A 72,089-nucleotide genomic window follows, 5' to 3' on the forward strand; every position below is an offset into this window, starting at 1 on the left:
AACCCAAGTGCGAAGCAGAGTCACATAGTAAAATGGAGGGACTGAAAATAAAAGTTAGATATGTGATTCTACAAAATGTGAATTGAGGATATCCACCGTGAGGGTCGGAGTTCTTCAGCACAAAAAAGAGAGAGGCTTTTATTACAAGATATGTTAGGATATTTTTTGAACTAACCCACTCAAAGTGTGGATGTTAAAAAGAAAAATGGGGAAAAAATGGATAATCATCGCACAACAACACTTGATAAGGGGAGTTACAAGGTATCCATTGTAAAGAACAAAGTCTTTGATACCCCAGGATTGAATCATAAAGATAACAGATGTAAAGATTCATAAATGTAGACCAAATTTGCAACAAAAATTGGATTGTTACTACGTATGATGACACATCTACTGCAATTTCCACAGACATGATTCATTCCATTGTTATCATAAGTGCTAAAGTTTTTCAAGTTGTCAACTAATGTTATAGCTCTGCCTCATAGACACGCGACCTTAGAAAAATGTAAAAGAAAAGACACTCTAGTGACTATCAATATGTAGACTAAATCATCGCCCGTGTGCCTCGGTAAAACATTCATTAATTTTGAGAAGATGACCGATTCATTGACCTTGTCAAATTAGTGTCCTTTTCGAAATAAAAGAAGAAACTAATTTAAGTTTAATTTTTAAATAGACCATAGCTTATATTAGCATTAAAAAACTTAAAATCTCCATGATTTGTCTAATGATGTTTGAGCAAATGACAAATTTATTTCTTTCAATTAGTGCACCCCACGGAAACTGTATTGATGCTACAGTGTCCATTTACAATTAGTGAAAATTCTAAAATATTTTTTCTGGAAAATCCATATAATGCAGTGGAAAATAATATGACACAACACAATGCAGGGACAGAAATTAAAGAACATAATGAGCATGTGAAATGTTTTAGTAGTTCCCACCAATATTGTAATCTTACTTGGCGAATAAAACTTGTATCGTGTCGTGACCTATAGTGGCCCAAGTAAAATATTTCAACATATTGGAAAGTTTCAGCTCTTTTAAAACCCCAAGCACTTCCACTGCCCCAAAAAAAAACACAATGCTATTGTTAGCCTGTCTATATCTTCCAATATTATATCAAGATTTCTCTTGCTTCACTTCACTATTCGATCGGCGTCCATTATCTACCACAAAAGACTAGCACCGGATCCATTATTTTGGCTTGCATTTATCGAAGAACCTCATGTCCATTGATGACGAGTTCAATGTCTAAAATTAGGCCATAAGTCTAGATTGATGCCTAATGACCTTTCACTGTGACCAAAAATGGCGGAACACCACCTCTTTGCCATCAATTTTCCTATGGTCAAGGTGCTAGATATATATATACATACACAATAAAAGGAAGAGGAAGAAGGAAGAACAACAACAAGAGGAGATGATCGCATCAATCATGGTGAAGAATAAGCAGTCACTCCTACTTTCCCTTCTCCTTGTGTTGGTTGAGCTGGTGTTGCTACCAGCACCATCATGCCAGGAGATGAACTTCGATTTCTGGGTGAGAAAGCAGACATCAAATGCCAGCAAAGATGCGGGGTGCGCAAAGAAGGACGTTGCACTATCCTCCGCCGATGCTACTATGGTGAGAAATTCTATCGATCCCTCCACCCAATTGAATCCTGAAGATGGCTGTTACAAGACCATTAGCGAATCCATCGCCAACATCCCTGATGGAAGCACCAAAAGGTACATACTTCAGCTGAAGGGTGGTACTGTGTTTCGTGAGAAGGTCTTCCTTCCAAAGAACAAGCCATTCGTCACCTTAATGTCCGACCCCAACAATCCTGCTACCATTGTTTGGAATGACACAGCAACCACACCAGGAAGGGATGGCAAGCTCCTTGGTGTGGATGGCAGTAGCACGGTGAGCATAGAGTCTGACTACTTCATTGCCTATGGCATCATCTTCAAAAATGATGCACCGCTGCCTGAAGAAAGGGGAGAACAAAGGTGAGGCAACAGCGTTGCGGGTGCTCGGAACAAAGATAACACTATACAATTGCACCATCGATGGTGGGCAAGGTGCTCTATATGACCAAAGTGGGCTGCACTACTTCAAGGCTTGCATCATCAGGGGAACCTGTCGACTTAATCTTTGGCTCTGCCAAGTCATTTTATGAGGACAACAACATCATTTCCGTGAACAAGGAAACTTTGCCAATGGCGCCACTGCAGCAACAACAACGCAATAATCCCATCAAGGCCGCCCCCGGAGAGGTCGGATTATCTTTCAAAACCTGCACAATTGAGGGAGAGGGAGAACAAATCTATTTAGGCAGGTTGGGTATGGCTTGTGTCTACTTATACACAAAGATTGACAAGAAACTCGAACCTGTAATATCAGATGGTGGGAATGTCCAGACGGTCAACAGGTATCACATATAGATTGGTTAATTTCTTTTATTTGCACATACCAAAAAATGTTGTTCTTGATATCTGCAATATATAGAATGATAGTTTTGCTGCACTATGATCTTTTTGTAGGACTGGGATGATCTACTATGCAGACTTCAAGAGCTACGGGCCTGGCCTTGATAAAGCGCTACGATCGGAACTTAGTTATGCTGAGGCTAGGCCATATCTCGGGACTTACTACATCTCGGGAGACACATGGATACCATTCCTACCACCAGCTGAAACATGGTTGTAGGGAGCACAAGGATGACTCAAGATCTCTAAGTGACTGGACACACCTTTTACTCTCGAATTCTGGTCCACCAATTTTTGTCTTTTAAATAAACCATGCAGAACCCTATATGCGCATGCATGGAGTTCAAAAGGAATATGTTGAACTTCTACTTCAAACGGGTATTATCTGCAGCCAACTAACTTTTGCAACAAATATGTTATCATGAGAGAGTTTGTGAAGTGATGACAAGAAATGTCATTTGTGTCATTTTTATTTTTCAAGGCTACTTGCTATTGTTCAATATATTTAATATTTAATGGCTTCCTTATACTAGTGAAGGAAATATTCCTAGCGCATCCTCAAACGACACAATCCTCATTCCGCGCAAGCTTCATTAAACTCCAAAGTTTGCCTTGACACAATCATCTGACCACTATAGACCAACCGACCATTGTCCCCTGTAACCTCGGCCTATTTATGCCATCATAGGAGCACTGCTATGTGAGAGCACATGCACTATATTTTGATGTTGAGCAGTCACCCATTGCCACATTGTCCTCCTATGCAGGCACTCATACTTCATGCATTGCTCGATCAATGCAAGCTGTAGTTCGGTCATGCATTTCCTAATGCTCTAACACTACCACACTTCCACATGTGTGTTTGTAGTTCATAGCACAGATGCAGCCATGATGCTGGTGCCTCCACCTCATGCTGTACCACGACTTCTTATTACCTTCCCTTCACCATCTCTCCTCCTTATCTAGACAGACGCCAAAAGCTGTGAACATGAGGCTCGAATGCAATTTTTTAGCTCATAATCTGGATTTGAAGGCTACCCAAATGTCGATTTTTAGAGTTTATTTTGAGATGATATAGCTATTATGAAATAGAGGTGGTAAATCTCTCCAAAAAGAAGAGCATTTTCCACCCATCTGTAGAGTGTTATTCCTAGTTTGAATGAGATGCTGAGATGCGATGTTCCTTGAGGTGTAGTATACGAGGAGTTACTTGACAATGATGCTGAAATGAATTTCAGATTAGCATGAACACAGAAGATAAATCCCACTTCAACCACAGATCAATTGTGGATGATGAGAATGACAGCACATGCATTGATGCACCACATATTGATGCGACAGTCATAAAACATAACCCAAGTGCGAAGCAGAGTCACATAGTAAAATGGAGGTACTGAAAATAAAAGGTAGAACTGTGATCCCACAAAATGTAAATTGAGGACATCCACCGTGAGTGTGAGAGATCTTCAGCCCAAAAAAAAAGAGACTTTTATTACAAGATATGTTAGGTTATTTTTTGAACTAACCCACTCAAAGTGTGGATGTTAGAAAGAAAAATGGGAAAGAAATGGATAATCATCGCACAACAACACTTGATAAGGAGAGTTACAAGGTATCCATTGTAATGAACGAAGTCTTTGATGCCCCAAGATTGAATCATGAAGATAACAGATGTAAAGATTCATAAATTTATACCAAATTTGCAACAAAAATTGGATAGTTACTACATATGATGACACATCTACTGCAATTTCCACTGACTTGATTCATTCCTTTGTTAGCATAAGTGCTAAAGTTTTTCAAGTTGTCAACCAATGTTATAGCTCTGTCTCATAGACACACGACCTTAGAAAAATGTAAAAGAAAACATACACTCTAGTGACTATCAATCTGTAGACTAAATCATCGTCCGTGTGCCCCGGTAAAACATTCATTAATTTTGAAAAGATGACCAATTCATTGACCTTGTCAAATTAGTGTCCTTTTCGAAAGAAAAGAAGAAACTAATTTAATTTTATTTTTTAATAGACCAAAGCTTATATTAGCATTAAAAAACTTAAAATCTCCATGAGTTGTCGAATGATGATTTAGCAAATGACAAATTTATTTCTTTCACTTAGTGCACCCATAGAAACTGTATTGATGCTACGGTGTCCATTTACAATTAGTGAAAATTCTAAAATATTTTTTCTGCAAAATCCATATAATGCAGTGGAAAATAATGTGACATAACACAATGCAGGGACAGAAATTAAAGAACATAATGAGCATGTGAAATGTTTTAGTAGTTCCCACCAATATTGTAATCTTACTTGGTGAATAAAACATGCATCTTGTCGTGACCTATAGTGGCCCAAGTTAAATATTTCAACATATTGGAAAATTCAGCTCTTTTAAAACCCCAACCTCACCCACTGCCCAAAAAAAATACGATGCTATTGTTAGCCTGTCTATATGTGCCAATATTATATCAAGATTTCTCTTGCTTCACTTCACTATTCTACTGGTGTGCATTATCTACCACAAAAGAATAGCACCGGATCCTTTGGCATGCATTTATCGAAGATCCTCATGTCCATTCATGAGGAGTTCAATGGAGCCAATAACATCAAGAGCAATTAGGTTGTTGTCCGCATCAAGGTAATTATGATGCTGCGCATTATGGACCAATTGCTCCCTGGTTTCATCCTTACTTACGCCCTTGGATTATAGTAGGATGCATATGCAATCATATTACATTCAATATCCTCCGATGTATCTAAATCATGCTTCACCACAAAGACCGATTGTTACTAGGGACAATCTGGTCAAAAGAGATCTTAATTGCAGCAAGGAGAGTGAGAAGAACAAGAAGCAAGATTCGAAGTGCTTACAACCGAGGTGGTGTCCCTCAGGCTTATCGCATACTCAAAAGAGAAGATCGCAGCGTTTGCGCAAGCAAGAAATGAAGGAGCAACAAGTTGAGGTCGAGCCAACAAAGTCAGTAGCCATGAAGAAAGTTTGGAGGCCGAAGCAAATTGTTTCATTATCGACTTGAAGTGAAGCATGTCATGGCCGATAATTTTTTTTCGCCCTTAGCACAAAAAATGGCCGATGTATTACTAATCATCGCCCTTAGACAATTTTATTCTGGAGAAGTGTTATTTGGCATGCAAGCTTTGCCAAAGAAAAGGGGGGTATATGTTGACGACCAAAATTGGCAGGGACCAGTCTGACCGGTGTGTTCAGGCGGTCTGACCAGTCTGGGCATTTGTAGCCAATCTGGCATGACCGAGCGGTCTGACCGGTTGGTCTGACCGGTCTGACCGGTCCAAGCAGATTCTAAGTACAACTAGAGATTTTCATAGATTTAGATCTTGTAATAATATTTATTGCATGGCAAGTCCACCCACCCTATAAATATAAAGGGCAACAGCCAATTGAGGCATCCAATCAATCAAAAAATACAACTATACATTACTTTTCTATTTTTTATTGCCTTTGCTTTTATCTCCAAACCCTAGCTCTTCCAACCCCATTATCTGATGTTCTTCCTTCGTCTCCATGACGTTTGAAGACGCCCTAACTGGCCTGCCGAGCCTTTGGCAACCCTACGTGCGCCTACCCTAATGGGGTCCCTCCCGGGCGAGCATTCGTCGGACTTCGCCGTTCTACCCCGGCGACCGGTCTGACCGCCCCACGCAGGATGCACTGCACCGAGATCCTCCTCGCACTGCACGACTATTGGTGCTTATCATGCTTAATAGAATATGGATTCTGCAAGTGCACAGAATTACCGCTATAGCACTTCACCTTGGAGTATTATAGGGTATCATAATTTTCCTCAGGGAAGTACTATGGATAAAGAGTATCGAAGAATCGAATGACAAACTTTACTAGAGATATCAATCGACTAACTTAGTGGGGGTAAGCCTGATAGATAAGGTAAGATAATGGCCAAGCGATGACCATCTGACATAGGAGACTCTAATCCTTAGAGAGGTAAGTAGCCGGGAGGACAACGAGCGAGAAAGACTCCTAAAACACTTCTAAACTATCGAGCTAGCCTCTCTAGACTAACCCTTGCTTCTAACTAGTTATCAGGAACCTAGAGCTTACTTTGGTGGCTGGAAGAGGAAGGACTTCAGAAAGGGATGAGAGGGGAGTCCAACGGCAACCTGCACTACTACTATGAAATCACCCGAACGTGGTGAACTATAAGGGACGGACAGGGCTATCACCACCTGTTGCCTACCACAACAGTACCATGGGGTGTAACACACTTTCTAGCTAACACTAAGCTCAGACACCACGTCCGTACTCGGTGTTAGGATTTCTCTTATCTCGAACAAGATGAAATCCCCCTCAACATAGGGACCTAACTTGAGCTCCCTAGTCCGAGCGAGAAAACCCGCAAGGTAAGATTGCAACAAACAAGAAAAATACAAAGCCTAAGCTAGAGGAATTACTTCCGCACTCAAGCAAGATAATTTGAGAAGATAAATAAATGCGGAAAGTAAAGCTAACTCAAAAATATAAAGAAGATAACTTATATTGATAAATACCAAAGGAAAAAATATAAGAGCTTGTTGTCCCTCACTAACGACCATTTTTGAGTGTCAATATGGCCATAAATAAATGGATAGACTTGCATTTCTTACACTTATGCCACTAATAAATCACCGAATTCCACGTGTCCCTCTAGATTTCTATGAGTGCAGGTTTTAACTGAAAATGGAGGGCAATCATACCCTTTTTGGTCAAGGAGCAAACACCGACCAATCAGACATCACCACATATGGATCAAAAGGCCACCAGAGAAGAAATTCAGCATAACAAGGGCCCAAACCACAACCATTAACAAGTGGACACCAGAAGCAGCCCAACCAAAGATAGAGATGGTCGGTCGGCCCACTGGGAGGCCGACCGACCTACCAGGTCGATCGACTTGCCCATGGGCCCCACTGCCTTAAGTCTTCGACGTGACAGCTGCTCATTGGATGGTGAAGTCAGTTCAAGGTGTCCCGTGCACAAATCACGGGCGTGGAGAGGGTGGCTCCCCTCTATATATATGAGGGGAGGGGCTCCATTTCAAGACATCACCAAGCATCCAAGCAATCAAGTTACTCTCTCAAGATGTAGTTCATCGTCTCTTGTAGAGGTCTTAGGACTAGAGGAGTTTAGGTTCGAGTCATAGTTCGAGGTCTTAGAGTCCTCATGGAGAGTCCGGTATGTCTTTTACCTTCCCTTTATGTAATTCTCTGAGTTTGTACTAGATGCTTATTTATTCTATTCAGTACTTTGGTTCATATGCTCTTGTTGTGTATGTGATCCTTCTTGTGAGTTATGATTGTCTTGAGTGATTCATATGCATAGACTAGTTCATGTATCATGGCTTTGTTTTATCTTCCTTAATTGGGCACTCTAGAGCTAACGTCCTAGATAGACAAGGGTGCCCTTGCGCAAGGCTAGAGTGATGCTCGTTAACGCATGCGTGGTGCCTGGGATGAGGACCATGTTTGAATGCAACTCTATCTCACGGTTTGTAGAGGTAGCCGGTAGGTGGTGACAGCCCTGTTCGAGCCCTAGTAATCCTCCACGTTCGGATAGAGGGGTAGGAGGTACATAAAGCTGTCGGATGTTTAGGCTCCTCCTGTTCCTCTGGATGCAGTCTCCCTAGTCCATTGATCAGGCTTTTCATTTGTGTACGAACGACTCAGTTCAGTTTGCTCATGAGAGTACTGTAGACCATGGCTCTAGTTACCCTTGACCTTGCTCTTTCCTCTCCGATATCCTAGGCATGTTCTCTAGTTGTGCTTGTGTGATCACTACCCCCTTTACCATGAATATTGTGCCCCTGTTCGGATCATTGACATTAATCCATAATGGTTCCTCCTAACTTAATTAAATTCTATACACTGCCGCCTTCCCTACGGAAATATAAATGACACCCCGGGTTACTCTCGGGTAAAATGCTACGGCGGTACTCCGTGCGCTTGCGGATTTCTTCGTGGCCCATGAAATACCTGCCACCCCATTGACGTCTGCGGACACCATCGCTGATTTCTAGTGGTGACATTGGTGATTTCTAACACTTCAAGGGTGTGACACCATAGGTGTCTGCACAATAGAATTGCATCTATTTTATGCATCATGTGCTTAATTTGCTTGAAAAAGGATCTTATTGTAAATATAGAAGGTTATTTGTGTAATTATGATTTTATGCAAGGTCCTTTCTATAGTTTAATTTGAATAGGGTGTATAAATATTGCTTTTGTGGAAGGTTATTTGCAAAATTTAGTGTAATCATTCCATGGCAGAAAATTTTGCTTTTTAGTTTGAAATTAAATTGAATTTGCAATGAAAAAGACAAAAGTCCATTGAATTCAAAATGCCTTCAATGTTTTCAAAATAACTCTTTAACCTTTGGTCAAATTAATTTTTGCACAACACCAAAATTGTAGATCTTGAAAAATTGAACAACTTTCATGTTGGGCACTTTTTCATTTGAGCCCTGGTTTAAAAGTTATTGCTGGTTTATAGTAAGGTCCCTGGAATTTCTGAAATTGCAAACTAGTTCTCTTTCTTCCACCTCCTGCCTGCCTCTCTGTTCCTCTCACCGCCGGCGCTGAACCACGCCGCCCGCCGCCGAAGGAGGGCCCCCGAGCCACCTCCTGCGTGCTTTGGACGCCCACGCGTCGCGCCCAAGCTTCCACCGCCCTCTACCCCTTAGCGCTAGAGCTCTCCTCGCTCCGCCACGCGCCCAGAAGACCACCGCCGGCTGCCACCTTGCCGTCGCCATGGCAAGCCCAAATTAGAGCCCCGGCCCTCGTTCTCGCGTGCGCATGAGCACTACAAGTACCCCAGCAACTTGATCCTCTCGCTCTTTCACTTTTTCCCCACTCCGACGCCTCAGAACGCCACCACCGTCCATCCGCAACTCTGGCGAGCTCGACGCCACCGCGGAACCGCCACTGCAGCCCTCCTCCGTCCACACTGACCCCACCAGCAGCTTCGCCATGTCCTCGCGTAGCTCACCAACCCCTCCTCCTCGCCCAATCCCCACTGGAGCAACCTCGCCGCCGCTCCCCGAGCTCCGCCTGCCGCTGCTCGCCGTCGACGCCCTAGCTCCAACCATCCCCTCGACCTCCCAAGCAACCCAGAGGTGCGCCCTGACCTGGTGAAGCTCCCACACCTCTCCACCCTCGCTGCCGGCGACCAGGATCGCCGGGGTTCGCCGGTCAACCCTCGCCCCCTTCTCTTACCACGGCCAGGGACCCCATTTGAAAAGAAAAGAAAGTTCCAAGGGCATTTGTGCTAGATCTAGGGTCTATTCTGTAAAACTAGTTTTAGTTTTCTTTATTTCTTGCTGTGAACTTTGAAAATGCCTAGAAATTCATAGAAAAATCAGAAAAATGCAAATCCAAATGTTTTGGAATCATTGTTACAAGAAATACAAGTTTTGTTACATCCATATTTTCAGTTCTGGTCTGTATTTTAATCCAAGAAAAAGAATAGCATAAATAGGCTTTATTTGTTCCATGAGTTCTACTCAGTAAATGTATGTGATTTTTGGCAAGCTTATGTCTTGCAGTGTTGTTAGCATCTGGTAAAAATTTGAAACCTTTTTGACATCTTTAGCTAGGTTAAAGTTTCAAGATTCTTGAATATACTAGTGTTGCTAATTTATTTGTACTGGTAGAAATAATCAAGTTCTGTGTGTGAAACTTTTTCCATGATCACATGTTACTAAAACATTGTTGTTTAACTATTTCTTTGATTTAATGCTGTGTCTGAATAAATGAATTGTTCTGAATAAATGGCTGCATGTTTTGGTATGAAATTTGTAGGATAGGTTGCTCTGTTTACCTTCTGTTTTATGTAATTTTTTGCTGAATTTACTACTGAATGTGTGCTGAGTTAGGTATTTATTAGCAAACCATGAATTGCAAGCTATAGGAATCAACTACAACTTGTTTATGAAGTTAGTGAGCTTATTTTGTGCTGTTGATCATGATGCCTTGTGTTGTTAGAAATGTTAGTTATCTACTCCATAAATGACTGCCCATGTGTGTTTTAATTTTGTTTGCTTAGTGTTAGCTGCAGCTTCACCTTATCGTGTGTATGTTCATAATACTGTTCTTGCATCACATATAGATACTACGGTGTTAGCTGACGGGACGTACGAGCTGATCCCAGAGTCTGAAGGAGGTGATCAAGAAGCCTAGGTGAACGCTGCTATACTAACTGAAGCCCCGGACCAAAGTTCGGAAGAGCCCAAGGCTGAAATAGTTAGCGACTACCGCGAAGGCAAGCCCCGGACATAACCCAATATTTCAAATTATTACAATTTACCGTTATTACTTACTCGTGCATTTACAGTTCTTAGGATTTGAATTGAAACCATAGATGCATGATCCTAGGAACCTATGTACTGAACACTAGACTTGAGTCCGCGTATTTGCTATGCTTATAGGACCGGTAAAAGTCGAGTGATTGCCTGTCACTCGCGAGCTCTATAAGAGTTGCTTGTTTATTTTCTGCAATAACTGTAAGGACGACGGACGGGGTCGTGTTCGATATCATGACATTGTGTGAGACCCCGTCTGTGTTAATGAAATCTGCTAAGGCCGCGGTGTGTGGTAGCGGTGGTTAAGTTTTCGAACGTACTAGCCACATGCCATAAATATGGTACGCGGTAAGCCTAGTAGCTGAGTGGACCAGGGAGTGGATATACCTATCACTCTCTCTTTAGAGATAGGTTTTTATATGTTATTGTTGATCAACACCACGGGTGCAGGGAGGAAGAAAGGCAAACGGTTGTTTGGGAACGACCCGATGTTGTTCCGGACGTGTGTGTTAGGTTTACCTTGCAAGGTTGGAAATTCGATTCGAATCATCCGTATCTCGCGGATATTGAGACTGCTTGATCCCTTTGCCACACAGAGTAATAAGAGTAACATTATGAGGATCAATCTTGATGTTTGATTAAAGTTCTATCATGGTTGATTAGAGTTAGTTGCTTACATAGAATGGTTAATCAACTAGAATATTGAAAGCTAAAATGTGAAGTTAAGGACCTACTCTTTATTGATTTTCAGAAAAAGGAAAACCGGAGCCTCACAGAACCCTGCATAGTCTAGTTAGGTGGGCTATGTATACCCGTTGACGGTTAAGTCTTGCTGAGTATTAGTATACTCAGCCTTGCTGTTGAAACCTTTTTCAGGTATGAGTTTTGAGGACCAGATCGCTAGTTTGGCTTGGCCCTGCTCTTTACCTCCTAGCTGGTCCGTAGAGTGGGATCCGTCTTCGACCGGCAATGACTCCGATGAGTGATACCGTGCTTGGGCTAGCTTGGTACCCTTTTACAACGTGTTGTAGCCGTCGTGTTTTCTTTCCGCTGTTTTATCTCTGAAGTTAAAACTTATGGCTTGTATAATGTTTTACTAAGTTTGGACCTGTAATAACCTTTTGAACTTGTTGTAATAACTACTATGCTTGTTTTGTAAAATTTGTGGTTGTAATACCTCTGGACTCGCCTTCATGCGGGGTATGCTTGTTCGATCTGAGAACCGGTGGTTGTATCGGGACGTTACCCGACAGACCAAGAATTGTTTCGTTTGAAGTGCGTTTGAGCCGGTGTTGCCTTATGGTGATGGCCAGCACACTTGAGCCGGGATAATTCAGGTGGTTCTGCCACAAGGGGTAGTATCACGGAATGATATGTATCATGAGAAGTTCAACCCGATCAAATGTGGACCAAATGATAATCCCGAGTACCCCAGACACCACATCAAGGTATGAATTTTTCCAACATTTTTCGCGAAGCGGGGTCACACTTTGGAACTATTTCATCGAGCTAATCAAGTTTGACGGAATGAAATGTCTCGTTCAAAAGACTCTAAATTTTGAGCCCTTGCCGACAGATAAATCGGTAGTTATCCCATATTTGATTTCAACCATTGCATCTTTGAATTTCCCTCATTTCCATTTTATTCTTGCATGAACATTGCATCTTTTGCATGAAAATCCTTGCATATTTTGCTTTCCCATCTTTTTCATCACAAACCCCTATGAACCTTGGATTTAGACAAGTGCCCAAGGGGCAATATTGGAAGAAAATGCAGCCACAAAAACTTGGAGTGTAGTGCATGCATGAACTTGGATGATTTACATGTCCAAGTGCATTTCGGGCCACTCCTAGGCCTGCACCAGCCTATCCCTACACCCATTCACTCATTTTTGGACCATATGGCAGTCATTAAACATCACTAAAAAAGGAGGAAGAAATTGGGGCCAGCCACAGGCCAGCCGACCCCCATGGTCGGCCGACCCTAGGGTGGTGCCCCTCTATTTAAACTAGTGCACAGGGAGCTCATGGAACTCCCCTTGCCCGAGTTCCACCAGTTTCATTTCATGCTCTTTCTTCCTCTGCTCTCTTTGCTCTTGTTTCTCTCCACTTCATAAGAAAAAGAAGAAAAATATTTCCCTCTTTTGCATTCTCACATCTCATTTGCATTTCATGTTTACCTTCTTCTCTTCGCAAGAACGTGTTTGTGGTGGTTCTACTACCCCGCAAGAACGATTTTGTGGTGCGTCATCGCCCACAAGAATGATTTTGTAGAGTGTTATCACCCACAAGAACGATTTTTGTGAGAGGCAACCAGGCCCCACAAGGATTACTAACTCTCGAATAGCTGACTTGATTTTCACTAACTCTCACATAATCCTTCCGAGTGTTTGGTTTGTTTGTTGCAATGTCTTTCAGGAACATCGGAAGGAAGGTGTCGGGAGCACTCAAGAAGGTGACCGAGTCGAGCTCAAGCCGATCAAGCTCGCGTCGCTTGTCCACCCCCACGCCAAGCTGCACTCATCAAGATGAGCAGGCCGAATCCCAAGCGCCAGAAGAGAAGCCAGCACAACAAGAAGAAGAGGAGGCGCTGGATGATTCCCACCTCGACATTCGAGGGGAGCGAGAACTCCAACCGTACAACATCCTGAAGGCTCGGACCTTCGGTCATACATGGGAGTTCGATGAGGACCTATTGGAAAAGGCAGGTATGAATGCTAAATTTGTGAGTGTTTGGAAAGCCGTGGGTTGGTCTTCATTTGCTGAAATTTATGAGTTGGGTTCGAGAGATTTGAATATTCAGTTTCTCTACACTCTTGTGGAAACAAACAACAGGATTTCATTCCGATTCTTCGGGGAGGAATTTTCTTTGTCTTGGAAAGAGTTGAGTACTGTTTTGGGTTTCCACCATAAGTGCAGTCTTGATCTTGAGCAAGCAACTAAGGGCTACCATCGAGAAAGTTTTTGGCACACCATCTCTGGGTTAAACGCGTACACGCACCCCCGTTGCAATGATATTCAGCATCTGACTTTATGTTTGATGCATAAATGGGTTGCTCTCACGTGTTTTCCCAGAGATGATGTCCGGGCCGTTCATATGGATGAACTTCGTATTCTTTATGCCATGGTGAACAAAATAAAAATTGCCCCTGTGCAAGAAATGGTTCGCCAATGGCTTGGGAATTTTTGAATGATCGGACCAGTTGAGTGCACTTCTTTGGTCACTAGAATTACCACAAGTTTGGGTGTGATAAATTGGGCTCGATTTTCTTTTATCACTACACCACGCCCATCGATTGATTTGGCTTATTTGGTTCAAGGACACACTCTGAAAAGTGATCCGGACTGTTCTATCATATTTTTCTTTCCCGGCTATGTAAATGAGATCCCGCTTCCTAACCCGGGACTTCATTTATACAAAAGCCGTGGTTATACTTTTGAGTTGCAGCTCGTCGAAGCACCTCGCAGGAGTAGTGTGTCGGGAAGGATGACCAGAAGCAGGTCCCGGAATGCTGCGATGGATATGCCGCCACCACAACCATAAGCTTTTCATGGTTATGCAGGTTATGCACCCACTGCTGGAGCAGCCGGACTCTCGTCCGGACAGCAATCCAGTTGGGACCGATATATCCCGCACCCCGAAGCTAGAGGTTCATCATGGCAAAGCGCAGGCAGCTCTGAGTGGGATCAAGCCGCATGAAAGAACTAGGCATACGCCAGTGGTTCTAGTTCGAGCGGAGCACCTCCACTCTTTGCTGCCCGACGCTCATTTTCAGCACGAGGTTATCGCGACCTCTCTCAAGGGATAAACGACCTCAACATCCGAGTCGGCGACATCGATGATAGGAAGCAGCAGACCCACAGAGCTCTCACCCAACATATTCAAGACACCGCAAGATATCACGCACAACAACAAACAAATCATGAAGCCACCATGGAACTGCTTCAAAAGCAGTATCAGGACGCTCAAGCATTCTACTGGCACTATGGGTAGTACCCTCCACCTGGTCAGTAAGTCAGCTTGGGGGGAAGGAGTCCTCGAAGGTAACATGTATCTTGCATTTGCATATTTTCCTTTCCATCATCTTGCATTGCATGCTAAAAAAAAGAAGTTGAGTCATTTATCTTTATTTTCCTTTAAGTGTCATTTGTTTGTTTTCTCATGAGCAGTAAGAATGCCTAAGTTCTCCAGTTGAAATGATGAACAGTTGCTCTATTTTTAATTTACTTGTCATGCATAGTTTACAACTCATATTCTCCGAGAACTGAGTTCGTTGGTCTCAAAAAGTTTATCCTGAACCTGAAATTTTGTGGGTTGCGAGTGCATGATCTGAGTCTAAGCTGTTGAGAAATATGATATGATGGATTAGAGTTGCTACAAACCTGTTCTGAGCAAAATTTTACGTCCAGAACTCTTATCTTTGAAAACTACAAAACAAAATGTTCCTCGATGATGAGAAATACCCATCAGAGCCATATGCATGAAGCCTACAAAGAAACAACCCCTTTTACACGCTGCTTGTATCATCTTGAGCTTTGTCAAATTTTGTGACCTTTGTGAGTTTCTTTTCATACTCTCATGATCGAGAATCACGTACACACCACCTCCATATGCTAAAACTTCCACACCAGAAGGATAGCATTTCCATACCATCCACTCATTCATATCCTCTCTCATGTACCATACTCCATAAAGTCTCTCCCAAAATTCTCTCCAATAAGGGCATGAGCTATGTATTGAAAAAAAAGGGGGCACATGAAGGCCCATGAAAAAAAATGGACACATGAAGGTCCATGCAAAAATAAGGTAATTAGTCATGCACAAATTAGAAGGGAGAGACAAAATCAAGGAGCACCTTAGTCTCTGGCTTTCCACTCCATCCACCATATATCCACACACATGCACTTCTCGATCATGATTGTATGACTTGCTTACTCTTTGGGTTCGATCTTTGACTTTGCAAAATATTTGAAACAAGTATGCCTTAGTTTTTCTCCCTACCTTGAGCTCCACAAAAGCCTTTAGAAGTAGGAGAAAGAAGGCACACAAAAAAGCCTTGGTGAGGATACAAACACCTTTGAGTGAATGAGAGTGTCATTCGAGGAACTTGCTTTTATTTTTGAAAACTTTTGAAAACCTCCGGACATAATCTTGAGCAAGGAATGGGTAAGTGGTGCTTTATGAATCGTTCTATCTCTCAACCGCCCAAGACAAGGTGAAGGCCAAAAGCCCCATGGAGATTAAGGTAAAATGGGTGAGCAAATTTTGACCAACTTATTCAGTTCAAGATAGAATGTTTTGTTGTAACTTGTGCACAGTGCCGGCCCTAGGATTTTGGAGGCCCTCTGGCGAACTCGTCGCAACGGCCTTCTAAAGTCTAGACCTTATATAAAATCTTATCCGCGAAGCTGACCGTGAGCGGCGAGCGCTCCGCGAGACCGCGGCGAGCCACTGATGCGATCGCGATGCGGATGCTGACCGCAAACGGCGAGCGCTCTTCGAGACTGCGACAATTTGGCTTCGACAATTCCGCTGCCCTCCGACAATGGTTCGAGGCCTCTTAGTCTTTGGGCTGGGCTATACTTTGTAGCTATGTATACATAATACTCCCTCAGGTTGGTAAAAGAAGTCATTTCGGTCATCGACACGGTCTCCAAAATAACTTTGTCCACTATCTTTTTGCCTTAAAAAATTTATAAATATAGTCAATATATATTTTTATGAAACTGCATTTCAAGATGAATCTACTTATATAACTTTCATATTTTCAAACTCAACCCAAAAGAATTTATTTATAGTCAAAGTTTAAATGCTTAACTTAAAGATAAATTTAAAACGACTTTCTTTACCAATACGGAGGGAGTACATAACATATCTGGACTTGGACCCCCTCCTTTCTTGGGCCCTCGGCCGTCGCACATGCTGCCCTACCCCTAGGGCCGGCACTGCTTGTGCATGATGAAGAAATGAAGTATTTGCAACAACTCTTGATCAACAACCTAAAGTTTAGCTTTGCTCAGGGACGAGCAAAGATCAGCTTGGGGGTCTTGTTGACGCTCACTAACGACCATTTCTGAGCGTCAATATGGCCATATATAAATGGATGGACTTGTATTTATTACACTCATGCCACTAATAAATCACCGAATTCCACATGTCCCTCTAGATTTCTATGAGTGCAGGTTTTAACTGAAAATGGAGGGCAATCATACCCTTTTTGACCAAGGAGCAAACACCGACCAATCAGACATCACCACACATGGATCAAAAGGCCACCAGAGAAGAAATTCAGCATAACAAGGGCCCAAACCAAAACCATTAACAAGTAGACACCAGAAGCAACCAAACCAAAGAAGGAGAAGGTCGGTGGGCCCACTGATAGGCCAGCCGACCTACTAGGTCGGCCGACCTGCCCATGGGCCCCACCGCCTTAAGTCTTCGACATGGAAGCTCCTCGTTGGATGGTGAAGTCGGTTCAAGGTGTCCCGTGCACAATTCCCGGCCGTGGAGAGGGTGGCTCCCCTCTATATATATGAGGGGAGGGGCTCCATTTCAAGACATCACCAAGCATCGAAGCAATCAAGTTACTCTCTCAAGATGTAGTTCATCTTCTCTTGTAGAGGTCTTAGGACTAGAGGAGTTCAGGTTCGAGTCGTAGTTCGAGGTCTTAGAGTCATCATGGAGAGTCCGGTATGTCTTTTACCTTCTCTTTATGTAATTCTCTGAGTTTCTACTAGATGCTTATTTATTCTATTTAGTACTTTGGTTCATATGCTCTTGTTGTGTATGTGATCCTTCTTGTGAGTTATGATTGTCTTGAGTGATTCATATGCATAGACTAGTTCGTGTATCATGACTTTGTTTCATCTTCCTTAATTTGGCGCTCTATAGCTAAGATCCCGGATAGACAAGGGCGTCCTTGCGCAAGGCTAGAGTGGTGCTCGTTAGTGCAGTTGTGGTCCCTGGGTTGATGACCACGTTTGAATGCAACTCTATCCCACAGTTTGTAGATGTAGCCGGCAGGTGGTGACAGCCCTGTTCGAGCCCTAGTAATCCTCCATGTTCGGATAGAGGGGTAGGAGGTCCATAAAGCCGTCGGATGTTCAGGCTCCTCCTGTTCATTTAGATGCGGTCTCCCTAGTCTATTGATCTGGCTTTCCTTTTGTGTATGAACGACTCAGTTCGGTTTGCTCATGAGAGTACAGTAGACCATGGCTCTAGTTACCCTTGACCTTGCTCTTTCCTCTCCAATATCCTAGGCATGTTATCTAGTTGTGCTTGTGTGATCACTACCCCCTTTACCATGAATATTATGCCCCTGTTCGGATCATTGACATTAATCCATAATGGTTCCTCCTAACTTAATTAAATTCTATACACCGCCGCCTTCACTGTGGAAATATAAATGACACCCCGGGTTACTCTCGGATAAAATGCTACGGCGGTACTCTGTGAGCTTGCGGATTTATTCGTGGCCCATGAAATACCTGCCACCCCATTGACGTCTATGGACGCCATCGCTGATTTCCAGTGGTGACATTGGTAGGCTTCAACAGAGATTATACCCGACTTTCGATGACAACTCCAGAATCCCGAGACAAGCTCGACTCGATTCTAACTCCCAGACTACCTAACCTACTCTAGAAACTAAAAGTGAGAGGAGATAACTCCTTGGCGTGTCTCACAAGTGAGGGATGGAGGCCTATTTATAGATGCTAGAGGTCGGTGTTTGGTCGGGGCGTCATTTGTAAGCAAGAGGGTGGGTTCATGTAACTTCCACGAAAAGATGAGCTCGATACGCTACAAAGTGGGGCCGTCCGGTCTCTCCTAGGCTGAACGTCCTAGGATTCTCACCATTTGTCGCTGACCTTCTCGTGGACGCTCCCGATCTTCTCTAGATGGCGGTGGATGGTTGCGTCGGTTTGAAGCTAAAATTTGTAGGCCGACCGACCTGGGTTTGGCATGTCTCAGCCTCCCGTTTCACTGACATCTTGATCAAAGGGTGCATGAAGTCCATAGTGGTGCTTGTTGACGGCTGCTAAGTACCAAATTTAGGCCGTCAACTCCTGCATTAATACACAAAATATAAACACCAACCTAGTGGTAGGGGTCTAATGTTGACCATTTCCACGAGTGTTGGTAAATATTTGTATGCAGGTGAATTAAGGGAGAAAACACACCACAAGAGCAATGAAACACACTCCACAAATCAAGGCAAAAGGTGCAAACCACTCACATAACATGATTTAGGCTCAATTGGATCAAAACAAGCCCAAAGACCAAAGCTATTCAGCTTAGGATAGGCCATGACACATGCATTAGGACAAGGTAGCCCAGGACAGCCCGACAACCGAAGTTGGGGGCAGTTGGCGCCATGGGCCGGCCGGCCGACCACCCTGGTCATCCGACCAGGCCCATGGGCCCCACTGCCTCATCCAGCCATGTGGCAGTGGCTCCCAAAGGCAGTTCCTGGAGGAATAGCTACAGAAGACGTCGCTGCTGGTTGTTGGCGCTCACTAACGACCATTTCTAGTAGTCAACTTGATCAGAAAATCATGAGAGTTTGCATTTCTTACACGCATCTTTATCCAATAAAGTCCCTAAACCACACTTCACCTTCTAGAAACTGCAAGTTGTATTTTTGAGCTAATATGCAGGTTGCAAGCACACTTTGGCCTGACATAAAATCATAGAAAATATCAGAGCGTCGATTCAGGCTCAAATGGACCAAGTGTAGCCCAAGAACCATCTCAAATCCAGTTAAGACAAGGAAAGGCCCAGTGTTCAGACAAGGCCAGGCCCAGACAAGCCCAACCCCGGGCAGTTGGGGGCGGTGGGCGCCACCAGCAGGCCGGCTGACCACCCTGGTCGGCGGACCGGCCCATGGGCCCCACCGCTTAAACCTGCCACATGGCAACATCTCATAGGCTCCCAATGGCGGTTCACCGAGGATGGCTGGCTTCTCACCCATGGCTTGCTGCTATAAATACAAGGGGGGGGTAGAGAATGAGAACCCACACACACACACACACACACACACCCTCCCACACTCACCTCTCTTGCTCATCTTGCATAGTCTTTAGTCTTAGTGGAGTTTAGGAGAAGTCTAGGAGTCATCGAGTCGCCGGAGTTGCTCAAGAGTTCTGGTATGGGTTCTTCTCTAGCTCTCTCTTGTAATATTTGGTTGTTTGTAATAGAATTAGACTATGGTTACCGATATCTGCTTGAAGTATGTTCTGTGTTATCGGATATATGCTTCTTGATCTGGTTGCGTTATTGTTCAATGCTTGCATTGCATGATCGCCCTGTGCTTGCGATGATTAACATATCGGCCTTAGAACTCTATCAACTGCTCTAGTATTCGTATTTTTGCTCTAGTGTGATGTCTGTCCATCCGGAGGGTGGGGGCTCCGCGCGGGACACTAGAGTATCGCTTACTAGTGTAGACATGGTGTCTAGATTAGCTAAGAGTTGCTGGATGTCAACTATACCCACAGTTTGTAGAGGTAGCCGGTAGGTGGGGACAGCCCTGTTCGAGCCCTAGTAATCCTCCACATTCGGTATGGGGGCTAGGAGGTGCATAAAGCCGCCGGGGTGATGGTTACTACGTATGATGACACATCTACTGCAATTTCCACTGACTTGATTCATTCCATTGTTATCATAAGTGCTAAAGTTTTTCAAGTTGTCAACTAATGTTATAGCTCTGTCTCATAGACACACGACCTTAGAAAAAATGTAAAAGAAAAGACACTCTAGTGACTATCAATATGTAGACTAAATCATCGCCCGTGTGCCCCAGTAAAACATTCATTAATTTTGAGAAGATGACCAATTCATTGACCTTGTCAAATTAGTGTCCTTTTCGAAATAAAAGAAGAAACTAATTTAAGTTTAATTTTTGTTATAGACCATAGCCTATATTAGCATTAAAAAACTTAAAATCTCCATGAATTGTCTAATGATGATTGAGCAAATGACAAATTTATTTCTTTCACATAGTGCACCCTATGGAAACTGTATTGATGCTACAGTGTCCATTTACAATTAGTGAAATTCTAAAATATTTTTTAGGAAAATCCATAAAATGCAGTGGAAAATAATGTTGCAGGGACAGAAATTAAATAACATAATGAGCATGTGAAATGTTTTAGTAGTTCCCACCAATATTGTAATTTTACTTGGCCAATAAAACTTGTCTCTTGTCGTGACCTATAGTGGCCCAAATTAAATATTTCATCATATTGGAAAGTTTCAGCTCTTTTAAAACCCCAAGCACCTCTACTGCCCAAAAAAAAAATACAATGCTATTGTTAGCCTGTCTATATCTTCCAATATTATATCAAGATTTCTCTTGCTTCACTTCACTATTCGACCGGCGTCCATTATCTACCACAAAAGACTAGCACCTGGATCCATTATTTTGGCTTGCATTTATCGAAGAACCTCATGTCCATTCATGACGAGTTCAATGTCTAAAATTAGGCCATAAGTCTAGATTGATGCCTAATGACCTTTCACTGTGACCAAAAATGGCGGAACACCACCTCTTTGCCATCAATTTTCCTATGGTCAAGGTGCTAGCTATATATATACATACACAATAAAAGGAAGAGGAAGAAGGAAGAACAACAACAAGAGGAGATGATCGCATCAATCATGGTGAAGAATAAGCAGTCACTCCTACTTTCCCTTCTCCTTGTGTTGGTTGAGCTGGTGTTGCTACCAGCACCATCATGCCAGGAGATGAACTTCGATTTCTGGGTGAGAAAGCAGACATCAAATGCCAGCAAAGATGCGGGGTGCGCAAAGAAGGACGTTGCACTATCCTCCGCCGATGCTACTATGGTGAGAAATTCTATCGATCCCTCCACCCAATTGAATCCTGAAGATGGCTGTTACAAGACCATTAGCGAATCCATCGCCAACATCCCTGATGGAAGCACCAAAAGGTACATACTTCAGCTGAAGGGTGGTACTGTGTTTCGTGAGAAGGTCTTCCTTCCAAAGAACAAGCCATTCGTCACCTTAATGTCCGACCCCAACAATCCTGCTACCATTGTTTGGAATGACACAGCAACCACACCAGGAAGGGATGGCAAGCTCCTTGGTGTGGATGGCAGTAGCACGGTGAGCATAGAGTCTGACTACTTCATTGCCTATGGCATCATCTTCAAAAATGATGCACCGCTGCCGAAGAAAGGGGAGAACAAAGGTGAGGCAACAGCGTTGCGGGTGCTCGGAACAAAGATAACACTATACAATTGCACCATCGATGGTGGGCAAGGTGCTCTATATGACCAAAGTGGGCTGCACTACTTCAAGGCTTGCATCATCAGGGGAACTGTCGACTTAATCTTTGGCTCTGCCAAGTCATTTTATGAGGACAACAACATCATTTCCGTGAACAAGGAAACTTTGCCAATGGCGCCACTGCAGCAACAACAACGCAATAATCCCATCAAGGCCGCCCCCGGAGAGGTCGGATTATCTTTCAAAACCTGCACAATTGAGGGAGAGGGAGAACAAATCTATTTAGGCAGGTTGGGTATGGCTTGTGTCTACTTATACACAAAGATTGACAAGAAACTCGAACCTGTAATCTCAGATGGTGGGAATGTCCAGACGGTCAACAGGTATCACATATAGATTGGTTAATTTCTTTTATTTGCACATACCAAAAAATGTTGTTCTTGATATCTGCAATATATAGAATGATAGTTTTGCTGCACTATGATCTTTTTGTAGGACTGGGATGATCTACTATCAGACTTCAAGAGCTACGGGCCTGGCCTTGATAAAGCGCTACGATCGGAACTTAGTTATGCTGAGGCTAGGCCATATCTCGGGACTTACTACATCTCGGGAGACACATGGATCCCATTCCTACCACCAGCTGAAACATGGTTGTAGGGAGCACAAGGATGACTCAAGATCACTAAGTGACTGGACACACCTTTTACTCTCGAATTCTGGTCCACCAATTTTTGTCTTTTAAATAAACCATGCAGAACCCTATATGCGCATGCATGGAGTTCAAAAGGAATATGTTGAACTTTTACTTCAAACGGGTATTATCTGCAACCAACTAACTTTTGCGACAAATATGTTATCATGAGAGAGTTTGTGAAGTGATGACAAGAAATGTCATTTGTGTCATTTCTATTTTTCAAGGCTACTTGCTATTGTTCAATATATTTAATATTGAATGGCTTCCTTATACTAGTGAAGGAAATATTCCTAGCGCATCCTCAAACGACACAATCCTCATTCCGCGCAAGCTTCAATTAAACTCCAAAGTTTGCCTTGACACAATCATCTGACCGCTATGGACCAACCGACCATTGCCCCCTGTAACCTCGGCCTATTTATGCCATCACAGGAGCACTGCTATGTGATAGCACATGCACTAGCTTATGATGTTGAGCTGTCACCCATTGCCACATTGTCCTCCTATGCAGGCACTCATACTTCATGCATTGCTCGATCAATGCAAGCTGTAGTTCGGTCATGCATTTCCTAATGCTCTAACACTACCACACTTCCACATGTGTGTTTGTAGTTCATAGCACAGATGCAGCCATGATGCTGGTGCCTCCACCTCATGCTGTACCACCACTTCTTATTACCTTCCCTTCACCATGTCACCTCCTTATCTAGACAGACGCCACAAGCTATGAACATGAGGCTCGAGTGCAATTTTTTAGCTCATAATCTGGATTTGAAGGCTACCCAAATGTCGATTATTAGTGTTTATTTTGAGATGATATAGCTATTATGAAATGGAGGTGGTAAATCTCTCCAAAAAGAAGAGCATTTTCCACCCCATCTGCAGAGTGTTATTCCTAGTTTGAATGAGATGTTGAGATGCGATGTTCCTTGAGGTGTAGTATACGAGGAGTTACTTGACAATGATGCTGAAATGAATTTCAGATTGATAGCATGAACATAGAAGATAAATCCCACTTCAACCACTGATCAATTTGTGGATGATGAGAATGACAGCACATGCATTGATGCGCCACATATTGATGCGACAGCCATAAAACATAACCCAAGTGAGAAGCAGAGTCACATAGTAAAATGGAGGGACTGAAAGTAAAAGTTAGATCTGTGATCCCACAAAATGTAAATTGAGGACATCCACCGTGAGGGTGAGAGATCTTCAGCACATAAAAAGAGACTTTTATTACAAGATATGTTAGGTTATTTTTTGAACTAACCCATTCAAAGTATGGATCTTAGAAAGAAAAATGTGAAAGAAATGGATAATCATCGCACAACAACACTTTGATAAGGAGAGTTACAAGGTATCCATTGTAATGAACGAAGTCTTTGATGCCCCAAGATTGAATCATGAAGATAACAGATGTAAAGATTCATAAATTTAGACCAAATTTGCAACAAAAATTGGATAGTTACTACATATGATGACACATCTACTGCAATTTCCACTGACTTGATTCATTCCTTTGTTAGCATAAGTGCTAAAGTTTTTCAAGTTGTAACCAATGTTATAGCTCTGCCTCATAGACACACGACCTTAGAAAAATGTAAAAGAAAACATACACTCTAGTGACTATCAATCTGTAGACTAAATCATCACCCATGTGCCCCGGTAAAACATTCATTAATTTTGAAAAGATGACCAATTCATTGACCTTGTCAAATTAGTGTCCTTTTCGAAAGAAAAGAAGAAACTAATTTAAGTTTAATTTTTTAATAGACCAAAGCTTATATTAGCATTAAAAAACTTAAAATCTCCATGAATTGTCTAATGATGATTGACCAAATGACAAATTTCTTTCTTTCACTTACTGCACACCATAGAAACTGTATTGATACTACGGTGTCCCTTTACAATTAGTGAAAATTCTAAAATATTTTTTTCTGCAAAATCCATATAATGCAGTGGAAAATAATGTGACACAACACAATGCAGGGACAGAAATTAAAGAACATAATGAGCATGTGAAATGTTTTAGTAGTTCGCACCAATATTGTAATCTTACTTGGCGAATAAAACATGCATCTTGTCGTGACCTATAGTGGCCCAAGTTAAATATTTCAACATATTGGAAAATTCAGCTCTTTTAAAACCCCAACCTCACCCACTGCCCAAAAAAATACGATGCTATTGTTAGCCTGTCTATATGTGCCAATATTATATCAAGATTTCTCTTGCTTCACTTCACTATTCTACTGGTGTCCATTATCTACCACAAAAGAATAGCACCGGATCCTTTGGCATGCATTTATCGAAGATCCTCATGTCCATTCATGAGGAATTCAATGGAGCCAATAACATCAAGAGCAATTAGGTTGTTGTCCGCATCAAGGTAATTATGATGCTGCGCATTATGGACCGATTAATCCTTGGTTTCATCCTTACTTTTATATGCCCTTGGATTATAGTAGGATGCATATGCGATCATATTACATTCAATATCCTCCTATGTATCCAAATCATGCTTCACCACAAAGACCGATTGTTACTAGGGACAATCTGGTCAAAAGAGATCTTAATTGCAGCAAGGAGAGTGAGAAGAACAAGAAGCAAGATTCAAAGTACTTACAACTGAGGTGGTGTCCCTCAGGCTTATCGCACACTCAAAAGAGAAGATCGCAGTGTTTGCGCAAGCAAGAAACGAAGGAGCAACAAGTTGAGGTCGAGCCAACAAAGTCAGTAGCCATGAAGAAAGTTTGGAGGCCGAAGCAAATTGTTTCATTATCGACTTGAAGTGAAGCATGTCATGGCCAATAATTTTTTTTGCCCTTAGCACAAAAAATGGCCGATGTATTACTAATCATCGCCCTTAGATAATTTTGGTCCGGAGGAGTGTTATTTGGCATGCAAGCTTTGCCAAAGAAAAGGGGGGCATATGTTGATGACTAAAATTGGCAGGGACCAGTCTGACCAGTGTGTTCAGGCGGTCTGACCGGTCTGGGCATTTGTAGCCAATCTGGCACAACTGACCGGTCTGACCGGTCCAAGTAGAGTCTGAGTACAACTAGAGATTTTCATACATTTAGATCTTGTAATAAGATTTCTTGCAGGACATGTCCACCCACCCTATAAATATAAAGGGCCACAGCCAATTGAGGCATCCAATCGATCAAAAAATACAACAATACATTACTTTTCTACTTTTTATTGCCTTTGCTTTTATCTCCAAACCCTAGCTCTTCTAACCCCATTATCTGATGTTTTCCTTCGTCTCCACAACGTCTGAAGATGCCCTAGCTGGCCTGCCAAGCCTTTGGCAACCCTACGTGTACCTACCCTAATGGGGTCCCTCCCGGGCGAGTGTTCGTCGGACTTCGCCGTTCTACCCCGGCGACCGGTCCCTCTGACCGGTCTGACCGCCCCACGTAGGACACACTGCACCGAGATCCTCCTCGCACTGCACAACTGTTGGTGCTTCTTATGATCAATAGAATATGGATTCCGCAAGTGCACAGAATTACCACTATAGCACTTCACCTTGGAGTATTATAGGGTATCATAATTTTCCTTAGGGAAGTACTATGGATAAAGAGTATCGAAGAATCGAATGACAAACTTTACTAGAGATATCAATCGACTAACTTAGTGGGGGTAAGCCTGACAGATAAGGTAAGATAATGGCTAAGCGATGACCATCTGACATAGGAGACTCTTATCCATAGAGAGGTAAGTAGCCGGGAGGACAACGAGCGAGAAAGACTCCTAAAACACTTCTAAACTATCAAGCTAGCCTCTCTAGACTAAACCTTGCTTCTAACTAGTTATCGGAAACCTAGAGCTTACTTCGGTGGCTGGAAGAGGAAGGACTTCAGAAAGGGATGAGAGGGGAGTCCAACGGCAACCTGCACTACTACTATGAAACCACCCGAACGTGGTGGACTATAAGGGACGAATAGGGCTATCACCAACTGTCGCCTACCACAACGGTACCATGGTGTGTAACACACTTTCTAGCTAACACTAAGCTCAGACACCACGTCCGTACTCGGTGTTAGGATTTCTCTTATCTCGAACAAGAGAAATCCCCCTCAACCTAGGGACCTAACTTGAGCTCCCTAGTCCGAGCGAGAAAACCCACAAGGTAAGATTTCGAGAAACAAGAAAAATACAAAGCCTAAGCTAGAGGAATTACTTCCGCACTCAAGCAAGATAATTTGAGAAGATAAATAAATGCGGAAAGTAAAGATAACTCAAAAATATAATGAAGATAACTTATATTGCTAAATACCAAAGGAAAAGATATAAGAGCTTGTTGACGCTCACTAATGACCATTTCTGAGTGTCAATATGGCCATAAATATATGGATGGACTTGCATTTCTTACACTCATGCCACTAATAAATCCCCAAATTCCACATGTCCCTCTAGATTTCTATGAGTGCAAGTTTTAACTAAAAATGGAGGGCAATCATACCTTTTTGGCCAAGGAGCAAACACCGACCAATCAGACATCACCACACATGGATCAAAAGGCCACCAGAGAAGAAATTCAGCATAACAAGGGCCCAAACCACAACCATTACCAAAGAAGCCGACCTACCCATGGGCCCCACTACCTTAAGTCTTCGACGTGGCAGCTTCTCATTGGATGGTGTAAGTCGGTTCAAGGTGTCCCGTGCACAATTCTTGGCAGTGGAGAGGGTGGCTCCCCTCTATATATATGAGGGGAGGGGCTCCATTTCAAGACATCACCAAGCTTAAGTCTTCGACGTGGCAGCTTCTCATTGGATGGTGTAAGTCGGTTCAAGGTGTCCCGTGCACAATTCTTGGCAGTGGAGAGGGTGGCTCCCCTCTATATATATGAGGGGAGGGGCTCCATTTCAAGACATCACCAAGCAACCAAGCAATCAAGTTACTCTCTCAAGATGTAGTTCATCTTCTCTTGTTGATGTCTTAGGACTAGAGGAGTTCAGGTTTGAGTCGTAGTTCGAGGTCTCTCTCAAGATGTAGTTCATCTCTTGTTGATGTCTTAGGACTAGAGGAGTTCAGGTTTGAGTCGTAGTTCGAGGTCTTAGAGTCATCATGGAGAGTCCGGTATGTCTTTTACCTTATCTTTATGTAATTCTCTGAGTTTGTACTAGATGCTTATTTATTCTATTCAGTACTTTGGTTCTATAACACCCTAAATTAAATTTCAGTATTTAATAATAAATTTAATTGGCTTTATTTAATTTTCTAGGATTTAATTTGCTTAGCCTTGCATTTATAATTTATTCTTGCTTCATAAAGTAATTAAAATTTATTTTAGGGCTAACACGCTGGTGCATGGCTTTACTTGTTTTAGTGTTGTAGGGTTTGAATTCAAATTTGAGTTTGAATTCAAAAAATTGAGTTTGAAAAGGAATAGAAATAGAATAGAAAAGGAGAAATAAAATAGAAAGCCCAAACCCTTTAGCAATCCAACCCAACCCGCTCTCTCTTCAGCCCATCAAACCGAAGTGGCCCAGCCCTTCTCCTCCTTCTCCCTCACCCCGCGGCCCACTCCCCCAACTCGGCCCAGCTTTTCCCCACGCACCGAAGCCCAGCGCGCGCCCCCGCTCTCCCCGCTCAGCCCGCGTCACGCATGCGCGTCGTCCTCGCTGCTCTGGGCCCGCACGTCAGCGCCGCTCCAGCGTTCACGCCTGCGCGCACCGCACGCCTCTCTCGCCCACTGACAGGCCAGTCCCCCCCCCCCCCCCGCGGCCCACCCGTCAGCACCTCACCCAAACCTCGCGCGCGCTCCTCTCTTCCTTCCACTGATCACTCGGTCCACATGTCATCCTCCCCCGCTTAAACGCCACGCACCCACTTGTGGGCGCCTTACCGTCGCTGCGCACTCGACCCCACACTGTCAGGGCTTCCTTCCTCCTTCAGCTCGCCCGCAACGACCACGCCGAGATCACATCCGTGATCTTTGGCGACTCCCTGCCATAAACCCCCTCCGAGATACTCGGCACCTCTCCTTTAAACGCCCCGGCCTTCCTCTTGCGCCGCACACGCCCACCCCTCGCAGCCCCAAACCGAGCCGCAGCCACCCCGCAACCTCGGCGCTCGGAGCAGAGCCCTGCGCAGCCGCGGCGGTGTGGCCGCGGCCACGCCGCCGCGGCCACGCCGCTCCGCCGCACCGGAGCCCCGGCCAAGCCGCGCCGGAGCATCACCGTGGGACAAGCGACTTCCCCGAGCCCGCTTCCCTCCGCTCCGACCTCGGCATCGATCTCGTCACCAAGCTCTGCCGTGCGCCGCCGCGGGATCTCGTCGCCGGCACCGCCACATCACCTCCCCGTCCGATTCCACGCCCGGTGGGCACCGCCCGGACCTCCTACTCCTTTTGCGCTAGATATCTTGGAACTTGGCGCGCTCTAGGTGCTAGGACACCGATCACCGGCAACCCTCGCCACGAGCCCGCCATGGCGGACCGTGCTGCAGCACAGTTTGGCCCACACGAGCCTTGCCTTGGCTTGCACTAGCTCGGCGCACACATGCAGAAGCCACAGCCCCAGTTCTTAGCCCCGAGCAGCACGCCCGGGCGCGCATACCGATGAGTCACGCCGCGCAGACCCACCGCCACCCGTGCAACCACGTCTCAGGGCACCCCCGAGCCCAGATGAGTGCTCAGGTGGATTGCGCATGCCGCTCCGATCACCCCTGACCCAAACCTTGGTCGAAATGACCCTCGGAGCATCAAATATGATGAAGTCTGGCGAGGAATCGATGAGCGCCGCTGCAGAAACCTCAAGTCCGGCGACTCGCGCCGCCGCCCGCACGCCCAAACCCTCTGAACCGCCCGATCCAAACCCAACGCCCCTGATTAGATCGCAGAACCATCAAACCCTGGCCCTCAGATCTCGATCCAACGGATCAGATCTAAACATACCCCTTCGCGCTGCTACTTTTGCTAAAGAGACCCTGCCTTTCATCGAAATCAACCCGCGATCCTTTCTTATTCAAAAGTATATGCAGTTCAGCCCAAAATCTTTCACGGACCCCCCTGACCTTTTTAAAAATAGAACCCGCAGTCCTGGCCAGTCAGTTTTACGTGTTAGACCCTAGATCTAACTTTTAATTATGTTTAGGTCGTCGGTTTTTGTTGAAAACCCCCAGAAACTCTGTTTTTCTTATAGTTAAGCCCTGGACCTTGTTTTTGCTCTAGTTTTCACGTTCTAGCTCCGTTTTAGGTGTTCTTTATGTCCACGCGATCGTTGTAATGCGTAGAATAGTTCTAGCTTAGTTTTTCTTGCTGTTTTTATGTATTGTTGTACTGTTTCTTAGTTTTTGCTCCTGTTTGCATGTATGTGTATTTGTGGACTGATTTTGGCGTTGTGATCGTGAGTAGACGTTGATCCTTCGGAGGAGTACCAGTACCAGGAGCCATCTTCTGAGCAGTTTGAGCAGCAGGAATAGTTTGAGGAAGGCAAGTATAACATGAACAACACCTATCACTTTAAATACATTTTCATACTGTATGCCTATAAGGACTTTCCTAGCCCCTTTATATCCTTTATATATATCCTTGGGTTGCATTTTGGTTTGTTATGCTAGGTTGCTGTGCTCTCACACATAATGGTCCTTTTTAATTAATTTGATTAATGGTATATGCAACTTAATTCTGGGAGTGGCCCGTTTGAGTGGCTCACGTCTTGTTAAAAATTGGTTTTTCTAGAAACTTGGTTTAGGGGGCTCGCACTGTGTTATGTGCTAGCTACTCTCCATAAGGACCGTACATCATTAGAGCGACAACCTGGGACAACTGCGCAACCACAAGACAGGAATGGGACGGTCTTGGCTTACTAATTAGGTCATTTTGGTTCGGGAGTAACTTACCGACGGGGCAGGAGGGGTGGTGAGCTTCAATGGTCCCTGCGCTACGAGGCTTGGTCTGCGTACCCCTCGAGGTGGGCCCCATCGTTGCGGAGCCTGATTCCTTAGCAGGTTACACCTTACCAACGTGTCCTTTGTAACGGCCTCGTAGTGAGTTTGCTAGTTATCTCACCTAAGGAAGTGTGATGAACAACTAGCGTAGCTCACGACTTGTGGGTAAAGATGTGCAACCTCTGCAGAGTGTAAAACTGGTATACTAGCCGTGCTCATGGTCATGAGCAGCCCGGATCCTCCTTTTAATTAGTGGGGTTACCTTGGTGGTTTCGGTTTGGTTCTCAGTAGTTCTTAATTAATTTTGATTAATTTCTATGTAACTGGGTTTATGGTAATTCATCCACTTGTAGTAAATAGCTTTAATAAAATTTTGCCAAGATTAAAAGCTAATGCAGTCGAGTCAGCCAACCTTAGAGCCTCATAGTTTGTGTTATACTTGTTGAGTACAAGTTGTGTACTCACTCTTGCCTACTCTACTCTTTTTCCTCTTGGGATACTCTACTGCTGCTCAGTTCCTGCCGACGCGAGGGAGTTCATCTAGAGCTACCAGGACTACGAGGACTTCTAGGCGTTCGTCTCCCAGTCGACGTCCCTGTGGCGCCCAGCTTCCGAGAAACTTCAGTATATGTATTCTACGCTTCCGCATACTCTGTATCAGACATTTTGTCATTAATGAAATAAATAACATTCGTATTCACTTTATTATATCTTTTTACGTGATATGTGCTGTGATATTTTGTTCATTCTGTTGTATATACGTGTGACTTGATCCTGGCACGTATATGATTGCTCGGTTTATGTCCTTTTATAAACCGGGTGTTACAGGTTCATATGCTCTTGGTGTATGTGATCCTTCTTGTGAGTTATGATTGTCTTGAGTGATTCATTTGCATAGACTAGTTTGTGTATCATGGCTTTGTTTTATCTTCCTTAATTAGGGCACTCTAGAGCTAAGGTCCTAGATAGACAAGGGTGTCCTTGCACAAGGCTAGAGTGGTGCTCGTTAGCGCAGGTGTGGTGCCTGGGATGATGACCACGTTTGAATGCTACTCTATCCCACAGTTTGTAGAGGTAGCCAGCAGGTGGTGACAACCCTGTTCAAGCCCTAGTAATCCTCCATGTTCGGATAGAGGGGTAGGAGGTACATAAAGCCATCAGATGTTCAGGCTCCTCCTGTTCATCTGGATGCGGTCTCTCTAGGCCATTGATCAGGCTTTTCTTTTGTGTATGAACGACTCAGTTTGGTTTGCTCATGAGAGTACAGTAGACCATGGCTCTAGTTACCCTTGACCTTGCTCTTTCCTCTTCGATATCCTAGGCATGTTATCTAGTTGTGCTTGTGATCACTACCCCCCTTTACCATGAATATTATGCCCCTGTTAGGATCATTGACATTAATCCATAATGGTTCCTCCTAACTTAATTAAATTCTATACACCGCCGCCTTCCCTGCGGAAATATAAATGACACCTCGGGTTACTCTCGAGTAAAATTCTACGGCAGTACTCCGTGCACTTGCAGATTTATTCGTGGCCCATGAAATACCTGCCACCCCATTGACGTCTGCGGACGCCATCGCTGATTTCCAGTGGTGACGTTGGTAGGCGTCAACAAGCATTTTTGGCACCGTTGCCGGGAAAGGCATAGGTTAAAGAATTTATTTAAGTAAGGAAAATTTCTATGGTTAGTGGTCAGTGATCTAGCAGGACAACCATGCTGTCTTCTTTTTGTGTGAAGATAGGGGTAGTCTCCGATCAATTTCAATTTGCCAATGATTTTCACGATGAATCTGAGTCGACTTGAAGACAAGTGTGAATTGGCACTCTTGATTTCGAGAAGTCAACACTTCGGCAATTGAGTTGAACATGATTGCATCCAACCTTGGAAAAGGCTCGAATTCTCCGTTTGAAGAGGTTCTCTATTGTCGTTGCCTGATCACCAACAGTAATGAACACTGCATCAACCGAGAAAGCGACCACATCACGATGCAATCCAGGTAAGTAATTTCTAACACTTCAGGGGCAGTATCACTGGATGATATGTATTGTGAGAAGTTCAACCCAATCAAACGTGGACCAAATGATAATCCCGAGTACCCCAGACACCACATCAAGGTACGAATTTTTCCGACATTTTTCGCGAAGCGCTGTCACACTTTGGAATTATTTCGTCGAGCTAATCAAGTTTGACGGAATAAAATGTCTTGTTCAAAAGACTCTAAATTTTGAGCCCTTGCCGACAGATAAATCGGTAGTTATCCCATATTTGATTTCAACCATTGCATGTTTGAATTTCCCTCATTTCCATTTTATTCTTGCATGAACATTGCATCTTTTGCATGAAAACCCTTGCATATTTTGCTTTCCCATATTTTGCATCATAAACCCCTTTGAACCTTGGATTTAGACAAGTGCCCAAGGGGCAATATTGGAAGAAAATGGCAGCCACAAAAACTTGGAGTGTAGTGCATGCATGAACTTGGATGATTTACATGTCCAAGTTCATTTCGGGCCACTCCTAGGCCTGCACCGGCATACCCCTGCACCCATTCACTCATTTTTGGACCATATGGCAGTCATTAAGCATCACTAAAAAAGGAGAAAGAAACTGGGGCCAGCCATAGGCCGGCTGACCCCCTTGGTCGGCCGACCCTAGGGTGGCGCCCCTCTATTTAAACCAGGTGCACAGGGAGCTCAAGGCACTCCCCTTGCCCGAGTTTCCAGCAGTTTCATTTCGTGCTCTTCCTTCCTCTGCTCTCTTTGCTCTTGTTTCTCTCCACGTTCATAAGAAAAAGAAGAAAAAGATTTCCCTCTTTTGCATTCTCACATCTCATTTGCATTTTGTGTTTACCTTCTTCTGTTCACAAGAACGTGTTTGTGGTGGTTCTACTACCCCGCAAGAATGGTTTTGTGGTGCATCATCGCCCACAAGAACGATTTTGTGGAGTGTTATCACCCACAAGAATGATTTTTGTGAGAGGCAACCATGCCCCACAAGGACTACTAACTCTCGGACAGCTGACTTGATTTTCACTAACTCTCACATAATCCTTCCGAGTGTTTGATTTGTTTGTTGCAATGTCTTTCAGGAACCTCGGAAGGAAGGTGTCGGGAGCACTCTAGAAGGTGACCGGGTCAAGCTCAAGCCGATCAAGCTCGCGTCGCTCGTTGATGAGGAGTAGGCCCGATCTTCCGAGAGGTAGAGATAAATTCGATTGGTGGAGTGTGAGACGTTGGCGATCCAGATTCTAATCAGCACAATTCGAAGTCAAGCAACCGTTACACCACTGCTCCGTTGGTTATCAACCAAGCACAACTTGATTGACCTCGCCGAGAAGGCTTTTCCTGCAAGCGAATTGAAGGACACAAGCAAGAAAGAGTTAACACGCAATCTAATATTGCAAATATGGATGAAGCCAATCAAAGAGGGGTTCAAGAACTCGATTCCAAAGGACTAATCGACACAGTGGAGGATATCAATAACGGGGGCCCTGGATCTCTGTAAAAGGACTTGTCGTCACGGTTACAACGAATCAATCTTTGTTTCTCGAAGGAAAACACAAGAACTAAACAAAACCCAATTCTAACAATAGTGGCTACTAAGTTTATGAGCTAGGGGCGACCTAGGATTGGGGGCGACCAGGGGTGGGGCACCCACAACTTGGGCTTAAGGCCCGACACGATACAAAGCCTGAAAAGGCCCAAAACAGGTGTCGCGGCACCTTTCCATGGTGACACACAATGATCCACAAGGTTTATTGAGCTAGGACCAGAACCAAAAGAAGCGCCTCATCATCACGATTCCAACGCATCCAAGATCACCTCATTCGAACTCCGTATGAGGGAGATATCGCCGAAACTGTGCTGGAGTGTTGGCTGAATCCGAGATGAACGTGAAGACCGAGTTGGAGTCGACTTGTAACTTGGAGATGAGGCAGGTTCATGCATGTCCAACATGGCGATGTCCTCATCATCCTCCCCTTCTTGAATTGGAGTCATCCTCGACTCCATCCCAGCATCAAATTCCTGCAAAACGTTAGTGACAACAGGATGCAAGGTACAAGACATAGGATCATGTGTGGAAGATACATATCAACAAAGCATAGTATAGCAAGGTGCATCATGGTTATCACAAAGCTCTGCAGCAGCAGAATTAGTAGCAAGATAAACACCTTCTTTCAATTTAATTCCTTTAGGTTTAGCATCAGAAGACTAATTGCTAGGAGGTGTAATTTTTTCAATTTCAGCAAGCTCATGAAAATGTTTCCTAATATCAGTAGGAGATAAAGGAAGCAAAGTAATCTTCTTGTCCTTATGCATGAAAGTGTATGTATTAGTTCCACCAAGGTGTGTAACATCATTATCAAATTCCCATGGTCGTCCTAACAACAAAGAAGATGATTGCATAGGTACAACATCAAAATCAGCATAGTCATGATAAGAACCAACAGAAAAATGTATGCGTGCTGATTTAGTTACCTTAGTCTTACCACTAGTGTTGAACCATTCAAGATAGTAAGGTTGAGGAATAGAATGAGTGGGCAAACCAAACCACTTGATCAAATCTGAACTCACCAAGTTGCTGCAACTCCCGCTATCAATTATGGTGAGAACACGGCAATCCTTTACTTGGAGAAACATGTGGAACAAATTCTTGCGTTGGATTTTCTCCTCATCCTCATGTTCCACTTTAGAAGTCAGCACACGTTGCACAAGAAGACTAGAAAGGTCCTTTGTCGCAGCAACAGAATCAATTGCCTCACCATCATCATCCTCCGAATCTACAACAAGGTTAGCTGCAAGAACCAATTCATCCTCAACAGCACTAGCACTTACATATCCATTACCATCAGGAGCAGCGATGAAAGCTCGAGTACTTGGACAATCCTTCATGACATGTCCCATTCCCTTGCAGCAATGGCACACGATGTTTGTAGATGATCTACTCGAAGACCCCCTTTCAAGCGTAGCATGCTTCTTGTGTTGTTGGGCCTGCACAGTAGACACATTGCTTACATCAGAAGCTGGCACAGGAGATGGTGGTGTTGCTGGTGGCTTAGCAACAGGCGCCTTGGGCTTCTCAATGTCAAAACGCTGCTGAAACGATCTCCCAATGTTGGACCTGAAAGAATGTTGGACAATGCGGCGTCCCTGTACTTCCCGTTCTGCCTTAAGAGCAAGATGATACAATTGGGAAAAACGAGTCCAGTCTTTGTAATCAAGAATATCTTGTATATCACGATTTAAACCACTAAAGAACCTAGCACTAGTGTCATCATCATCCTCACGAATACCACAACATGCTAGACCAATAAGCAATTCCTGATAATATTCCTCTACTCCTTTATCACCTTGTTTTAAATTTTGCAATTTTAAACGTAAATCATGCTGGTAATAAGGAAGAACAAAACGAGACTTCATGCATTGTTTCAAAACAGGCTAAGTTTGAGGCACAGCAGCAGCATTATCAGCATTGCAAAGATCATTCCACCAAAATAGAGCAAAGCTAGTAAATTCACTAGTAGCAAGTCTAACTCTATGCTCAGCAGGAACCAAATGAGAATTAAACTTTTGTTCAACAGCAAGTTCCCAATCTAAATAAGCCTTAGGATCAGTAGTACCAGCAAAAAGAATCATGATAAATTTAGTTTTAGCAAAAGAATAATTGTTACCACGATTATGATTACCTCCCATACCTTGATGATTGCACTGCAGATGGAACGCATCACAATCCTCATCATCATCAAGGACAACATCCTCATCCTCGTCCTCATAACCATTAGGAGGGTGGCGTCGGTGTCGCTGTCGAGGGGGATGTTGTTCAACATGCTCAAGGCGTGTGACCAGTCCATTGATATTGTGCATCATCTCATTGAACTCCCGTCGATGTAGGTGCACTGGTCATCAACAAGTTTCTTAAGCTAATCCTTGGAGACGCATTCATTGAAGTCTGTAGGGGACTCCCCTCCTTTTCCTGACCCTGTCATGGTTAGAAGATAGCAAAAGACAACACCAAAGTATTATCCCTATCAACTAACAAGTACCGGGTGGTGGTGGAAGTGGAGTGCAAAATCTCAAGTGGCTTACTACCGTCTTGCAAATGTTCTTACCAAGGCCAAACAGGACGGTACAATCTGTTGTTGAGCTGGGTGTAACAGTTGCAAGATGAACCTGTACTGATCGAAGTATGTGTGGAGCTGTGGGACAGGCACAATATGTAGCAAGGAAGTAGCAAATAACAAATGCAAATTAGTAAAGTTCAATAAGTATCCAAAGTACAAGTCACAATTGCTGGCTAAGACGTGTCTAGGCGTAGCACAACAAGTTGGAACAAAGAACGGTGGATCAAGCTCAAAGAACAAGCAAAACAGCACTCTATGCACTTGTTTTTAATCTTTTCCCCAAAAAACCTCCAGGACTAGTAGGAATCAAGATTTCTTATTTTTTCAACTATTTTTTTATATTTTTATCAAACATATGTAACACAAGCTCCAACCACAAAATTTTCACCTTAAACAGAGGTGGGATGGGCCTACAGAAAATCAGGAGCGTTTCCTGAAAACTGGAAAACAAGTTCGGAGCCCCAAAACTGCCACTTTCTGATTTTTTTTTTAATTCTGAGAATGGTCCCAAATGGCGAGGCAATTTTATTGCATGTGCAGAATTTTGTCTTCTTTCTGCTGTAAAAAATTGAGCCAAAACGGAGCACCGAGCGAAGAGTTATGCCTGTTTTATCGAAGGTAACTCAAGTTACGCGTTTCCAATGGCACAACTCGGCAGATTGGCCTGCGGCGGTTAGGGCAAAGCTTCCCTATCCCCGGCACACAAAGCGACTGAGCAAAGCATCTCAACTAGGGAAAAGTATCTCTGGTATATGCAGCAATAGGTATCTTCAGATGAAATCAAGAAGGGCTGCGATGCAAGGCGAAATAACAAGGCGGCTTGCAACCTATCTAGGGCCGGCGCGGCGAGAGTTCACGCAAGGCGGCTAGCGAGGGCAAGTCGAGTAATTGGGTGGATTGACTTGTTGTTTGGGTAAAGGTGGATGGGATAGCGGTGGAAACAAACAAACTGCAACGGGCGATTGAACTACGACTACGAACACACTAAACCAGCAACAAGACTCGACCACGGACACAAACTCAACAAAGCGAATCTGAAACGAAATTGCAAAGGACAAAATAGTTCTAGGATAGTGATATTTTTTTGTAGGGTTTTTGTGGACTCTAAGATAGTGACATGAAACAAATCTAAAGGGAAAACGAAGGGTAATACCTCACGGGAAACCTGAAATCTGATACCACTTGATGAGGAGTAGGCCCGATCTTCCGAGAGGTAGAGATAAATTTGATTTGTGGAGTGTGTGACGTTGGCGATCCAGCTTCTAATCAGCACGATTTGAAGTCAAGCAACTGTTACACCACTGCTCTGTTGGTTATCAACCAAGCACAACTTGATTGACCTCGCCGAGAAGGTTTTTCCTGCAAGCGAATCGAAGGACACAAGCAAGAAAGAGTTAACACGCAATCTGATATTGCAAATATGGATGAAGCGAATCAAAGAAGGGTTCAAGAACTCAATTCCAAAGGACTAATCGACACAGTGGAGGAGATAAAGAACAGGGGCCCTGGATCACTGTAAAAGGACTTGTCGCCACAGTTACAACGAATCAATCTCTGTTTCTCGAAGGAAAACACAAGAACTAAGGAAAACCCAAGTCTACAGTGGCGGCTACTAAGTTTATGAGCTAGGGGCAACCTAGGGTTGGGGGCAACCAGAGGTGGGGCGCCCACAACTTGGGCTTAAGGCCCGACATGATACAAAGCCTGAAAAGGTCCAAAACAGGTGTCGCAGCACCTTTCCGTGGTCACACAGAATGATCCATGAGGTTTATGGAGCTGGGACCAGAACCAAAAGAAGCGTCTCGTCATCATGATTCCAACTCATCCAAGATCGCCTCATTCCGACTCTATATGAGGGAGATATCGCCGAAACCGTGCAGGGGTGTTGGCTGAATCCGAGATGAACATGAAGACCAAGTTGGAGTCGACTTGTAACTTGGAGATGAGGCCGGTTCGTGCATGTCTAGCGTGGCGATGTCCTCATCACTCGTCCACCCCCATGCCAAGCTACACTCATCAAGATGAGCAGGCCGAATCCCAGGCGCCAGAAGAGAAGCCAACACAACAAGAAGAAGAGGAGGCGCCGGACGATTCCCACCTCGACATTCGAGGGGAGCGAGAACTCCAACCGTACAACATCCTGAAGGCTCGGACCGTTCGTATGGACGAACTTCGTATTCTTTATGCCATGGTGAACAAAATAAAAATTGCCCCCATGCAAGAAATGGTTCACCAATGGCTTGGGAATTTTTGAATGACCGGACCTGTTGAGAGCACTTCTTTGGTCACTAGAATTACCACAAGTTTGGGTGTGATAAATTGGGCTCGATTTTCTTTTATCACTACACCACACCCATCGATTGATTTGGCTTATTTGGTTCAAGGACACACTATGAAAAGTGCTCCATATGGTTCTATCATATTTTTCTTTCCCGGCTATGTAAACGAGATCCCGCTTCCTAACCCGGGACTTAGTTTATACAAAAGCCGTGGTTATACTTTTGAGTTGCAGCTCATCGAAGCACCTCGCAGGAGTAGTGTGTCAGGAAGGATGACCAGAAGCAGGTCCCGGAATGCTGCGATGAATATGCCGCCACCACAACCTCAAGCTTTTCATGGTTATACAGGTTATGCACCCACTGCTGGAGCAGCCGGACCCTCGTCCGGATAACAGTCCAGTTGGGATCGATATATCCCACACCCCGAAGCTGGAGGTTCATCATGGCAAAGCGCAGGCAGCTCTGAGTGGGATCAAGCCGCACGAACGAACTTGGTGTACGCCAGTGATTCTAGTTCGAGCGGAGCACCTCCACTCTTTGCTGCCCGACGCTATTTTTCAGCCCGAGGTTATCGCGACCTCTTTCAAGGGATAAACGACCTCAACATCCGAGTTGGCGACATCGATGATAGGACGCAGCAGACCCACGAAGCTCTCACCCAACATATTCAAGACACCGCAAGATATCACACACAACAACAAACAAATCATGAATCCACCATGGAACTGCTTCGAAAGTAGTATCAGGATGCTCAAGCATTGTACCGGCACTATGGGTACTGTTTGGTATTTTAACGATGCGAATTAGATCCACAAGCACACGGATACCGTCGTAGCTTTCACCCGTGAGTATTCAAGGGTATCGTATCCACAGGGAACATGTGTGCACTAACTCCTAACTCAGTCGGTCCAAGGACACACCAAGATTAAGTGGCAAGGTTGGAGAAGATTCCTGCGGTGGCACTAAAGATGAGTTAAAGGTCGATCTCTCGGGTAAGACTCGCTTCGGGCACCGGCTTACCCCTGAAATGCTCAGGAGACTCCGGCCAACGGCTCTACGCTATATCCAAATGTGGAGGGCTACTAAGGACCAACAGGGCTGTCACCACATGCGGCCTACCTCGTAGACCGTAGGATATAAGCCAAACGAAGGTAACCCTTAGCATAGACACCACGCCTACACTACTGATTACTACTGCAGTCCAACTACATCTGATATCCTGTAGAAAACTACAACACTCCGTATAAATACGGAGCGATGAACCCACGAGTAAGAGAACTGATCTCACCCAAACGAAAGTACTATGCAATACAGGAATCATAAATACTAACTTACTCATACAAGAGGAAGCCAGCATCCGTAGAGGTACAAGTTGGAGAAGAGTGCCGACTAGGCCGGCGCCCCTCCGAACTACTCCTCACCCTCCTGCTACTCTAAGCACTAGCCTAGGCAGCGCCTCGCCTTTGCAATGGAGCTCTACATTTCTTCTCTTGTGTGGTGTGTTGAATGGGGTGCTCTTCTCCTCCTTATGTAGCATCTCCAAAGGTGGATCCGCGGTTAGACTCGCGAGGTGGTACTATTCACGTCCGGGATAGATGTAGGGGAGTCGTGGGAGACTACTGGAGAAAGATGGGCCTGATTTGGCCCACTAGGGGGTCGGCCGACTCAGGGGGCCGGCCAAGCCCAAATGGCGCTCCCCTGGGCCTGCCTTCCTCTGGTCAGCTAATAGGTGGGCCCTGGTCTTGATCCTTGGGTGCATCTTGCTTGTCGTGCCCATTTCGTCTAGTTTGTTGGCCCTTCTTGTAAGTGAAACATAGCTACAAGATATTCTGTGCATTTCTTCTGTGTTCACTTGTGTTTTCCTCATTTTACAGATGTGGGTGCCTGCAAATGATAATTCACCAAAACTCGTGGAATTCGATTAGTCATAAGCATTATAACTAAGTTTGGTGATTATTGATCATGAAAAGCTGCAGGAGTTGACGGTTGATTTTAGGACTTAACAGCCGTCAACAACACCCCCACACTTAGCCTTTGCTCATCCTCGAGTGAAGGAGAAAGGACTAAGTTGGATGCCACTCCGTGGATGTAACCTGCATACAAGTTATTCCAAGCTTCCTCTAGTCCTATGAACTTTGAAGTGGCTACCATGCTTTCTTGGGTAATTGAAGAATGGAACATTGTAGACTTCAGGTTCCTAGCTCTTCCTGCTTAGAAACTTGAGTTTTGCATTTTGAAACAAAAGAATAGTATTGCTTCTCAAATTGTTCTCTTGGATCACTCGTCTTGTTTCAGATCCTCACCAAGGCAAAGTTGTTGCCTTCTTTTCTCCTACCATCTGATCAGGCTTATGTGGAGCTTAGGGTGGGAGCAAAGAGGCATGTTTGCTTTGCTTATATTGTTAAGTCAAAAACAAAATCCAAGCAGGAACAAGTCATACAATCTGATAACTACATAAAGGAGGAACGGCTCCCCTACATCTATCCCGGACGTGCATAGTACCACCTCTCGAGTCTAACCGCGGATCCACCTTTGGAGAGGCTACATAAGGAGGAGGAGCGTACCCCATTCAACACACCACACAAGAGAAGAAATGTAGAGCTCCATTGCAAAGGCGAGGCGCTGCCTAGGCTAGTGCTTAGAGTAGCAGGAGGGTGAGGAGTAGTTCGGAGGGGCGCTGGCCTGTCGGCACTCTTCACCAACTTGTACCTCTATGGATGCTGGCTTCCTCTGGTATGAGTAAGTTAGTATTTATGGTTCCTGTATTGCATAGTACTTTCGTATGGGTGAGATCAGTTCTCTTACTCGCGGGTTCGTCGCTCCGTATTTTTATGGAGTGCTGTAGTTTGCTGCGGGATATCAGACGTAGTTAGACTACAGTAGTAATCAATAGCATAGGCGTAGTGTCTATGCTAAGGGTTACCTTCGTTTGCCTTATATCCCACGGTCTGTGAGGTAGACTGCAGGTGGTGACAGCCCTATTGATCCTTAGTAGTCCTCCACGTTCGGATATAGCGTAGAGCCATTGGCCGGAGTCTCCTGACCATTTCAGGGGTAAGCCGGTGTCCGAAGCGAGTATCTAGCCCGAGAGATCGACCTTAACTCATCCTTAGTGCTACCTCAGGAATCCTCTCTATCCTCGCCACTTATCTTGGTGTGTCATTGGACCGACTTAGTAAGAAATTAGTGCACACACATTCCCTGTGGATACGATACCCTTGAATACTCATGGGTGAAAGCTACAACGGTATCCGTACGCTTGCGGATTTATTCGCATTGTTAAAATACCCAACAAGCTTTCTGGCGCCGTTGCCGAGGAGTGGTTGCTGTTCTGACTTCGAACCTAGTTGGTCCTCGTATATTTTTAAAACAAAAAAAAACTATTTTCTCTTTCTTTAGCTCTACCTTCACCCCTGGTACCCATTCCATCCTCATATCTTTTTTGCTTTTCTATTCTCTACCTCTACCCCCGCTACCCTTGGAAGCTTATCCTCATACACACCTTCCGTCCCTTTGGGGTGAGTCTTTAGAGTCATCCTCTCTGGACCTAGTTCCTCATCCAGCTACAAGGTTCACCCTCACGCCTTACCGATCGAATCGAGTTAAATAAATTCACATTCATATCATCGAATATCGATCGATGCCAATCAAATCAAGTGAATCAAAGTTCATTTCTTAATCCTTGATTTTGATTGATGCCCAATAGAAGTTATGTTCACCCTTCCTATCAAATGAACTTCTATTGGAAGCTTAGGATGGTTTGCTTTGCCACCACGAACATCTTTGATGAAATGCGAAACTTCCTACCGAAGGAGGGGATGAGTTGAAAAACTCATCTCCCTCATGACCCAAACTTAGAGTTCTTCATTCGGCCCACAGAGTTACACATCCTCTTTCACTATGGAGCCATGAACAGTCTCGAGTTTTTCTTTCCGGAGATCAGGCCACTCTCTTCATGAGCATGAAATTTCATCACAAAGATCATGCTCCTTCTTGACATCTCCGAGGTCTTTTGTGCCAAGTCGCTACGAGTCTTATGATCATCTCAGGGTTAATGCCCTTTAGGATGGTTGTGTTTGGTTTCTCTTATCATAATATCTTTTCAGGGCTCGTAGTTGTATTTGTGCACTAACCTTGCAGCTTTAACAATGATAAATCAATAAATGGTGGTGAAGCTGGGAACTACATCACCATGGTAGCTGCAGGATGAACCCACATGGTCGAGCTTGCGACCATAAACAAAGCACTGCCAGGAGATAGCCCGGATTCTCAAAAAAAAACAAAAAAAATACTGGTGCTTCAAGAACTTCTCACTTTTTTTGAATAAAGTTTAGACTCCCCGGTGTTCAAAATCGGTAGAGTCCTTTCTGTTTCCACCTTTGTTTTCCTTTTAAATAAAAATAGGTACAAGAATAAGTGTGGGGGAGATCTCTCAAAATCACCAATTGCAAACTCTTTCGTAATCTCTCCCCCAATATGTTGCACAACATCGACGGTCCAATATGCTGAACATCAGGACAGATGGAATCCATAGAAGGATGACTGAACCTCTGGTTCGGCCAAACATCCTCTGATTTCCCTCAGTTCCCTCTTCTTCCTCTTCAAACGATGGTTTGCACAACCCTACCCTCAAACTCCTCCCTAACTTCTTGAGTTTAATGATTTTCTTTGTTGATCACTAAATTTAAACTCAATGAATCATGCCAATTCACCATGTGCACTCCATGCGCTTCCATGAATAAACTTGCATACTCTTTATTCCTCGCATTCTTTCTTGTTCTTGTGAACATCTATCTTCATAGGGACCCTCGTGCCATCTAAGTAATTGACTAATGTGATATGATTGGATGAATGGAACCATGCTCTTCCTTGCAAAGTACTTGGGATATTCTTTTAAAAAATCATCAATAGCTTGTCTCCTCAAATAAATGAAAGTTCCTACCAATGCTAAAGTTAGATGTTCATGCTCAAACCTTCATATCCAGTTTGACTTTGCAATGAGTTTTGTCAAATTCTTTGACCCTTGTTAGAGACTTGTCATACTCTCATGATCAAGATTATGTACACGCCCACTCACATAGCAAACACTGTCATCCACCTACAAAATAAAACTCCATGACCATGACTCTTTCTCTATAAAGTGACCATCAAGGATGTGGGCTATGAAAAAAGAGAGAGAAGAAGAAGAAATAAAAGATGCATACCCAAAGAAGGTATGCCACATGCTCAAAAGAATGTCAAAAAAAAGAAATAAAGATGCATACCCAAAGAAGGTATACCACATGCCCACAAGGCATGTCAAAAAAAAGAGAAAAGAAAAGAGAAAGATAGACCACATCCATGGAAAAAATGAAGAGAGATAGATCATACAAAGGAGTTCATCCACTATACACCAAAAATATTCCACACCGCACCTCTTGATCAGATTGTATGACTCGTTTCTGCTTGGATCTTATTTTTGAATTAACAACATAAGCAAAGCAAACATGCCTCTTTACTCCTGCCCTGAGCTTCACATAAGCCTGATTAGATGATAGGAGAAAAGAAGGCAACAACTTTGCCTTGCTGAGGATCCAAAATAAAGAGTGATTCGAGAGAACAATTTGAGGAGCAAGACTATTCTTTTATTTCAAAATATAAAACCCATGTTTTCAAGCAAGAAGAGCTAGAAACTTGAAGTCTACATTGTTCCATTCTTCAATTACCTAAGAAAGCATGGTAGCCACTTCAAAGTTCACAGGACTAGAGAAAGCTTGGAATAACTTGTATGCAGGTTACATCCAAGGAGTAGCATCCACCTTAGTCCTTTCTCCTTCACTTGAGGACGAGCAAAGGATAAGTGTGGGGGTGTTGTTGACGGCTGTTAAGTCCTAAAATTAGCCGTCAACTCATGCAGCCTTTCACAACATTTTGTCACCAAAGTTAGTTGTAGGGCTTATATCTAATCAAGTTCCACGATTTTTGGTGAATCATGGTTTGCAGGCACCCACATCTGTAAAAAGAGAAAAACACAAGTGAACATAGAAGAAATGCATAGAATATCTTGCACTTGTGTTTCACTTAGAAGAATGGCCCAGAAACTAGACGAAATGGGCACGACAAGCAAGATGCACCCAAGGATCTAGACCAAGGCCCACCTATCAGCTGTCTAGAGGAAGGCAAGCCCAAGGGGAGTGCCATTTGGGCTCGCCCGACCCCTTGGGTTGTCCGACCCCCTAGTGGGCCAAATCAGGCCCATCTTTCTCCAGCAGTCTCCCACGGCTTCCCTACATCTATCCCGGACGTGCATAGTACCACCTCGCGAGTCTAACCGTCGATCCACCTTTGGAGAGGCTACATAAGGAGGAGGAGCACACCCCATTCAACACACCATCCAAAGGAGTAGAGTAGTGCCACATTTAAAATACGACGTACTAGTTCGCTAGTGTTAGAATAAAGGAAGAGAGTGAGGAGTAGTTCGGGGAAGCAATGGGCCTGTCGGTATTCTTCTCCAAGCTTGTACCTCTACAGATACTGGCTTATTTCTGGTATGAGTAAGTTAGTATTTATGGTTTCTGTATTGCATAGTACTTTCATATGGGTGAGATCAGTTCTCTTACTCGCGGATTGTTGACATTTCTTAGCACAATCACTAGGAATGGTTAATCCCTGGCAACGGCACCAGAAATGCCTGTTGGCGGTCCTTAGTGCAATCACTAGAAATGAGGGCGCCGAACACATCCTAGAAACTGCACCCAAGGGGTGCCACTCTCGTGGTATAATCAATACGATTACAGATGGATCCGCAAGTACACGGATATACCGTTGTAGCATTTCACCCGGAGAGTAAGCGTATCATCATTTATTTGTGTCCCAAAGGACGGCAGTAACAAAGGTATTGTACTCAACATTAACCATGACATTGTGTCTCAAGCAATAGGCACTACTCTAATAGGGGTAAGTCCAGAAAAAGAATAAGCAAGGGTAATGCAACACAGCACACATCCACACTCCAAGAGGAAGGAATAGAAGAGAGAGACTATAAAACAAAGGTCTACTCTATCCTACGTCAAGTCAGCTGGAGCTTAGGCTAGGTTAGGTGTCCTAGTGCTTCTATCCAAAACTTAGGTCATGTTAGATCATGGTCAGAACTGCAGGTGCCAGGAAAATGGAGAACGTCAAGTTCCGTTACCTCTTTGCATGAACTCCTACACCGAACCCGAACGTCGGGGAGTAAGCTAAATGCAACACCGCTGTTACACCGGACGAACAGGGCTGTCACCACCTGCCGTCTACTCCAATCACACCATGGAGCATGGTCATATCCGAAGGATCCCGCATACCCGAGCACCACACTCGTGTATGAAGTCACTACTCTAGTTCCCCCAGGTCTCCCACCCTTCGGATGGACGAGGAAAACACTAGAGCAAGCCCGAAAGCACAACGAACCTCTATCTGTACCCGGATCATCTGGCCTAACCAAGACCGTAGCATAACTTATAAACAAACTAAGCATGGATTGATAAACTATCATGATAGTAAAGCAACCATGGGAAAACTCTATATTATGAATAGAAGTCTGACAAGTCGGATACAAAGCCATACCAGGAGCCGAGGATTGCTCAACGACCCCGAGGACGACTTGCTCGCTAAAGAGAACCAGCCTAGCTCCACTACCTAGCTAAGAGAGCAGGAGAGAGGAGAGCCTTCTTAGAGAGAATGGATTGAAGTGTGTGTGTGTGTGTGTGTGTGTGTGTGTCGAGGGGGTGGAGGAGAGGCCTATTTATAGCTCTAGAGGTCGGTTTCCCACCAACGCACATATGGAAGGTGATCAGGTGCCTTGGCAGCCACTCCTCCTCGAAGTACACCTGGACGGGAACCAGGCCAGGTTCGGCCGACCCCACCTGGCAGCCTCTCGGCCTGATCTTTTGCTGGATGGTATATTCTTTGATCCTTATCCTTATCCTCTGGTGCATCTTGTGTGAAGGCCCCGTTTCCTCTAACATGTGGGCCTCTGCGTAGTTGTATGGCGTCTGCTGCGTGTTTTCATCTTATTCCGCTCCAGCTCATCTGAAATGTACAAAACTCAAAAACAACTGTGGTGCGAGGTTAGTGATACAAATATGTGAGTAAGGCATGTAGTTTTCCTTTATTATTGAGTCTAGTTGATGGGTGAAAATGGCACTTAAGCACCGTCAACAACTCCCCCAAGCTAGCCCTTTGCTCGTCCCGAGCAAACTTTTAGACTTAGGTTGTTGATTAGGAGTTGCTACAATGTCGCATTCCTGACTTATGCCCACGGCACAACCGAGTGTTCTCGCCTTTATTCTGAATAAGTTGGCCTTGTTCGCACCTTTTACCTTCCTCCTGTGGGGCTTATAGCATCATCCTCATCTTTGGCGGTTGAGGGTCAGAACGGCTTGTAGAGTTCCACTTACCACTCCTTTGTTCAACCGTCAATCCAGAGGTTTTATAAAGTTTTTGAAAAGAAATTTTGTAAGTTCCTCGGGTGATCTCTCGGATCGCTCAATGTGTTTCATTCCTCACCAAGGCCTTTTTATGTGCCTTTCTTTTTCCATCCTACTTCTAATGGCTTCTTTTTTTTTGGGTGGATCTGTAGGTATGGAGGATATGATGGCAAACTTGCTTCTCATATTTTGCTAAGTCAAAGACCGGATCCAAAGGAGAAACAAGTCATAAGCCTTGATCAGGATGTGCAAGTGTGTGGATATTTTTGGTGGATGGTGGATGAAACTCCTTCATATGGTCTCTCTCCCTTGTAATATTTTTTTCTGGTATGTGCTATATTTTCTCCTTTTTATTTTTTTTGACACGCCTTGTGGACATGTGGCATACCTTCTTTGGGTATGCATCTTTTCTCTCTTTTTTTTGACATGCCTTGTGGGCATGTGGCATACCTTCTTTGGGTATGTATCTTTTATTTCTTTTTGTATAGCCCATACATCATGTAGATAACTTTGGAGAGAGATAAACATGGTACAACATGGAGTTTTTTTGTGGATGGATGGATGGATGTACGTGATCTTGATCATGGGCGTATGAAGTGATTTTCTCAAAGGGTCACAACAATTTGACAAAGCTCAATGAGAAGACAAGTTGCATATGTGGAAAGGTTTTTTCAAACTTGTAACTCATATGGCTCTGGATGGGAATTACATATCACTGAGGAACTTTATTTTTATTTTTTTGTATTTTTGAAAAGAAAAATCTCCGGATATCAAGCATCACGTAGGAGAAGATCATAGCAACTCTTTTCAGCCATATCATAACCCACAACAACCTATATTCGAATTCTGCTTTTCGCTACCCACAAGTTTCAAGCTTAAGGTTTGAACATCTAGCCACCAAACTCAAAACTTAGGGAGAGCACAAGGTTGTAACTAGGCATATGAAAGGAACTAACAGAGCAACTATTCATCATCTCAACAAGGAAAAACTACACATGCTTACTACACATACTGGAAAGCAAGTAAATATTTTTGGGTTTTTAAAAGTTTTACCAATTTTTATTTGATTTTAGTTATGCAAATTTTTATGGATTTTCAGAATTTTGCAAATTTTTGTTTTGTTTCATGCAATACTGCTGCTGGTTGGGATTAAACCCAGCCCAACGATAGTAGGCCCTCCACTCCTCCTGGGATTGATGCTGTTGCTGCTCCAGGTTGCGGATCCTCTCGCCTGTGTATTGTTGCCAGTTCTGAGTTGACTCGATGTGCTGGCCCAGCGACTCATCGATGTTGGTGGTGCACACGTTCAGCTCGCCCATCTGCCGAGTCAGAGTGGCGAAGCCTCTGGACGAAGCTGTACGTCGTGGGGGACCACTACAGCAGGAACTGGTGGACCGGTGCCCTGAGGCCTGCCATGCACTCTCGGTGGAGCTGGCACTCTGCCATGACGAACCTCCAGCCTCATATTGCTGTGGTTGAGACTGAGGTTGCTGCTACATGAACTCCTCCCTTCTGGCCCTACTTCTTGTGGAACAAGAGGGATGGTTAGCGAATAGCAATTATACAAATGATACCCCGCATTTGGCAACGAGATTTCATTTGCATAACCAAGCGAAAAGAAAATCAAGGAGTCATCCGAGCCTTTCTTGAGTGTGTGGCCTTGAACCAAGTACGCCTCATCGATCATAACACGGGGCTCCTCAATGAAGGGAACGGGGTTCCCATCTAAGATTCCCATGTTTGATGCGATGCGGGTAACCAAAGAAGTGCATTCAATAGGACCCGTCATCCGAAAATTTGTGAGCCATTGCTTAACCATTGCTTGTGTGGGGGAGATTCGGATTTTGTTGACCATGGCATATAATATCATCAACTCATCATTCCGCACTGGTCGTGGATCATCTCTTGGAAAGAGAGTGATAGCCACCCACTTGTGCATCAAGCGAAGAGTCGGATTTTGAATCTCATTGCACCGAGGTGCAAATTTGCCATGAACAACTTGACCCAAAATCAAACCCCAAAACTCATGTCGATCAAAACCGCGGCAAGCTTTTGCAAGGGAAACTGGCAAGCGCACACTAAAACCAAGGAGGTGACTGAAAATTCTCCTATTAAAAACTCCAAAAAGTCAGAAAGAAACACCATCATCCACCTCCCGAAGAGTGCAAAGAAACTGGATGGTGAGGAGATGAGAACCATTCTCCTCAACGGGCACAAAACCATCCCATCCAACCGCATGCCAAACACGAGCGAAGTCAACATCCATACCTATTTTCTCGAGAAGGTCCGGGTCGAAGGCTCTCGTATGACCAAAGCTTTGATTCTTGATCATGGCATAGGTTTGACGCTCGCAGTCATCTCGCAAGTCGAGATATAGTGCATCATCTTCATCTATCTCCATGTCCTCGGCTTGCGGTTCTACAGCTTGCTCCTCGAACTGTTCTTCTTGTTCGTCTTGCTCATAATCCATCGTAGTCAGTGTTGGTGCAGGTTCGGGGGAATGATGAGAGCTCGACTCACCCTGCGAACAAGACGAGCCCAACCTCGTCATCCTCTTGACAGCTCCGAAAATTTTCCGCCTTGCACCTCTCATGCTTGCAACAAGAACGAACAAGAACGAACGAGAACAACTCGATTCGGGTTATGTTAGTGAAATGAAAATGAAACTCTTACCCGAAAGTTGTTCCTCCAAATATGTGATCAATCTTGCAGCAAAGAATTGAGAGAGTGTTCTTGCAATCAAACTTGAGCCAAAATCCAAAGGAAACCCGAGCAAGAATGTGTGAGAGGGAGTGAGAGTGAAGAGAGTGAGCATGAGAGCTCATCACCCCTCTCTCGGCCTCTATTTAAAGGAATTTGGGTGAGTGCACCCGAGGAAGAGCCAGGCACAACGGTTAGGTAGCCGTTGGAGAAGGTGGGGTCCAGGAGCCGTTGGCCCTGGGTCAGCCGACCTGTGGGGTCGGCCGGCCCCAGGGTGGGCCCCTTGGTGCCCCCCTTTGGCCATGTGCTTCCTCAACAGTCAAAAACTTTGAAAATATGATGCACAACCAAAAGTTTGCTCGAAAAGATGTCCAAATTATTTTTCCCAAAGGATTTTAAAAATCAAAAAATATTTTTGGTCTTTTTGTAAAAAGGGAAAAGTGCTAGCAAAATTCCAGCATGTAGAAAACAATTTTGAAAATTTCAAACATGCAGTGGAGAAAAATAAATAAGGTGCAAAGAAAATTTTGAAAAGCGGAGAAAGCAAATATGAGATAAATACCAATTTACCTTTGGCAAGGGCGCGTCGTTTATAGTCCGACGTGCATGACTTTTCTCCATCGTTCTTACCATTCGTCGGCTCGTCCTGGAGAACCGAACAAAGCCGAACTCTCGACCTTTCGCCATACCTTCTTTGACTTCTTATTTCTTTTAGGTGTGGCGGGTCATTGTTCTGGCTGGGGTTCTGGTGCACCTCAGAGTGCTTGCCCTTCACTGTCTTGTTGGATCATGAAGCGCTGCTCTTCCTTCTTCTTAAACCTGAAAAACATATCCTCCCTTCCAACACGGAAACGGATTTCTCCCTTTCCAACATCGATCCTTGCCTTGGCAGACCTTAGAAAAGGTCGCCCAAGTACGAGGTCCATTCCAAGGTCGCCCTCCATATCCATTACCACAAAGTCGGCAAGGACGTAGGAGTCTCGTACTCGTATGAAAACATGTTCGGCTATCCCTTCAGGATACCGAATGGTTGAATTTGTAAGCTGTACGAGCATAGTTGTTGGGGAAAGAGCAGGATATTCAAGTGCTTCATATATTACCTTGGGCATTATATTTACGCTTGCCCCCAGATCGCAAAGGCATCGCTCGAAGTGTTTGAAGTAGATCGAGCAGCTGATCATGGGGACCCCTGGATCCTCTTGCACAACTACCACCATGCCATCCCAGATGTCGTTCCTTGGGGGAGTCTACCTGCCTGCATGGTTATTGTGTGGTGGCCTCCGGGACGAGTTACCCCATCCGGTAGATACCATGCTAACATTTTCAACGGGAGACTCGGGTTATCCCGGGATCTTCCCACTCTCAACAGCAGGTAACGAAGCAGCAATTTGTGCAAGCTGGGTTTCGATCATTTTATTGAAACTTAACTGATTTTTAAGAGTTGAAGACAAAGTTTCAAGCTTGACATTTAAACTTTCCAAGGATTTGTCATTGGCCAAAAGCTTTTTATTTATATTTTCGTTGATTTTAACTTGGCCAAGAACAAGTTCTCTCAAGGGAGGTTGGTTCGAATTGAAATTCGAATTATAAGAAGGATTGTAGTTGTTACCTCCCTGAAAAGGTGGACGTGGCTGGTTCCACCCCTGGCCTCCTTGTGGTGGACGGTACCCATTGTTGTTGTTGTTGTTGTTGAGGTATGCGCAGTCTCCACGGGTTTTGGGGCAGTCGTTCCCCGAATGTCCATCGTTACCGCAAACTTCACACGTGAAGTGCGAACCCATGGCACGAGCATAGTTTTCTCTATGCTTCTTGAATTCGGCCCTTTCGCCGAGATGCTACAGTAGGAGGTCCAGCTTGACGGTATGCATGCCCTTGGTTCGGGGTTGGAGTCATTCATCGCTCCACCCCTGGTTGGAGACCATTTTCTCGATCAATTCTTTGAGTTTGGTTATGGTCAAGTCGAGAAAGGCTCCTCCAGCAGCGGCATCAATATTGGCTCTGGATGTCAAGCCCATTGTAGAAGCTTTGAAGGACGAGCCACTCGTCCATGCCGTGGTGAGGACAGGCCAGGATGTATTCCTGCAGCCTCTCCCAAGCTTCTGAGATGGATTCCATTGCCGTCTGCTGGAAACTTGAAATTCTCCCGTGCCTTATTTGTTTTACCTAGTGGGAAGAATTTTACGAGGAACGCCTTGGAGCATTTGGCCCCGGTGTCGATGTCTTTTTCCTTGTAAAACCACTGTTTCGCCTTCCCCAGGAGGGAAAACGGAAACAGGCGAAGCTTGACAACGTCAGCGGCGACCCCCCATATGACAACGGTGTCGCAGAGCTCTAGAAAATTCTGCAAATGTGCATTTGCATCCTCATTTGGCTTGCCACAGAATTCTCCCATGTTGATGAGGCTTGATTTGAGCTCGAAGTTCACGTCCCCGACATTGATGTTGGGGCCAGTGGCCACATTGTCGGTGGAAGGGACGGAGAACTCGCAGTGAGTCTTTTCAGCCATAGCCTCAAGAACGAGTGGTGCTTCCGAAATGAGTTCCTGTGCCGGGAGGATAGCGAGAGGAGGAATGACGCGAGGTCGTGCTCTTCTGAAGAGCCTCTCTGGTCTGTGTAGTTTTCCGACAGGGAGAAACCAGTCATACACTACCCTCTGTCTTCTTTCAGATCAAAAATAAAAGAAGACATAAAGTGACATTAGCATGAAAGAGTAAAGACTATATCCTGAGTACAAGGTCTAAGTTAATATCAGCACAATATCTTTGTTCACATGCCATCCCCGGCAACGGCGCCAGAAATGCTTGTTGACATTTCTTAGCGCAATCCCTAGGAATCGTTAATCCCTGGCAACGGCACCAGAAATGTCTATTGGCGGTCCTTAGTGCAATCACTAGAAATGAGGGCGCCGAACCCATCCTAGCAACTGCACCCAAGGGGTGCCACTCTCAGGGTATAATCAATACGATTATAGATGGATCCGCAAGCGCACGGATATACCGTTGTAGCATTTTACCCGGAGAGTAAGGGTATCGTCATTTATTTGTGTCCCAAAGGACGGCAGCAAAAAAAGTACTGTACTCAACATTAACCATGACATTGTGCCTCAACCAATAGGCAACACTCTAAAAGGGGTAAGTCCAGATAAAAAAATAAGCAAGGTTAATGCGGCACAGCACACATCCACACTCCAAGAGGAAGGAATAAAAGAGAGAAACTATAAAACAAAGGTCTACTCTATCCTACGTCAAGTCAGCTGGAGCTTAGGCTAGGTTAGGTGTCCTAGTGCTTCAATCCAAAGCTGGGGTCATGTTAGATCATGGTTAGAACTGTAGCTGCCAGGAAAATGGGATAGCGGGGAGAAGGTCCCGTACTGGAGAACATCCAGTTCTGTTACCTCTTTGCATGAATTCCTACACCGAACCCGAACATCGGGGAGTACGCTAAACGCAACACCGCTGTTACGTCAGACGGATAGGGCTGTCACCACCTGCCGTCTACCCCAGTCACACCGTGGAGCACAGTCATATCTGAAGGATCCCGCATACCAGAGCACCACGCTCGTGTATGAGGTCACTACTCTAGTGCCCCCAGGTCTCCCACCCTTCAGATGGATGAGTAAAACACTTGAGCAAGACCGAAAGCACAATGAACCTCTATCCATATCCGGATCATCTGGCCTAAACAAGACCGTAGCATAACTTATGAACAAACTAAGCATGGATTGATAAACTATCAAGATAGTAAAGTAACCATGGGAAAACTCTATATTATGAATAGAAGTCTAACAAGTCGGATACAAAGCCATACCAAGAGCCGAGGATTGCTCAACGACCCCGAGGATGACTTGCTCGGTAAAGAGAACCAGCCTAGCTCCACTACCTAGCTAAGAGAGCAAGAGAGAGGAGAGCCTTCTTGGAGAGAATGGAATGAAGTGTGTGTGTTGAGGGGGGTGGAGGAGAGGCCTATTTATAGCTCTAGAGGACGGTTTCCCGCCAACACACATATGGAAGGTGACCAGGTGCCTTGGCAGCCCCTCCTCCTCGAAGTGCACCTGGACAGGAACCAGGCCAGGTTCAGCCGACCGAGGGGATCGGACGACCCCACCTGGCAGCCTCTCGACCTGATCTTCTGCTGGATGGTATATTCTGTAACACCCGGTTTATAAAAGAACATAAACCGAGCAATCATATACGTGCCAGGATCAAGTCACACATATATACGATAGAATGAACAGTATATCACAGCACATATTACATAAAAAGATATAATAAAGTGAATACGAATGCTATTTATTACATTAATGACAAAAGTGCCTGATACAGCGGAAGCGAAGTACAAATACGGTAAAAACTCTCCGAAGCTGAGCAGGGCGCCACAGGGACGTCGACTGGGAGACGAACGCCTAGAAGTCCTCATAGTCCTAGTAGCGCTGAGCTGAACTCCCTCGTGTCGGCAGGAACTGAGCAGCAGTAGAGTATCCAAGAGGAAAAAGTAGAGAAGAGGCAAGAGTGAGTACACAACTTGTACTCAACAAGTATAACACGAACTATGAGGCTCTAAGGTTGGCTGACTCCACTGCATTAGCTTTTAAGTGTTGGCAAAATTTTATTAAAGCTACTTACTACGAGTTGATGAATTACCATAAACCCAGTTACATAGTAATTAATCAAAATTAAACATGTTACTACTGAGAACCAAACCAAAACCACCAAGGTAACCCCGAGAGGCACCTCCCTCGTCGGAAGGAGATAACCCCACTAATCAAAAGGAGGATCTGGGCCGCTCATGACCGTGAGCACGGCTAGTATACCAGTTTTACACTCTGCAGAGGTTGCACATCTTTACCCACAAGTCGTGAGGCTACGCTAGTTGTTCATCACACTTCCTTAGGTGAGATGACTAGCGACTCACTACGAGGCCTTTACAAAGAATCTCGTTGGTAGGGAGTAACCGCGAGGGTGGATCGGCGACTATGGAGCAGGTCTAGTGGGCGTCAAGACACGAAGCACAGACGAGGCCACTCAGCACGAGGGACATAGAAGCTTACCGCCCCTGCCCCGCAGGTAAGTTACTCCAAACCAAAAAGATCTAATTATTACGCCAAGTCTATCCAATTCTAGCCTTGTGGTAGCACTGTTGTCCCAGGTTGTCGCTCTATGAACTAGTCCTTATGGAGAGTGGCCAACCAAGCACTAAGCACCGTGCTGGCCCCCTAAACCATGTTTCTACAAAAAGCATATTTTAACGAGACGTGAGCCACCCAAGCACGAAGCATAGAGGGCCACTCTCAGAATTAAGTTCAAGTAAACCATTAATCAAATTAATTAAAAAGGACCAGAGTGTGTTATAGCGCAGCAACCTAGCACAACTAAACAAAATGCAACCCCAAGGTATATATAAAGGATATAAAGTGGCTAGGAAAGTCCTTATAGGCATACAGTATTAAATGCAATATGAAATTGTATTTAAATATGATAGGTTGTTCATGTTATACTTGCCTTCCTCGTACTGCTCCTGCTGCTGCTCAAAATGCTCGGAAGACGGCTGCTCCGGGTACTGGTACTGGGGCTCCTCCGGCAACTCAACGTCTACTCACGAACACATGGCCAAAACAAGGCACAACAATAAGCATACATGCAAACAAATGCTAACACTAAGGAACAGTACATCAATACATAAAAATAGCACGCTAAACTAGTCTAAAACTATTCTACGCGTTACAACGATCGCGTGGACATAAAAACGCTTAAAACGGAGTTAAAACGCATAATCTAGGCTAAAAACAAGTTCTAGGGGCTTATCTGCGAGAAAAACTAAGTTCCAGGGGGTTTTCTGCAAAAACCGAGGGTCTAAATGTAATTAACCATTAAATCTAAGGGCTAGAGTGCAAAAACAGCGGCCCTGGATGGCGGGTTCGATTTCTACAAAGCTCAGGGGCTAAAACATAAAATCAGGGGCGAATTTGGAAATACTTTTGAACTACCAGGGACGGCGGGTTTATTTCAGAGAACTACGGGGTCTCTTTAGCAAAGATCCATGGGTGAAGCGGTACGGCTGGATCTGATCCATTGGATCGAGATCGGAGGGCTCAGAACGAAGGGGTACGGGCTTCTAATCCTACGCGTTTACTTCGGATCTGACGGCGGGGACAGGCTGGGCGCGCGGGCGGCGGCGGAACTCGCCGGAGACGAACTCCCGCGGCGGCGCAGCGCCGGAGAAAGCCGAATCCGGCCTTCCCGTGGCTGTTTCAGGCCGCGGCTGGGCTTTGGGGCATGCCCGTGGCTCGAGTAACCCACTAGGGCACTCGGCGGGGCACTGCGGGGTACGGGGAGGGGCGCGCGGCGGTGGTGGCGGCTCGGCGCAACAGAGCTCGCCGGCGTGCGGTGCACCGGCCGCTACAGAGGGCTACGGTCTACGGAACTGCGTGAAAAATGTATGGGGAAAATGGGTTGGTGCTCACCGGGGTTCAAATCGAGCAGAGACGTCGGTAGGGTCGTGGCGACGAAGCTCGGCGGCGGCGCATGGTCGGAGTCGGGGAAGGAGCTCGCGTTCCGGGTGGCACTGGACTCCTCCGGGCTCCTGGGTGGCACGAACTGCGACCAGATGACGCTGCGAAGCCGAGGAAAGGGTCAGGGAGGGCTGAGGACCACGGGTGGTGAGGAATTGCGGCGGCGGCGCGACTTACCGCCGACGGGCCTTGGGTGAAATCCCGGCGCGACACTGGCGGAGCTCGACGAAGGCTACCTCGGGGTTGATCCTGGATCCAAGGCGGAGCTCACGCGAGGATTTCTAGGGGCTAGGGCACCACGGAGCGGCGCCTCCACGACGGCGCAGGGGTGCGGCGGCTCGGCGGAGCAAGATGTGCGGCTAGGGTTTGCGGGGCGCCGCTGCGATAGGGATGAGGTTCAGGGGTCGCGGGGGTGCGATTTAAGGAGAGCGGACAGGGTTTCCTGGGCGTCCGTGCCGTTGAGCGCGGCGGGATGCTCGGCGGGGATCTCGGGTGAGCGGGCGCGCTGAGGGAGAAAGAAAGGAAGGTGATGACACCTGGGGCCGGGCCGTCAGCGGGAGGAGAGCGAGCCGACTTGCGGGCCAGGCTTGTCAGCCAAGGGAGGGAACGCTTGCGGGGCGACGCGGGAGCAGGCCGGCGCGAGCCGAAAGGGGAGGAGGGCATGCGTTGGGCCGCGCGACTGGGCTGCTGGCGTGGGAGTGGGTCGGGCCGCGGGGAGGTGGGCCGCGAGGAAAGGCTGGGTCGGCCCGAGCGCGGGAAAAGGAGAAGGAGTTGGGTTGGGCCCGGTTGTTGGGGTTTGGGCTGGGTTCTCTTTTCCTTTTCTATTCTATTTCTTTCCTCTTTTCTATTCCTAATTCAAACAAAGTTTGAATTTAAATACAAATTTAAATTCAAACCACACTCAAATAATTAAAACTATGCACCAGCATGAATGCAACACCAAAATTTAAACCTATGATAAAATTTTAATTACTTGAGGATCAAAATTAGATTAAATGCAAGACTAACACAATAATCCTTAGAAATTTAATTAAAACCAATTAAATTTGTTATTAAATAGGAAATTTAAATTAGGGTGTTACAAATCCTACCCCCTTACAGGAATCTCGTCCCGAGATTCTGGGCTGGCTAGCAAAGAGATCCGGGTATGTCTTCATCAACTCCTCTTCCTTCTTCTGACAAGTCCTCCGGAAGGACATCCGGGAATCCAGCCACCACGCGAATACCATCCGTGGGTCTAGCCTCCATCTGATGAAGAAAACCAGAAGGCTCTGTAGCACTGACTGTCACCTCTTGGCCATTAGATTCTAACAAGTGAACTGACCGCTGAGCACAATCAATTCTGACTCCCCAGTTGGCAAGAGTATCCATTCCCAGAATCACATCAATACCCTTGGTGTCTATCACCATCAGATTTGTAATGAACTTTACTCTTTCTATGGAAACACTGACTCTGGGGCAGAAGATATGAGACCTCAATTGTCCTCCAGGTGAAGATATTAACATGCACTTCTTTAATGTGCTAGTGCGAATACCGTGATGCTCGACAAAAGACTGTGCAATAAAGGAATGCGTAGCACCAGTATCGAACATCACCGTAGCTGGATATGAGTTGACCATGGTCGTACCAATAACCATGTTCGGAGACTTGGCTGCTGACTCGGCCAGTCACATGGTTCACCTTCCCCTGTCGTGGTGCTCTGGGTTGGGCTAGGGCGCCCTTGCTGTCCTGCCTGCCGTGGAGTCGGTGAAAGGCGTTTCTGTGGACAACTTTTGGCATAATGACCTTTTTGCTCGCATTGGTAGCACATGCGGTGGTGGTGAATGGCGCTACTTGGTTGACCTCCATGTGAACTTGGCATCACATCTTGCATCATTTCTGCTGCTTGCTCTTTGAACTCGTTGCCACCGCGTGGTTGAATCACATTCATAGTGATAGTCAACCCATCAACATAATCATGGAGAGCTTGATTCTCGACCTGTGTATCTCTAGAGCACTCAGGATCCTTTCTCTTCTGGATGGTTTGTAGCTCATCGACCGATGGACTGTTGAGGTAAAGGGAATCCTCTGCTAGCTGCTCTTGATGAGACCTCTTCCTCTTTGTACTGGAGAACAACCTCTGGTTCCTCCTAGTTGTGGCTTCATCTTCAGTCGCACGAACTTGACGACAAGGAACGCCATAGAATTGGCAACACGGGCAAGTTTTCTCACCATCACCCATTGCACTGTCTCCAAGGTCTTTTTGTTCTGCCGACATCTGAGCTGGGATAAAAGGAAATACAGATTGGTAAGGTCAAGGAAAAGAGAAAAACTCCAGATAGGTGTTACATAATTCCGGGAACTAGAAACTAGAGCATAACTCTTCTGTTTCGTCTGAGAGATTTTCAACTTCTCTTGTACTAACTGTAGGACGGGGTGTCACATCCCTACCCCCTTACAGAAACCGACGTCCTTGTCGGTGAATCTCTGGATTTCACCTTCTCTTCGCGCTATCCTTCTTCTCGACGAGCAAGACAGGAGAAACCTAAGGCATGATAAGGTAGAGAGGATGGAGTGGACGGTTTTACCCCCAACGATCTAACTTGTTTTATTAATTAATTAACTTTAACTTAAAACTGATTTCCATTAAACAAATTTAACTACTAAACTATGCAATCAACCAAAAATCCAAATCAAACATGTGCATAATAACAAGCAGACAATTTTCACAACTTAGCCGAGTTTAACATACGACTCGACTAACACAACGCGTCGCAGAACGTGCTATCGTATTATTATAAAAGGGTCACCTAGCTAATACTCATGGTAGTCAGATGACTAATTCAGGCCAAAATCTACGAAAACTATTCTTTAGAGAGAGAAATCAAGGCGAGACGAGTAAAAGTCATAGAATTCAAGGGGTATAATAGTAAAATAGTTTCAGCAGACAAGGATTGGAGAGAAGAAGTCCTAAAACTCGACCAGTTCTATCTAGGCTTCGTCCTACAGTCGATACGGCTCTGATACCACTCTGTAACACCCGGTTTATAAAAGAACATAAACCGAGCAATCATATACGTGCCAGGATCAAGTCACACGTATATACGACAGAATGAACAGTATATCACAGCACATATCACGTAAAAAGATATAATAAAGCGAATACGAATGTTATTTATTACATTAATGACAAAAATACCTGATACAGCGGAAGCGAAGTACAAATACGGTAAAAACTCTCCGAAGCTGAGCAGGGCGCCACAGGGACGTCGACTGGGAGACGAATGCCTAGAAGTCCTCGTAGTCCTGGTAACGCTGAGCGAACTCCCTCGTGTCGGCAGGAACTGAGCAGCAGTAGAGTATCCAAGAGGAAAAAGTAGAGAAGAGGCAAGAGTGAGTACACAACTTGTACTCAACAAGTATAACACAAACTATGAGGCTCTAAGGTTGGCTGACTCCACTGCATTAGCTTTTAAGTGTTGGCAAAATTTTATTAAAGCTACTTACTACGAGTTGATGAATTACCATAAACCCAGTTACATAGTAATTAATTAAAATTAAACATGTTACTACTGAGAACCAAACCAAAACCACCAAGGTAACCCCGAGAGGCACCTCCCTCGTCGGAAGGAGATAACCCCACTAATCAAAAGGAGGATCTGGGCCGCTCATGACCGTGAGCACGGCTAGTATACCAGTTTTACACTCTGCAGAGGTTGCACATCTTTACCCACAAGTCGTGAGCTACGCTAGTTGTTCATCACACTTCCTTAGGTGAGATGACTAGCGACTCACTACGAGGCCTTTACAAAGAATCTCGTTGGTAGGGAGTAACCGCGAGGGTGGATCGGCGACTATGGAGCAGGTCTAGTGGGCAGTCAAGACACGAAGCATAGACGAGGCCACTCAGCACGAGGAACATAGAAGCTTACCGCCCCTGCCCCGCAGGTAAGTTACTCCAAACCAAAAAGATCTAATTATTACGCCAAGTCTATCCCATTCTAGCCTTGTGGTAGCGCTGTTGTCCCAGGTTGTCGCTCTATGAACTGGTCCTTATGGAGAGTGGCCAACCAAGCACTAAGCACCGTGCTGGCCCCCTAAACCATGTTTCTACAAAAAGCCATATTTTAACGAGACGTGAGCCACCCAAGCACGAAGCATAGAGGGCCACTCTCAGAATTAAGTTCAAGTAAACCATTAATCAAATTAATTAAAAAGGACCAGAGTGTGTTATAGCGCAGCAACCTAGCACAACTAAACAAAATGCAACCCCAAGGTATATATAAAGGATATAAAGTGGCTAGGAAAGTCCTTATAGGCATACAGTATTAAATGCAATATGAAATTGTATTTAAAGATGATAGGTTGTTCATGTTATACTTGCCTTCCTCGTACTGCTCATGCTGCTGCTCAAAATGCTCGGAAGACTGGCTGCTCCGGGTACTGGTACTGGGGCTCCTCCGGCAACTCAACGTCTACTCACGAACACATGGCCAAAACAAGGCACAACAATAAGCATACATGCAAACAAATGCTAACACTAAGGAACAGTACATCAATACATAAAAATAGCACGCTAAACTAGTCTAAAACTATTCTACGCGTTACAACGATCGCGTGAACATAAAGAACGCTTAAAACGGAGTTAAAACGCATAATCTAGGCTAAAAACAAGTTCTAGGGGCTTATCTACCAGAAAACTAAGTTCCAGGGGGTTTTCTGCAAAAACCGAGGGTCTAAATGTAATTAACCATTAAATCTAAGGGCTAGAGTGCAAAAACAGCGGCCCTGGACGGCGGGTTCGATTTCTACAAAGCTTAGGGGCTAAAACATAAAATCAGGGGCGAATTTGGAAATACTTTTGAACTACCAGGGACGGCGGGTTTATTTCAGAGAACTACGGGGTCTCTTTAGCAAAGATCCATGGGTGAAGCGGTACGGGTGGATCTGATCCATTGGATCGAGATCAGAGGGCTCAGAACGAAGGGGTACGGGCTTCTAATCCTACGCGTTTACTTCGGATCTGACGGCGGGGACAGGCTGGGCGCGTGGGCGGCGGCGGAACTCGCCGGAGACGAACTCCCACGGCGGCGCAGCGCCGGAGAAAGCCGAATCCGGCCTTCCCGTGGCTGTTTCGGGCCGCGGCTGGGCTCTGGGGCATGCCCGTGGCTCGAGTAAAACACTAGGGCACTCAGCGGGGCACTGCGGGGTACGGGGAGGGGCGCGCGGCAGTGGGGGCGGCTCGGCGCAACAGAGCTCGCCGGCGTGCGGTGCACCGGCCGCTACAGACGGCCACGGTCTACGGAACTGTGTGAAAAATGTACGGGGAAAATGGGTTGGTGCTCACCGGGGCTCAAATTGAGCAGAGACGTCGGTAGGGTCGTGGCGATGAAGCTCAGCGGCGGCGCACGGTTGGAGTCGGGGAAGGAGCTCGCGGTCCGGGTGGCACTGGACTCCTCCGGGCTCCTGGGTGGCACGAACTGTGACCAGATGACGCTGCGAAGCCGAGCAAAGGGTCAGGGAGGGCTGAGGACCACGGGTGGCGAGGAATTGCGGCGGCGGTGTGACTTACCGCCGACGGGCCTTGGGTGAAATCCCGGCGCGACAGTGGCGGAGCTCGACGAAGGCTACCTCGGGGTTGATCCTGGATCCAAGGCGGAGCTCACGCGAGGATTTCCAGGGGCTAGGGCGCTGCGGAGCGGCGCCTCCACGACGGCGCGGGGGTGCGGCGGCTCGGCGGAGCAAGATGTGCGGCTAGGGTTTGCAGGGCGGCGCTGCGATAGGGATGAGGTTCAGAGGTCGCGGGGGTGCGATTTAAGGAGAGCGGATGGGGTTTCCTTTGCGTCCGTGCCGTTGAGCGCGGCGGGATGCTCGGCGGGGATCTCGGGTGAGCGGGCGCGCTGAGGGAGTAAGAAAGGAAGGTGATGACACCTGGGGCCGGGCTGTCAGCGGGAGGAGAGCGAGCCGACTTGCGGGCCAGGCTTGTCAGCCAAGGGAGGGAACGCTTGCGGGGCGACGCGGGAGCAGGCCGGCGCGAGCCGAAAGGGGAGGAGGGCGTGCGCTGGGCCACGCGACTGGGCTGCTGGCGCGGGAGTGGGTCGGGCCGCCGGGAGGTGGGCCGCGAGGAAAGGCTGGGTCGGCCCGAGCGCGGGAAAAGGAGAAGGAGTTGGGTTGGGCCCGGTTGTTGGGTTTTGGGCTGGGTTCTCTTTTCCTTTTCTATTCTATTTCTTTCCTCTTTTCTATTCCTAATTCAAACAAAGTTTGAATTTAAATACAAATTTGAATTCAAACCACACTCAAATAATTAAAACTATGCACCAGCATGAATGCAACACCAAAATTTAAACCTATGATAAAATTTTAATTACTTGAGGATCAAAATTAGATTAAATGCAAGACTAACACAATAATCCTTAGAAATTTAATTAAAACCAATTAAATTTGTTATTAAATAGGAAATTTAAATTAGGGTGTTACATATTCTTTGATCCTTATCCTTATCCTCTGGTGCATCTTGCGTGGAGGCCCCGTTTCCTCTGACATGTGGGCCCTCTTTGTAAGGATGTGACGCCGTATGAGATATTCAGCGTAGTTGTATGGCGTCTGCTGTGTGTTTTTGTCTTATTCCGCTCCTGCTCATCTGAAATGTACAAAACTTGAAAACAACTGTGGAACGAGGTTAGTGATACAAATATGTGAGTAAGGCATGTAGTTTTCCTTTATTATTGAGTCTAGTTGACGGGTTAAAATGTCACTTAAGCACCATCAACAGGTACTACCCTCCACCCGGTTAGTAAGTCAGCTTGGGGGGAAGGAGTCCTCGAAGGTAACATGTATCTTGCATTTGCATATTTCCCTTTCCATCATCTTGCATTGCATGCTAAAAAAAGAAGAAGTTGAGTCGTTTATCTTTATTTTCCTCTAAGTGTCATTTGTTTGTTTTCTCATGAGCGGTAAGAATGCCTAAGTTCTCCAGTTGAAATGATGAACAATTGCTCTATTTTTAATTTCCTTGTCATGCATAGTTTACAACTCATTGTAACACCCGGTTTACAAAAGGACATAAACCGAGCAATCATATACGTGCCAGGATCAAGTCACACGTATATACAACAGAATGAACAGTATATCACAGCACATTTCACGTAAAAAGATATAATAAAGCGAGTACGAATGTTATTTATTACATAAATGACAAAATGTTTGATACAAAGTATGCGGAAGCGTAAAACATGTACGAAACTCTCGAAAGCTGGGCGCCACAGGGACGTCGACTAGGAGACGACCGCCTAGAAGTCCTCGTACTCCTGGTAGCTCTGGGTGAACTCCGTAGCGTCGCCAGGAACTGAGCAGCAGTAGGGTATCTCCAAAAAGAACAAGAGGAAAAGAGTAAAGAAGGCAAGTGTGAGTACACAACTTGTACTCAACAAGTATAACACAAACTATGAGGCTCTAAGGTTGGGTGACTCAACTGCATTAGCTTTTAAGTCTTGGCAAAATTTTATTAAAGCTAATTACTACAAATTGATGAATTACCATAAACCCAGTTATATAGTAATTAATCAAAATTAATTATGAACTACTGAGAACCAAACCAAACCAAACCACCCGGGGAACCCCCCTAATCAAAGCAAGATAACCCCACTATTCAAAAGGAGGATCTGGGCCGCTCATAACCGTGAGCACGGCTAGTATACTAGTTTTACACTCTGCAGAGGTTGCACATCTTTACCCACAAGGCGTGAGCTACGCTAGTTGTTCATCACACTTCCATAGGTGAGATGACTAGCGAACTCACTACGAGACCGTTACAAAGAATCTCGTTGGTAAGGCGTAACCGCGAGGGTTGGATCGGCGATGATGGAGCAGGTCTAGTGGGCGTCAAGCACACAGCACAGACGAAGCCACTTAGCATGAGGGCCATAGAAGCTTACCACCCATACCCCGCATGTAAGTTACTCCAAACCAAAAAGACCTAATTAGTAAGCCAAGACTGTCCCATTCCAGTCATGTGGTAGCGCTGTTGTCCCAGGTTGTCGCTCTATGAACCGGTCCTTATGGAGAGTGGCCAATCAAGCACCAAGCACCGTGCTGGCCCCCTAAACCAAGTTTCTAACAAAACATATTTTAAAGAGACGTAAACCGCTCAAGCACACAGCACAGAGGGTACGCTCTAGAATTAACTTGCATAGGACCATTAATCAAATTAATTAAAAAGTACCATGTGTGAGAGCGCAGCACCTAGCACAACTAACCAAAACGCAACCCAAGGTATATATATAAAGGATATAAAGTGGTTAGGAAAGTCCTTATAGGCATACAGTATTAAAATGCAGTATGAAAATGTATTTAAAGGTGATAGGTGGTGTTCATATTATACTTGCCTTCCTCAAAATTCTCCTGCTGCTCAAAGGTCTCTGCAGAAGGTGGCTCTTGGTACTCTGAAGGATCAACGTCTACTCACGATCGCAATGCCAAAACAAGGTCCAGCACATACACATACATGCAACAAAGGCAAACGCTAAGAAACAATATAACAATACATAAAAACAGTAAACAAAACTGAGCTAGAACTATTCTACGCGTTACAACTATCGCGTGGACATAAAGAACACCTAAAACGGAGCTAGAACGCGAAATCTAGGGCTAAAACAAGGTCCAGCGACTAAACTGCGAGGAAACTAAAGCTCCAGGGGGTTATGCGCAAAAACCAGGGACCTAAACATAATTAGCGGGTAGATCTGGGGATCAGCATGTAAAAACAGTGGGGCTGGACTACGGGTTCTATTTCTAGGAAGCTCAGGGTCTAAAATGTTAAAAACAGGGCCGATCTGCAATTATTTTTGAACTGCAGTGAACCGCGGGTTAATTCCCGAAAAGTCCAGGGGCTCTTTAACAAAAAGGCTAGGCCGAACCGGTTTGGGCAGATCTGATCCATTGGATCAGGATCTCGCGGTACAAATCCAACGGGTACGCCGTTCTAATCATGCGCGTCCACTCGGGATCGGACGGCGGGGAGGATTGGGCGCGCGGGTCCGGCGGCACTGGGTCGCCGGAGATGAGCAATCCGGCGCCACAGGGGCCTATTCGGGCCGGGGTTTGGCCGTGGAGCACCACCGTGGCATGCGTAATCCACTGGCGGGCTCGAACATTCGGTGCGGGGCTGGGAACAGGCTCCTCGATGGCGAGGGCAGCTCGGCAGCCACGGATCTCGCCGGAGCTCGCATTCGGGCCGAGCCAAAGCTCGAATCCGATTGTGAACTGGTGCGTGCGCGTGCGCGGTGCAGGTGCATGCCTATTCTAGGCTCGTGCGGGCCTAGGGTTCTCTGCAGAGTGCCCACCATGGCAGGGCTGCGACTGCGCGGCGGTAGAACGCCGGTGAGCAGGCGTTCCGGCCACTGGATCGGTCTACTGGCCCTAGGATCTAGTGTAACAGGTAGAGGGGTTGCTACGGGTGCTCACCGAGGGCTCGTGTCAGGCAGGGAAGCAGCGCAAGGTGGTCGGCGGTGTGGACCGGTGGCGTAGCTCGGTATGGTGCTCGCGGGCAGGTCAACGCGGGGGTTCTCCGGGCTCCTGGTCTCCACGGGTCGGCGCGTGGTGGTCCTGCGAAGGTTCCACGAGAGTCAGCGGGGCCGGAGATCCAACGCCGGCGAGCAATTACTCGATGCCCGGTTACCTGCAACGGCGGAGTCCAAGGGCAAATGCGGTGCGAGGATGGCCGAGCGCGTGCGTGGAGGACTCAGGCAGCTTTCTGGTTTCAAGGCGGAGCTGCGGCACAGCTCTAGGGACGCGGAGGTGCGGCTGGTCCACGGCGGAGCAGAGGCGCGGCGAGGCAGAGCGGCGCGGAGGCAGCGGCTAGGGTTGGAGACGGCGGCTGCGGGTGGAGGTGGGTCGCAGGGGGCCGTTTAAAGAAAGGGGGGGCCAGTAATCTCGGCGCCTAGGCCCGGAGATGGGATCCCGACGATCTCACCGGAGATCTCGGGCAGGCTCGGCGCGGGGAAGAAGGAGGGGAGGCTGACGAGTGGGCCCGGGCTGTCAGCGAGACGGGTGGACGCGGCGCGCGCGGCGCTGAGGTGAGCAGGGAAACGGGACTTGCTGGGCCGGCACGCGTGGCATTGGCCGGAGGGAGAAAGGAAAGGGGGAGGAAGCGGGCCGGAGCGGGACTGGGCCGAGCGGCGCGGGAGGAAAAGAAGGAGATGGGCCGCGGGGGAGGAAGAGAAGGATTGGGCCGTGGGAAAGGATTCGGGCCGTGCTGGTTTGGGCTGCTGGGCTGGTTTCTCTGTTCTTTTTCTTTCTCCTTTTCTATTTCCTTTTCTTTTTCAAACTAACTCAACTATTTGAATTCAAATTCAAATTCAAATTCAAATTCAAATTTGAATTCAAACCCTACCACTCAACCAAATAAAACTTATGCACCAGCATGAATGCACAAACAAGTTTAAACCTAGAAAAATTTTAATTCCTTGTGAAATAAAATTAAATGCAAGGCTAAGCAAATTAAACCTTAGAAACTTAAACAAAGCCAATTAAATTTATTATAAAAGCTGAAATTTAAATTAGGGTGTTACACTCATATTCTCTGAGAAGTGAGTTTGTTGGTCTCAAAAAGTTTATCCTGAACCTGAAATTTTGTGGGTTGCGAGTGCATGATCTGAGTCTAAGCTGTTGAGATATATGATATGATGGATTAGAGTTGCTACAAACCTGTTCTGAGAAAAAATTTTACGTTCGGAACTCTTATCTTTGAAAACTACAAAATAAAATGTTCCTCGATGATGAGAAATACCCATCAAAGCCATATGCATGAAGCCTACAAAGAAACAACCCCTTTTACACGCTGCTTGTATCATCTTGAGCTTTGTCAAATTTTGTGACCTTTGTGAGTTTCTTTTCATACTCTCATGATCGAGAATCACGTATACACCATGTCCATATGCTAAAACTTCCACACCGGAAGGATAGCATTTCCATACCATCCACTCATTCATATCCTCTCTCATGTACCATACTCCATAAAGTCTCTCCCAAAATTCTCTCCAATAAGGGCATCAGCTATGTATTGAAAAAAAAGGGGGACACATGAAGGCCCATAAAAAAAATTGACACATGAAGGTCCATGCAAAAATAAGGAAATTAGCCATGCCCAAAATATTAGAAGGGAGAGACAAAATCAAGGAGCACCTTAGAATCTTGCTTTCCACTCCATCCACCACGTATCAACACACATGCACTTCTCGATCATGATTGTATGACTTGCTTAATCTTTGGGTTCGATCTTTGAATTTGCAAAATATTTGAAACAAGTATGCCTTAGTTTTTCTCCCTACCTTGAGGTCCACAAAAGCCATTAGAAGTAGGAGAAAGAAGGCACACAAAAAGGCCTTGGTGAGGATACAAACACCTTTGAGCGAATGAGAGTGTCATTTGAGGAACTTGCTTTAATTTTTGAAAACTTTTGAAAGCCTCCGAACGTAATCTTGAGCAAGGAATGGGTAAGTGGTGCTTTATGAATCGTTCTATCTCTCAACCGCCCAAGACAAGGAGAAGGCCAAAAGCCCCATGGAGATTAAGGTAAAATGGGTGAGCAAATTTTGACCAACTTATTCAGTTCAAGATAGAATGTTTTGTTGTTACTTGTGCACAGTGCCGGCCCTAGGATTTTGGAGGCTCTCTAGCGAACTCATCGCAACGGCCTTCTAAAGTCTAGACCTTATATAAAATCTTATCTGCGTAGCTGACCATGAGCGGCGAGCGCTCTCGAGACCGCGGCGAGCTACCGATGCGATCGCGATGCGGATGCTGACCGCAAGCGGTGAGCTCTCTACGAGACCGCGACGATTTGGCTTCCACAATTCCGCTGCCCTCTGTTGACGGTGCTTAAGTGCCATTTTCATCCGTCAACTATACTCAATAATAAAGGAAAACTACATGCCTTACTCACATATTTGTACATTTCAGATGAGCAGGAGCAAAATAAGACAAAAACACGCAGCAGACGCCACATAACTACGCAGAAGATCACATCCGGCATCACCCACTTAGAAAGAGGGCACACCAATCAGAGCAAACAGGCTTGTTGGTGTTTCTTATGCTCAATAGAATATGGATTCCGCAAGCGCACAGAATCACCGTTGTAGCACTTCACCTTGGAGTATTCCAGGGTATCGTAATTTTCCTCAGGGAAGCACTATGGTAAAGAGTATCGAAGAATCAAATGACAAACTTTACTAGAGATATCAACCAACTAACTTAGTGGGGGTAAGCCTGATAGATAAGATAAGATAAGATAATGGCCAACAATGACCGTCTGACACAAGAGGCTCTAATCCTTAGAGAGGTAAGCAGCTGGGAGGACAACGAGCGAGAAAGACTCCTAAAACACTTCTAAACTATCGAGCTAGCCTCTCTAGACTGAACCTTGTTTCTAACTAGTTATTGGGAACCTAGAGCTTACTTCGGCGGCCTTAGGGAAGGACTCAGACTGGGGTGAGAAGGGAGTCCAACGGCAGTCGGCACTACTGCTATGAAAGCACCCGAACGTGGTGGACTACGAGGGACGGACAGGGCTGTCACCACCTGCCGCCTACCACAACAATACCGTGAGGTGGAACACACTTTCTAGCTAACACTAAGCTCAGACACCACGTCCGTACTCAGTGTTAGGATTTCTCTTGTCGCAAATAGGAGAAACCCCCCTCAACCTAGGGACCTAACTTGAGTTCCTAGTCCGGGCAAGAAAACCCGTAAGGTAATATCCCGATATACAATAGAGATACAAAGCCTAAGCTAAAGGAATTACTTCTGCACACAAGTATGATAACTTGAGAAGATAAATAAATGCGGAAAGTAAAGCTGACTCGAAAAGATAAAGAAGATTACTATATTGATAAATGTCAAAGGAAAAGATACAAGAGCTTATACCCGACTTCCGATGACGACTCCAGAATCCCGAGACAAGCTAGACTCGACTCTAACTCCCAACTACCTAACCTACTCTAGAAAGTAAAAGTGAGAGAAGAGAGCTCCTTTTGTGTGTGTTGAGAGTGAGGGTGTTGCTCTCTATTTATAGATGCTAGAGGTTGGTGTTGTGGCAGAACCACCTGAATTATCCCGGCTCAAGTGCGCTGGCCATCACCATAAAGGCAACACCAACTCAAACGCACTTCAAATGGAACAATTCTTGGTCAGTCGGGTAACGTCCCGATACAACCACCGGATCTCGGATCGAACAAGCATACCCCGCATGAACGCGAGTCTAGAGATATTACAACCACATATTTTACAACACAGGCGAAGCAGTTATTACAATAAGTTCAAACCATTATTATAGGTCCAAACTCAGTAAAACATTAAACAAGACATAAGTTTAAAGTTCAAAGTTTAAGCAGCAGAAAGAAAACACGACGGTGACTACACATCGCAAAAGTATACCACGCTAGCCCAAGCAAGGTATCACTCGTCGGGGTAATTGCCGGCCGAAGACGGATCCCACTCGACGGACCAGCCAGGAGGCAAAGAGCATGGCCAAGTCAGACTAGCGATCTGGTCCTCAAAACTCATACCTGAAAAAGGTTTCAACAGCAAGGCTGAGTATACTAATACTCAGCAGACTTAACCGTCAACGGCTATACATAGCCTACCTAACTAGACTATGCAGGGTTCTGTGAGGCTCTGGTTTTCCTTTTGCTGATAAGCAATAAATAGTAGGTCCTTAGTTTCATATTTTAGCTTTCAATATTCTAGTTGATTAACCATTCTACGTAAGCAACTACTTTTAATCAACCATGGTAGAACTTTAGTCAAACATAAAGATTGATCATAATAAAGTTACTCTTGTTACTCTGTGTGGCAAAGGGATCAAGCAGTCTCAATATCCGAAAGAGACGGATGATTCAAATCTGATTTCCAACCTTGCAAAGTAAACCTAACACACACATTTGGAACACCGTCGAGTCGTTCCCAAACAACCGTTAACCTTTCATTCCGGCCTGTGGATAGGGTCACTCTCCCCGACTACAGGGCACCAACTTCCTCCCTCCACCCGTGGTGTTGTGCAACATAAACATAAATAAAAACCTATCTCTAAGAGAGAGTGAAAGGTATATCCACTCACCGGTCCGATCAGCTACTAGGCTTACCGCATACCACATTTACGGCATGTGGCTAGTACTTTCAAAAACTTAACCACCGCTACTACACACCGCGACCTTAGCAGAATTCATCAACTCAGACGGGGTCTCACCCAGGGTCATGATGTCGAACATGACCCCGTCCGACATCCTTATATTGATTGCAGAAAGTAAACAAGCAATTCCTATAGAGCTCGCAAGTGACAGGCAATCACTCGACTTTTATCGGTCTTATAAGCATAGCAGATACGCGGACTCAAGTCTAGCGTTCAGTACATAGGTTCCTAGGATCATGCATCTAGGGTTTCAATTCAAATCCTAAGAACTGTAAATGCACAAGTAAATAACAACATTAAGTTGTATAATTTGAAAAACTGGGTTTATGTCCGGGGCTTGCCTTCCCGGTAGTCACTAGCTAGATTAGCCTTGGGCTCTTTCGGACTTTGGTCCGGGTCTTCAGTCAGTACGGCGGTGTTCACCTGTACTTCTGGATCACCTTCTTCGGACTCCGGGATCAGCTCGTATGTCCCGTCCGCAAGAACAGTTGTATCTATATGTGATGCAAGAGATGAAATTACAACCTCACGCATCACGATAAAGTTGTAGTCCAACATTTAGCAAACATATGAATTATATGGGCAAGCGTTTATAGAGTAGTTATCTAACAACTACTACTACACAAGACAACAAGATCAACTTCACAAAACAATTTGATTATACTTACAAAGTAAGTGTTAGTTTATATAGCATATAAATCATGGTTTGTAAAGAATTGAGTAACTCAGTATACAAATAGTATTTAAATTCAGTAAAATTACTTCAAACAGGAAGTACTGAGAGTAATCTATCCTGAAAAATTCATTCCATTTTATGCCACCAATTAATCAGAATAAAACAGTTATTCAGACTACACCTAGAGCAAGATTAATGCTACAGAACAAACTACAGCACTTATGAAGCTCAAATTTTTTAGAACAGGATTCACATGATTATGAACACCTCATAAATTTTTCAGAATTTATCTAGGCATAAAACTGAAGTAATAATTTTGACAAAAGTAAGCCACATATGATAAAACTAATTAGTACTGAAAGTTCTATAGTGTTTCTGGATCCTAAATTTTGCAATCATGAACATATGACAGAAATAAAGTTCTACAAAAATTCTCATAATTTTCTAAGCAAGGAAACTATCTATCACAATTAAAGCCTACTTAACAAGCATTAAATCAAAGATATTGCTAAACAGATCAAAAATTTACC

General features: G+C 45.2%; 1 protein-coding gene, 1 non-coding gene and 1 pseudogene across 2 annotated transcripts; all 3 read left to right on the forward strand.

Annotated features, from left to right (window-relative positions):
• Positions 1–1,436: 1,436 nt before the first annotated feature.
• Positions 1,437–2,947, forward strand: LOC120701422 (annotated as a pseudogene).
• An 18,483-nt stretch (positions 2,948–21,430) lies between these two features.
• On the forward strand, positions 21,431–22,940 carry LOC120701423 (probable pectinesterase 48). Its single transcript, XM_039985472.1, has 2 exons — positions 21,431–22,443; positions 22,570–22,940. Exons 1-2 carry the CDS (start codon positions 21,450–21,452, stop codon positions 22,716–22,718), a joined length of 1,143 nt encoding a protein of 380 aa, XP_039841406.1. The 5' UTR covers positions 21,431–21,449; the 3' UTR covers positions 22,719–22,940.
• A 29,317-nt stretch (positions 22,941–52,257) lies between these two features.
• On the forward strand, positions 52,258–52,361 carry LOC120701691. The gene has a single exon (XR_005686248.1). It is a non-coding gene; the product is annotated as a small nucleolar RNA R71 (small nucleolar RNA).
• The last annotated feature ends 19,728 nt before the right edge of the window (positions 52,362–72,089 follow it).

The sequence above is a fragment of the Panicum virgatum genome, chromosome 3K (genome assembly GCF_016808335.1).
Source record: "Panicum virgatum strain AP13 chromosome 3K, P.virgatum_v5, whole genome shotgun sequence".
NCBI classification, from domain to species: Eukaryota; Viridiplantae; Streptophyta; class Magnoliopsida; order Poales; family Poaceae; genus Panicum; species Panicum virgatum.

Coding starts and splice junctions, on each gene's coding strand:
- LOC120701423 (XM_039985472.1), top strand. CDS start 21,450: ATGATCGCATCAATCATGGTGAAGAATAAGCAGTCACTCCTACTTTCC. Junction 22,444..22,569: donor TGTCCAGACGGTCAACAGGT/ATCACATATAGA, acceptor GGGATGATCTAC/TATCAGACTTCAAGAGCTAC.